Source organism: Lytechinus variegatus, chromosome 3, assembly GCF_018143015.1.
Source record: "Lytechinus variegatus isolate NC3 chromosome 3, Lvar_3.0, whole genome shotgun sequence".
Taxonomy (NCBI): Eukaryota; Metazoa; Echinodermata; class Echinoidea; order Temnopleuroida; family Toxopneustidae; genus Lytechinus; species Lytechinus variegatus.
This window is the reverse complement of record NC_054742.1, coordinates 71,906,779-71,978,867: the sequence shown is the minus strand read 5'-3', so window position 1 is coordinate 71,978,867 and position 72,089 is coordinate 71,906,779. Positions and strand designations below refer to the sequence as shown.

General features: G+C 35.9%; 1 protein-coding gene across 2 annotated transcripts; it reads right to left on the bottom strand.

Annotated features, from left to right (window-relative positions):
* Positions 1-11,568: 11,568 nt before the first annotated feature.
* LOC121411868 (serine/threonine-protein kinase B-raf-like) lies at positions 11,569-71,686 on the bottom strand. 2 transcript variants are annotated; one of them, XM_041604753.1, is made up of 18 exons: positions 71,531-71,686; positions 49,869-49,970; positions 45,894-46,151; positions 36,761-36,913; positions 33,361-33,420; positions 32,651-32,811; positions 31,575-31,755; positions 30,909-30,960; positions 25,658-25,789; positions 21,833-22,011; positions 20,116-20,227; positions 18,403-18,487; positions 17,612-17,788; positions 16,820-16,866; positions 16,490-16,608; positions 15,303-15,434; positions 13,899-14,033; positions 11,569-13,166 (listed from the first exon to the last, which is right to left on the bottom strand). In XM_041604753.1, the coding sequence occupies exons 1-18, from the start codon at positions 71,654-71,656 to the stop codon at positions 12,990-12,992; spliced, it is 2,388 nt and encodes a 795-aa protein (XP_041460687.1). In that variant the 5' UTR covers positions 71,657-71,686; the 3' UTR covers positions 11,569-12,989. The 2 variants fall into 2 exon arrangements, with proteins under 2 accessions (XP_041460687.1, XP_041460686.1); XM_041604752.1 differs by lacking the exons at positions 45,894-46,151; positions 49,869-49,970; positions 71,531-71,686 and adding an exon at positions 29,124-29,135 and having other exon boundaries at positions 36,761-36,994.
* Positions 71,687-72,089: the final 403 nt, after the last annotated feature.

Sequence of the window (72,089 nt, the reverse complement as noted above, 5' to 3'; positions counted from 1 at the left end):
ATTCATCCATTAAAATACATGCCCAGACAAGTTTGCACCTATTCCCTCTCCCTTCTCCTAACTTTCTCAAGGCTATTCACCCTCTCCCCTTTATCCAATCCCAGGGTTCACCAATACAACTGTGAAATGAGCTCTAAAACTATTTGCCCTCCTAATCCTCAAATTGGTACCCCCCTCTATTACATGGCATGCAAAGCCTGTGCACACCTGTAAATTATCCCATGGATGGAGACAGGGGCGCTTTTGATCACCACGTGGTCTTTTCACTGACCATACTCACACAGGAATTTATTCATGCTTGCTTGTGTGGATTTAGTTCATGAAAGAAAGTTAAACAATTTTTTTTGTACTTAGTTTTTCTACAATCTTCATTCAATATCACTAGTAAAAGATTTCATTTTCACTTTTAAAAAAACATGTATTAGCTTTATACTTAATAATATTTTCAAAGCTTTATATTTCTTTATCTCAATGAAAATTATTAGTTCTATTTGAAAGTTTGAGTGCTACAAACAATTTTTAATAAGGATGATTAATAATGTGGGGAAACTACCATTCACAATTATTTGACTACCTGTTTACCTGTTTCACCAGAGAACAATAGATTTGGTCCACTGAATGTATTGTTCTCTGGCGAAACAGGTAGTCAAAGAATTGTGACTGGATCTGTTCATGAAAATGTTTCATCATGTATTCATGCTCATAGAATTGTAAGGTGAATCAATTGATGAAAAGTGACCAAGTAATTCAAAACTACAATGAAATTCATTGATCTGACATTTACAGGAACTTAATTTCAAATTAATTTAAAAATCAGGGATAGAGATCATGATCATTCATGGAGTAGGAGGCATGGGCGGCAATGTGTCTGCCTCGGGCTTGGTCTCAATAATATGAGCAAAGTATGCAACTTTGTTGTAACATGGAATTGCAGGCATAAACTCTGTCCATGGTTGAAAACATATGCATATTCAGAGGGTCTTGTTACTACTTTTGTAGGTCCTCGCCCTAAATGGTTTGAGTAGCACAATGTTATTCTGAGAAATAACCAAACTTAACTCAACATAACAGACATGAAGACCAAGTTCATGTAAAAAAAAAATGTTTGAGTTTGACATTTGATATCATGGGCATGGTGGGGGGTACATGTAGATCCAAACAAAGCAACAACTTTAAATCTGACATACATCATGAAACCTCATTAAGGATACAATTATTTCAATGTTCTGTTGTCAGGAAAAATTAAGTATACAGTTCATGCATGATGTGATGATGATAATCAGTTAGTGATTACATTTATTAACTGTTTCAGTTAGTTTTGCTTAAGTCATTTGTAATCATCTGAAACTGATAAGCCCACTTGTTCTTCCAAAATAAAAAAAAACGTCATCGCTAGTTTGAGTAGGAAATAAAGTTTTTTAATAGTTTACCAAGACAAAAGTTACGAAAACTGACAAATTCTAAGAAATATTATTCATCAAGCCCGAGAAAAACGCGTGTGCGTGGGAGTCAAAAATAAGAGCATAGAGCTAGCTCTATAAGAGGGTGCATTCCGCCACTTAACAGCGGGGCAGTTCCCGCAACTCTGACCCGTTTATCCCCAAGACGATCAAGAAAGTTAAAGTGGTATATTTTGATAGATTATACAAGTATGATTGAAGTGGAAACTTACCCTGAAATCTCTGAGAGTATATCCAACTATTATCAAATATTCTCTGTATGGCTGGGCGGTGAATAGACAGATTTTAAACGTTCTTTCAATGACATTTGCAGAAGTTGCGACTCACAGTCGGTGTCTAATCATAGAATGAATGCCGGTACGGAGTGCTGTGCGATACAGGCGGTCGGACGATCGAGGCATTGGTATGGTGAATTGTGCAATAGTGAAGTGTCTAGATTATATTCTGAGTATCTAGACTCTATTAGTTGAAATAGCAAAGTAAGAAATACATTGTTTGCGAAAATCAGACTTTGAATAATCTAAATTCGAAACTACATCTTAAGATTTCAATTTAAATTGATATGCATCCCTCCAAAAATATCTTCAAAATAATTTTGACAAGGCATCAATATATTTAATTTTACAAGATTGGTTGGTATATGAGAGTAGACTATTCATCAACAAACTTTGAACGAATACCAACCCGGGCTTCTGTGTCAGTGGTGGACTCCCACTGAATCGTCTTTGGTGGTAAAAACATTTGTGTTACGGCGCCATCTATTGACATGTACAGTACATAATATCCTGCCATTTAAATATTTTGTCATGTCGGGACATTTTGTATCATTTTTATAGTTTAGTTAAGTTTACTCCAACAATGTTGTAGGACGAAGCCTGTTCATCGATCGAAGTAGAAATGTCTATTGCTGCTCTCCTTCAGACAAAATTAGATGCGCTACTTATGTTGGCATGGAGGGGTGGCAGGGGTATTGTAGACAGTGAAAAAATTCCATGGAAACACACAAGAAACGAAAATTACTCAAAGTCATAGGCAATCTTCACCCAATATATTGATCACCATGTTTTACAAAGATACCATGTATCATTCAGGATGGCAGGATCAACCAAGATGAAAAGCGCACCATTTCATGTTCAAAACTGTATTAATTCAAAAATAAGATTCCTTGAAATTTTCAAATAAATTTTATACTGTGTGTATAAACAATGAAATTCATATCTTTTCCTAAGAAAAATATGAAGAAAAGGTGATATCAAAAATTAATCTCATTAAGTTACACTTCAGTTGCATTTAGACTGCACCTTTGTAGTGTAATTTGGACCACCACCGCTGTACACCATTGTTTTGAAAACATTCTGCAAAATCTAATTCCTTTACTTGCTTCTCAATTAACACAATAAACAATTGAAAAATGAAATGAATGAAAACATTACACATGTCAACCATATTGTCATAATGGTATTTGATATAAAAAAAATTGAGCTTTGAATATATTGAATAAATTCAAAGAAATAACATTACAAAAAGTACAATTGACAGAGCGAATTAGCGTCATTCATTCCGGGGCATTCATTCTAAGGCACGTATTCTCAGTTTAGCTATTTGACATGCAGTATTTTTTTTTATTCTCTCCCCCAGAACAACGGTGGATTTGTGCATTTTTAGAATCCATATTGATGATTGATATATGATCTCATGATTACAAATTTGATGATTTTATTTTTGTTTCTCACAAACACCGCGCTGTAAAAAAAAGCTACGGGGCTAAAGCCGGGGTAATAATATCCAAGTCCTTTGGAAGCGCATATGGACGTTATGATATGCGCTATACAAGAACTGCGTCGTTATTATCATTATCATAAAAAAGTTTTGTTTCATTTTTGTTGACCACAAAGAAGGTCTTGATTGTATTATTTAATAATCAGGTTGATAATGCTACAGTAAATAATTTATATGTATGTCCATTATACCAGTGGCGTACCGTGGGTCATGGCATGGGGGGGGGCACCAGCAAAAAATTTGAGTCACTTAGTGAGCGCGCGAAGCGCGCCCAGTTGCCAGGTATACTGACCTAATAGAGACATTTTAATTTTTTGTAAATATTGACCCCGAAACAGGAAATATATTTTAGGAATCCATTAAGAGTATACACATCGCACCATAGTCATTTAATGCGAGTGCCAATTAACGCTTGCTGATTTTGTTAGAATTACATCTAAACATGCACATAACAATCATGATTAACATACCCATCTCACTAATCAAACCTTGCGAGCGCGAAGCGCGAGCTGAAAATTTAGGAAATTCAGACCTGAAGAGGGGCTTTGTTTGTATGAATTCACGAAGACCATACGTAGTTCACTAACCATTATGATGCGAGCGCGAAGCGCGAGCTGAAAATTTTTGATATTCAGATCAGAAAAAGGGACATTTTAAGGACTGATTCTAGGAATTCATGGAGAGCAGACATATTTCACCAGTCCACCACTGTGAAGGAAATGTTTTATATTAAGACCTTAAAATGGGGCAATCACTTATACATGTAGTAGTCATGAAAAAGAAGCATACTAACTCACAATTTCTAGGAAATATATTTGGTAGTATGCTGTATATTGACTTGAAAACGGGAGGATTTAGTATAACAGGGTTATATATCTCGTTAAACAGACAATGCGAGCACCAGGAACAATGAAGACATAGGCCATGAGCAAATTGTGTTTCGTAAAGGTCTTATGTAATATAACATAACATATTTATGATATAATATAACATTATAATGAACAATAATGTCTTCTTTCCCACTACGTTTATCTTCCTTTCTCCCTCTTTTTCTCCTTTTCCCCGTTTTTTTTTGTCAGCCGATGGGGGGGGGGGCACGTGCCCCCCATGCCCCCCGTAGTTACGCCACTGTCCATTACCTCCCGAAGAGTATTAACAAATCAAGTTAGTCCTCCTTCTTCTCCTCCTCCCTCTCATCACCCTCCTCCTCATCATCATCATCATCGTTATCATCATCATCATGTTCGTCATCATCATTATCATCATCATCAGGGGCGGATCGAGGATTTTCCAAAGGAGGGGGGGGGGGCACATTTTCCCCGAGGAAAAATCTGATAAGCAAAAAGAAAAAAAGGAAGAAAAAAGGTTTTTACCTAAAATTGAAGGTCATTTTGTCCATAAAAAAATTGACAAGCAAAAAAAAAGGCCTCATTTGTGTATGAAGGAAAAATTCCCATTAAAAAATATGTGCTGTGATTTTCGAAGGAGGGGGCATACATGTGTAAGAACAGCATACTTCCATTAAACATTTTGATTATGTCTCTCAAGGGGGGGGGGGCGGCACTGGTCGGATGTGCCCCCCCCTGGATCCGCCACTGATCATCATCATCATCATCATCCTCATCTGTGATATCAATAATTGGTGTTTGTAATTTTTCTGCAAGTAAATTTTATAGCCTATCAGAAGTTTCGTCCTGGGCCAAAATTTCTTTCACTTATAATATCTTACAATGGTGATCTTGAAATCCAACAAGGTTATTTCTGATGGAATAAGACAAGTTGACAGAACTTTCTGATAGTTTAAAATAAAATAATGATTATCTGGCTCCATTTCTTTGTTTGTCAAAAGTACCTATTTCACATAGAACAATTTTACCAAATTTATTATTTTAGAAATAAGTACATGTACATGAACTTATCATCAATGAGGAAAAAAGTACAAAATAGTCATATTCAAAACTATATTTTTAAAACCGACATTCCAATGGTAATATGACACTACAAATCTGAAGATCAGTTACATTGCATCTTGTTCATTGGCGTTAAACAATTAAAAAAATAAAACCAAAATACCTTTCCAATTCCCATGAATGGGTAGAACCCATGGGGTGATTTCCATCAAGTCAACAATGTTTACAGGATTGTTTTCTCAATCTCCTTAGTTAGACCAACGTGGGTTATTCATAGGTCATATGTTGGTCAAATGTCTACTTTCAGGTCAGATGATTTTTTTTTTTCAATATATACATCGGTACTGTATCTGATACATTTGATGTATGTGTCCTCACACCACAGGCAAGTGAGATAGTGAGTTTGATTTTCATTGAAATATATTAGGACTCTTCGAGGGAGACAGAAACGTATAGCCCTTTTTTGGCCTTTAAAGGGATACTCCGGACTGAAGATATTTATTTCTAGATAAATAGTGTAGAATTCACAAATCAAAATGCTGAAAATTTCATCAAAATCAGATAACAGATAACAAAGTTATTGAATTTTAAAATTTAGTGATATTTTGTGAAAAAAAGTTATATGCGCGTCATCATATTTATTACGTGGGCTGATTATGTCACATCCCCACTTTCCAACGTTATCACATGAAATCATAATTGTTTAATTTGTTCATATATGTGTTAATGATGTGTTGCCATTATAATGAAAAAGGTTGCAGTAATAAATAACTAATGCACTTAATCAGTTGTCAATCAAATTGTCTAGTTCTTGGTAGAATTTTTTTTTAATAAACCGAATTTCATGTAATAAAATACAAAAGAACAAGTGGGGATATGACATTATCAGTTTGCTCAATGAATATTCATGGAGACATGCCAAGAACTGTTTTACCGGAATAATGCAAACTTTTTAAAAATTAAATAACTTTGTTATCCGATTATCTGTGAATTTTAATCTATTTATTGAGATATGAATATCTTCAGCCTGGAGTATCCCTTTAAACCTACATAAACTGTGACGTGAAATGTGCTACTTGTATAGGGCTGTCATAGATTGACAAGTAAATCCACCCTTACTTGACTGAATGAAACATATATTCTAGAGTTGTTGTTGAAGCATTTTGGAGGTAAATATTTGGAAAGAATTTGTCAGGAATACATTCTCGATCCACCCTCCACCCCCCCCCCCCCGATAGAAAACAAGCGAACAGATGAAGGAGTAGTAGACTGGATAGAAGGAAGGGAGGGAGAGATAGAGAGTTAGAGCAGAGTGTGAGAAAAAGAGAGGGGAAGAGAGACAGAGCAAGAGAGAGACAAAGAGTTATTTGATAAATGATTTTCAGGAGTAATAGTAAAAATAATAAATTTGTGAATTTTAACACTTTCAAATTTGTACTGCTTGGTAAATGAAACATGTTTTAAATGAATCTTAGGTCATCATTCGGGAAAAAAAACTCCTGAAGTAGGTATGATGGCACCCCTAATATGCCCCCCCCCCAAAAAAAAACAGAGCGAGGGGTCTAGGCATCAGATTAAAAACCCAGTCTTTTTAGGGTCAATGTCATGCAAGAATACCTAATTCTTTAGCAGTTACAGAAATGTCATGTGGAAATGGAGAGAGGGAGAAACGCAAGGAAATGAGACAAGAGTCAACAGACTATCTGAGTGCATTTACAATTTGAGAATTTAATTTGCAAAATCAAAGTCAACCATGACAAAATACTTGCATTAAAAACTTTACAATGTTTGTTAATCACTCTTCAATAGAGAGCAATAAAACTAATTGCTGACATAGTAATCATACAAAAAGAAGGCCATTCCTTTTTTTTCTCGTAGTTTAATTTACATTGTATACACGGTGACACAAATAAAACAAACAAGTAAATGAATTTCATATGGAAAAAAAAATCTTGGTATCCTACTAAACAGATTCTGTACAGAGCAAATAAATTTTTTTTTTTATAATAATAATAATATAGCAATATTTTACACACACTGCTCATAAACCTATACATCTGTCAAATACCATCAATACATCTCTAATCTTTTGAGTTCATACAATACAAATTCCATGTTAATTTTCATTTGTAATATGCACATACATAAATTTGATGATAGTTTATTATCGTTATTACAGCATTTATTAAATAGAAATAGTCTCTTTATGTTTCCTATGACAGTAAGATTTACATTCGGTCTCAGTCAATAGTGCATGTATGCGATGCAAGTACGAATATATATAGATATATATTTACCTCTGTGTCAGGTCTCCCAAAACACAAACGTGGATTTGGGTTGTGCAACAACATAGACATTGAAATATTTCTCAAAAAACATACATGTTACAAGAAAATCAAGAATATTCTATGCAATGATTAAATAATACAGGTATTAACAATCAAGAAAAATAATATCTGTTCTTAAATATGCCTTTGTCTAAAGCATTTCTCTCACAATAATCTCCAATTACTGAATGATAATATCTCTTTTCAAATTCATTTGTCCAATTTTCTAACGCTTGTCCATTTATTAAAAATACATAAACCTAACTGATTCTTATGATCAAGGATAATTTCAATCCCACTGAACATTCAATACATTGACAGAAAAAAATGTTTTTCTTTAGTTATGAGTTGCACATACTTCATGCTTTACAACCACATTCCCGTATTCACTCCAATACTGGTATTTTGGTAGAGTGTTCTGCAAACCATTCTATGCGCAAAGTGACAAGGCGTTTCATTTCAATGGAGTTGTAAAGCGATCCTCGGTGTACTAGAAGGGACACAAAAAAGGGTAATTCCATATATGAATCAACCTTCCATCATTTGACACAATGAGTTTCTCAAGCACCTCATTGATTACTTGAGAAATAACAATTTGAAAGCATGTGCATCTCTTCATTTAGACGAGGAAGCAAAAATAAACCACGATGATTGACTTCACGAGTCCTGCATACGTTACAGGTGGTTGCATATAACTATTTATGGAAATGCCAACATGATTTGAAATATGCAATGATATCAAGGGATTTCAAGACCTCTGTTATCAAACAAACAGAATAAGTCTGTCATGCAGCGATCAAGTTAAGTTTGAAGTGCTATGAAATGCAATGTGTTGAAATTGTATTTGAATTCATTTACTTCTGAACAAACAGGGGCATAAAATTTCTCTCTCGATACTCGTTTATCTGAACTTAGTGCAGAATCATGTGAGAAAGAAGGTATTTTAATACCGGTTTTCTCCCACTATGTGTCTACTGAATAAGCCAGTGTCATAGTTTCATCCTGCGCAGGATCAGAAGTGGTATAGTATTTAACGAGACAAGTGTCAAAGAAGACACCCAACAAGAACCTGCATTGGTGTGCTATTCTAGTCAGCTGGTCTACGCAATTTTTGCATCCTGCTATGTGAGGCATGCTTACATAATATCTTTATTTGAAATTTGCTTATCATAATCAATGAAAGAAATAAAATTTCATTTGACCAAAATTTCCCATGAGGTAACTACGAATGGTAGTCTTTGGCGTCATACCAATGCATTGTCCCATTGTAAATAGAAGACAGATTGACAATAACTGAAGTAAATCATAAGCATTCCAAGTAGATATTTAGGGAATATTGGAGGGCCTTGAGTGGGATGTGAAGAAATATTGTACGAGCTGAAAGGTAAATGCTAGTTTTGGTAACGATATCAAAATGAGTTCGTACAGAATCCAATGAAATGACCACCAAAGTGTCTGTTTGTATAAATAAAACGCATGTGCCAAAGGATTCTGGAAGAAATTGCATAATTGCTGAGAAATCAGCAAATAAGCACAGGATTCGGGTAGAGCGTCGGGCCCGACGCCCTAAGCAATAATCATACATTGTCCCACGTGCACTTATCTGTGTTGGGGATCTTCGGTGTGAACATTTTTCAGCGTAGATTTCAAGATTTCACAAAGTTCAGTTAATTTAACTGTACCAGATCTAGATCTTCGATGATATACTGACAATTAAGCCTTGTTTTACAGACTTTCTCATGAAATCAGTGTTTACTGCAACTACTGGAATTTCTCTTGAAGAACAATATTTCTACGCATCCAACGAAAAATTGGTCATCCAATATTACTATCATTATTTAGATACCCCCATAAAGCTAAGAATAATATAATGAAGAAAAAAAAGTTTTTAGTAACCATCGTTTATGGCAATCCTGTAAATCATGAGCATGGCGCCTGAGTATTGTCGTATCAAAAAAAGGAAGAAATCTCTGTAATCAAGTAAAGATGCGCTTAGCGCATAGTGCAAGCGCATTTGAACTCAATAAATTGACGCTCCTAATTTACCACACCTCCTGGCAACTAATACGCAATGCAATTTCATTGTGACCTAACAATAGCTTCATGCGCACAATAATGTATTAACCAACGATTATCTTGTGGGCGGGGCAAAATATTCATTTCGTCCAACATTTTAAATATTGAATGGTTTTCCTAGGCATGCACGTTAAAAATCAGTTTTAATAGTTTGTCTTCTTGAAACAACCTTGCAAGACATAAACAAATATCTGCGCCTCCAAAACCCTACATCCGAATAATCACTTTATCGTCATCATCATCACCACCATCCTTATCATTAAAAATACTGGTTTTAAAAAATTACTACTTCTACCAACATCAACATCATTTTATTTAACATTTACTGAAGGACAAACATATAGGATATAGCCACATTGACTGAACTTTTCGACCCAGGATAAATATAATTTAAAATCATTAAACGCCACAATGTTACAAAAAATGGCATTAATGATGAGAAATGTTGGTGACCTTGTTTATATGAAAATAAAACATTTAATTAGAATTCATTATTTTTAAATATAGGAGTTATGCAACAAATCTACAGAATATCCAATTTGTGTGAATATTTCTGTGGCTTCGCACTTTCTAGTGAGCTGAACATTTTAATTAAATATAAACTCGTCATTTTTGCAATAAATATGAATTAAATAATAAATATATCAAAACCAACAATGGGTTGTACATAAGAATGGATTCAAGAGAATATTACTGGACATACCAAAATAAATTACTTTCTGTTAAAAAAATTACTGCTTGGCCATTGTGTTACATTGACTATCACAATTAAGATACATGTATGCATTGTTCATACAAAATACATTAATGCAATGTTGAATTTATCATACTTCTTTTTTACTTTACGTGACACAAACTTGGTTGCTTTTCAAATTTCTGGTCAGGAAAAGCTTAGCAATTCTAGCAACTCCTTTATCAGCCCTTTTAATTCCTATTTTGAATTAATTTGATTCATGTGGCACTTTCCACTAAAGTGAGATGCATGGGAACAATAATGTATATAAAGAGATAAATACAGCACAGACGGAAGATACCATTCATTTACATGTAAGTGGGTAAAAGGACCACAACATAGAATAAAAATAGATGCTTTCTTTCTTTCTCCTCCTTTTTTTCTCTCTCTCTCACCCCCTCTCTTTCCCTCTCCCGTTATACTCTCAAATATCTTCAAATTTATCAATCGTTGGGACCAGCCCAAATCTATAAAGATACCAGATGGCAGAGAAACTAAATATCAATTCCAGAATGCCAGTGAATTTCAATAAATGTACACACTTCTTTTCTACCTACATACAATATATATAAAATACATAAAATACATTATGCGCAGATGAGACCGTTTTAGGTATTTTACTACGTGAGCAAATCTGAATGCCTACTTTTTGTCTCATTATAAAAAAAAACATGACATTACTTCAAGGATTCATAGCTATTTTATTTGAATAAGGAACACCTTTAGATAAGTTGTGTCTAATTTTATGTACACTTTAAAATGCATGTAAACGTAATTTTAAAGTGTTTTCAAAACAGATATTGAAAAATCATCCTTTGTGAAAAAAACATTCTTTCAGATTACACTCATGATATAAAAATATGGTATTGTAATTTTGAAAAAAAGTTAGATTTCAAGGACATTATTTTACATTTCATTTCCACCTTTTCCTATGAATAAGAGTTGATTTTTCTCATTCACTCTGCGATGTGTTTTACATCATATATGTTAAATATCTATTGGAACAGATAAAAAAAAAAAAAAATCGATTTTAATTTTGTTCACAATTATGAAATTTTGAAAAATATTAGTAGCCCAAGATATTATATTCAGAGCGGATCGTGTTTAGACAGATTATGGAGAAACTCTCATAATTCGGTTGATTCACAATATGGTGCGCGATCTATCGGTTGCAGCGAACAGGCCAATTGTCTAACTTCGCGGTCGCGACATCGCTCACAGATGCAGACAGCGCACAGTGCAAGTGTACTGTAATGTGACTCTCGCTCCAAACACGAAAGCCGTATGGCAAGAATTCGCCCAAAACGGTCTAAATTTCACACAGAAATATGCAGGCAAATCTCTCTCCCACCTCCTGGACCCCAGTGAACAGCATTTCCGGTCGAACCTCGTCGGCCGGCGCTGGATAATCGCATGCACACATGCACTTTAATAACAGCGCGTGCAACAGATTTTTTTCCCATAAGGCATCGCGAATTTCAGTCTGTCCGCTGCAACCGATATATGGAGCACCGTATTGTGAGTCCACCCAATTGCCTAGCCTTCATCTTGCAACAGAATCATGCAAGTGTTTATCGGTTGTAATATGATTAATGCAATGGAATGAATGGGATCAAAAGTTCATCTGTGACAGAGGAGGATAAAATTTCAGACAGATTTGTTTAAAACAGTTTTCAATTAACATTTTAAAATTGTTCAATGTATACTCAAAAGTGCAATGACGTATGCAGTGATGATACCAAGGGTGATTGTTGAGTATAACTTAATTCCTTTACAACAAATAAATCATTCCCCCAGTAGTCACTAGCTTTTCAATTTAAATTTCTGCCTCAGCAGCACACAATAGATCTCAATCAACAGTCCGCACATATTATTAGTGAACCTTGACCTTTCTAATCTACATAAAAAACATACATATATGTCCAGAAATTTGTATATAATGATCTACATGAAATATGTTACTTCAATCATATGCGTAGTGTGTGTGTGTGTGAGTGAGTGTGCTTTACTTGACTATTGATAATTTTTATGAAAAATCTACAAATGAGCTCCATGATTCCGTCTCCATTTCGCCACATAGCACATCTCCAAACTTTCATCTTCGCCAAGTTTGATGATCGCTGCTGTTGCGTTAATAGAGAATAATTCCGCTTTCTCCTGAACAACCTGCCTCATTGTATGTTTCTCGACCCGGTCATGGAGCATTTTCCCATTCTATTCATCATTTTCCTTGTAAGATCCGTGCATCAATATCTATATATCGAACTTCGTACAGAACAGCTCCAAGGAAAGTGAAGCAGAAAGAAATTCATCTCTGGTGTGCATCGTCCTCATCTGATTTCGTTTGTTTCAATAGAATTATGTTACATAATATGAAGCACGTTCTCTCGTCATTGCACAACTTCTACCTCTAAAATTCACGTGCACAAGTCTATCTTGAATTTTTCCTAGCTAAGGCGCCAGATATACAGAGTAGCATACATCCGCTCCTGAAGAATGCTTGCTTTTTCTGCCATCAAACAAACAGACATCTTTATCCTTCTCCACTGCCTTTAGTGTTAACACTATCTGTCAATAAGTTCCAAGATAATTTTGTGTTCAAATGTCCCACAAGTCACGTCATCATATACTCCGTTTCCCCAAATTGGGTGTTTAGTCGGACGTCAGAAGCCAAGTCTATCGTTTGTCGCAGTATAGACGGTCATCATCCCCGCATGTCAAATGGGAAGACAGCGAATTGGCTTTGAATGGGGGTCTTGGGGGAAGGACAGTACATGAAATCGTCTGAATGTAACCTTGCCCGATTTAGCGACGAAGGCTCTGATGCACTGCGGTGGATCTTGGGTAGCTGCCTGGCCAAGCTCTCTAATGCTGCCAAAATCTACAAAGATGGAGCAAAATAGAAAAGGGAAACAGTCTTTATTCACCTGAAAAGTGCAAATTTAATGAAGATGATAACTGCATCTCTTAAAAATGTAGGTTTGTTGATCAATGATATAACACATGCAAGCTCTCACCTGGAGATGTGCTCATTGCAAAAGCAAGTTTTCACAAAAACATTGAGAATGCTAAAGATCAGTTTCCTGTGTTTTACATTCTCTGTTTGAGTGAAATATAAGGGTACTGAATGGTGCTGATTGATGGTGTCTTAATACATGCAATAATACAGTGTGTACCTGTAGTTCACAATTCCGATGAATATTCAGATTTTAAGTGTCATTGAAAAAAAGGATGCTGTACAACCAGTCACTAAAAATACAACCAAAGAAACAAAAATTATCTTCCTTTTAATTGCTTTCACTGACAATTTTCATTTTAAAGTTACAAAATCTTGCTTTTTTACATCTATCAAAATGTGTTAAAAATCCAAATTATATTTCAACAGCATCACACCTCACATTTAAGCCATCTAATTCTCCCATGTCATATGATATGCTTTAAATACTACAAATATTCTATTGCGGTAATCAGTAAATTCATTGGTCAATAAAACAAAGCAATTTAACAATCGTTTTTCATTATTTCCGGCTGAAATAATTTCTACTTTGGAACATTCTATTTTGAAAATTGGTAAATGACATGAAACAACACGATATTAAAATGGCATGCTTACCACAGGAAACAACGGTCTCTCATCTCTGTTGAGAGCATAGCAATCTGTAATGAGTCTCTTGAGTGCTTTAGGGGTGTCATTACGAACCTTGGTGAGATCGGGCTGTAAGTACCCACGCCCGACCATCCAGATGATCTGCATGGAGTGATTAATTATTGGATGAATATAATAATAATAAACACAACATTTATGATGCACCATCTAACTATTCCGAGGCGCAAAATCATAAATAATACCCACAGAAATGATATCAATGGGTATGGTGAAACTCAAAGTGTTGCCTAACTCTCCTCCCCACCCCAAATTCGAAATCAACAGCACCAAAACAGAGCAAAGCATCAACTGAGGCCATATACATGCAACTATTTTTCTTTGTATGACACAAATTGACCCGAAAATTACAAAGGTGGTTTTAAAACCATCGGTAAAACCCATGGTTTATGCAAATTTTCTGTATAAATTACACTTATTTACCGGGTACATTAAAACGTTCAATGCTAATGGGCGTTTGTGTCACAGTGCGCCAAACTGACGCCTGTTGTCGTGGTTTCAACGCTATTTTATTCATGAGTCCACTGTTATGAATTAATGAGTACACTCTTCAAACAGTGGACTCTTGAATAAAATAGCGTACTTAACCATGGTAAGAGGGGTCAATTTCGCGTACTGTGACAAAAGAGTGCATCAGCATTGGACATTTTTACTATACGCGATAAATAAGCTTAACTTATACAGGAAATCTGCATAAACCATGGGTTCAACCCATGGTTTTAAAAACCACCTTTGTGAATTCAGGCCATTATGACTTGGATAATGGAGAATCTGGCCAAGTTCAGCTCTTGACTTTACATCTGAAACTAGTGTGTAGCAGCAAATTACTAGAAACCAATCTAACTGACAGACACAAGAATTATTCAAATCTACCTGGTGGGTGTTTTGAGTGACTTTAAGAAAGACTGGTGATCCTTTTTTGGGTATCCACCAAAATGTTAACCGGCGATGGTTTAGTGCGTAAGAAAGGTTCACCAGTCGTTATTACAGTCGCTCTTAACTTAGGAACAGCTTTATGAGACACCACCTGACATAAATTTTGTTAAGTCAATGCTTCTCCTAAGGTAAGCCAATGGAAAAGGTAGGATTTTTGTCTACATTTTCTCACGTTATTACAACTTTTAAGCTGTGTCAAGTAAAAATAGTCTGAATAGGGTATTTTTTAGATAAAGTAGTCCATTTCACAATTAGTTAAATCTAACTAAAAATCATTCTCAAGTTTCGATGCCCAATAATATTTACCGCGTTCCCCTCTTTGACTGTTACGCAGTACAGTGCGTCCCACGAACGTAATCTGACAAATATACACGTAACAGTCATAGTTCAACTTTTGTGAAAACTGGTCTACTTTACCTGATCTTTGTGTTTGATGTTCTGATAGGGCAAGGATTGTGTGACTAACTCAAAGAGAACCACTCCAAATGCATAGACATCAGACTGGAATGAGTAGGGGTTGGGATCTCTCATCCTAATCACTTCTGGTGCCTAGAAAAAGACAATCAAATTAAAGTTACATATCAATACAAGGCAAAAGCGATTTTTTTTTTGTCTCACCCACTTATGAAAATAACCAGAAATATTGTGATTTGCAGGGGCATGCAACAGAATTGTATCGAAACTTAATTGTGAAATGACTGGGATGGAATAACACTTCTCATAAGAGCCTTGCACGTAAACTTTGATGTTGACCTGAAAATGACCTTTGACCTTACCATGTGACCTAACATGCAGGTCCCCCAAGTCCATCTACCATCCAAGTTTGGTTGAAAAGTGACTTGCAGTTGCAGTTAGGTGTCATAAGAGAGTCTTGCATGTAAACTTTAACGTTGACCTCAAAATGACCTTTGACCTTACCATGTGACCTCCGACTGCAGCCTAACATGCAGGTCCCCCAAGTCCATCACCATCCAAGTTTGGTTGAAAAGCGACTTACGGTTGTGGAGTTATGTGTCATAAGGTTTGTGACGGACGGACGACAGATGACATTTGGATCCCTAAGTCTCGCCTTCACTTCTGGTGGGCGAGACAAAAATACTATTGGTTTTTGAATACGTGACACCTTTTCCATAGAAAAAAGGCACTGTCTCCAAGTTAAAAAGGATATTGAAAAAATAGTCAATAGTCATAAAGGCAAGTTTTACTGTGTCCCCCACCCCCAAAGTTAAGTGAGGAAGCATTTGCAGAAATAAATGGAGTTAGTTCAAATGGCCATAATAGAACTATTACTATCATTGAATGTGATGACTATCCATGCCATTACCATGGCAAGTTTCCAACACATGGTAAAAAATATTTCTTGCCCATCTTTATCCCAAGACCTATGTGTGAGCAAAAAAAACCCCCGCAAGATTTGCAAAGGACTACCGGACTGACCATACGCTGACTCCTATACACCCCCTTCATACTTTGTTTGGTGGGGGTATAACAAGCTGGGTAAATGGCAAGTAGCCATAGCATTATACCTGCTCACCTATTTTGTATATAAAAATTTTACTTGGGCCAACATTGCAAGGACCCGACTAATTTTCCCCGCTACTTACCATCCAAAGTATCGACCCTGATGGCTGTTCAAATTGTTGTGAACCGCTCCATCTTGATTTGACTGTAGCTAGACCAAAGTCACCTATCTTCACTGTTAGGTCATCATGCAGGAAGATATCTTGATGGGAGGGTATCGGTTAAGGAATACATCATGAAACATACATTATAGTAATCAGTAATAGTAAAGTGGAGCGCTGTGGCCCAGTGGATGAGTCTTCTGACTATGTTTTAAACTCAAACTGAATTTTGTGTTAAATAGCAAGAGACAAGAAAACACAATTATAGGTTGAAGATTACATACATATATCAAGACTGTCGTTAAAGGATACTGTTTGATTTCAGATCTCGATGGATGATGTTCTTTGCATGGAGATAGCTGTAAAGAAAACAAGTAAAAAAAATATCACAACATGCAAAAATCTAAACAATGGTAAACAATGAAAATGACATGCTACTAAATGAAAGAACCAACTGAATATAATTTATTGATATGAAGATGTCTTAAGTATGATTTCCCATATACCCACACCAAGTGTAGAACTGCAGATAGCACTCACACTTAAGGCATTGGCTAACATTGATTTGACTTTTGAAAATCTGAGCTGCGAGGTCACACTTTTCACCCGTGTCTGTGATATGTTACAAAAATGAAGCCCAGAAAAACGAAACTTGATATCTAGTGCTTCAAAAAAGTGAAATATAAAGTGACCGCAGACACCATCTTAATTTCATCATAAACATTTATGTGTTCTATTATTATCGGCATGATAAAAATTACACAAAGTCTTCGATGATAACGTATCAAAAGCATTTCTTTAGATTTTTTTTGGGTTGGTTTTAGGGTTTTTAGGTTAATAGAAAGGCATCCATGTAAATATTTCATCTCTCCCTTTTTTTAAATTACATGTCTATAACATTAACATATGCCTTTAATGAAAAAAACAAAACAAAACAAAACATTAATTGCCAAATTTGAATGATGATGATTAGGTTCAATTAGCTCAATAACATATGATCGAATGGATATCTTCGAGCTTTTGCTGATCATCAAAACTAGGTCTTTCATTTTTCTCTAAGTGTAATACATCAATCACAAAAGAAATGCAATATGGGATACTTACTCCATACCCTGTGCCGTTTGTCTTGAGATGTCAATTAGCTGATGCATGACAAATTTGGAGTCTAGAACATGGAGATGTTTGTAGAGCGACGAGCCTTCACACCACTGGGTGACGATTGCTAGCTGGGGCTTGGAGGTGCATCCCATGAATAGCAGAATATTGGCATGCCTAGTTTTCCTGTTGAATGAATTTGAACCAAATTAAAATAAAAATACAATTCAGGCTTGAGAGAAAACTTTTAAAAATATTAGTAAAGTGAAATGAAAAAAAAAAGAAAAAAAAAGAGTCAGAGGAGGAATTTTTTCTTTACTGACCAGTCAGAAGTAAACAGAGCACAAGTACCTTGAATGAACATATGTTTCAAAAGATATTATAACCTATATGCATGCAGTAGAACTTTAAGTAGTTACATAATAGCTTATACAGTGGTTTTCCTGATGTTGAATAAGACTTTGGTTCGTAAAATGTTATACAACACATCTGTGAATCTAGTCCAGTAATTCCAGCAAGCTTACTTTAGAAAGCGCTGACAACATCAACACTCTTTGACTATGCGTGAATATACATCATAGTTTGAAATTATTTTCAACAAACACGTGATAGATGTTGACGTTGCTGGCCGTCCATAGTTGTGGTTGATCGGATAGATCGCAACTCCTTGTAAGACGGATCCCAGGTCTGCCCATGGTTCAACCGACCGATTAACCCACAGATGACTGAATTCTGTAAAGTCAGTGGCTGTTGTACAGGGACAAACTGGCTCCATCTGACAACAGGATGAAAGAACTTACCTAAGTACAGCAACCTCATTCTTGAATGCTTGTAGTTGTGATGGGGTTGGATCCTTGACATTCAATCTCTTCACTGCTACAGAACCTGTAACCAAATAAATGATATATAACTCAGTGTTTTCAATCTTATTCTGTATGTTCAAAGACCACTCCTCTACAAAGCCTTGCATCTCATTCAAAGACTCCAAACTATCCAAATTCCGCAGCACGACTCGTACTAAGACAAGGACAACATATCCCCTGTCTTGAACCATTTACATTGCTTACCAGCCCAGGTTCAAATCCAATTAAGATTTTGTTACGAGTATATCAATGTTTCTATGGACTTGCTCCTTCATACTTTAATAATTTAGTCACTGTCTATAAGCCAAAACATCATCTACACTCACAAAGTAAAAATATATTAATCATTCCTCCAATATCAACAAAACACATGGTGAACGTTCATTGGCTCATCGACCCGTTTTCTTGAACAAATTCCCTAATTCCCTGAAAACAATTGATTCAGTTAACAAATTCAAAACAGCCCTTAAAACCTACTTATTTAAATTGTACCTAACCTCAACAAAAAATGACCCCATCAACACTTCTCTTCCTCTCTATTATTTTCTGAAGCACATAGAGACATATTTGTATGTGTTATGCACTACAAAAAAAAATGACAATTATCATTTTATATTATCTAACAAGAGCAATGTGCAGGAAGGTGGTTAACCCATGATATGGTCAGATTATGAACAGTAGTCAGGAAGACAAAAAGCTAACTTTCCCCAATTTGAGGTCCGTTGTCTTATCCTCTCCAGTAACGGTATAATTTACAGTAGATATCTTGTAGCATCCACTATAATAAAGATCAAGTAAATATATCATAACGAAATTCTGCTACCGGTTACATAGTGGTCAATGAAGACTGTATCACATGTATCTCAGGTGAAGTACATACCAATATAAGACAATTTCCGTCTTAAGAAACTGAACAAAATGCCATCCACAACATCAATAACTAAGGGCTCTCACAAAAGGAATAGGTGATTCACTGACTGCTACCATGAGCGACATGTATAAGTGTATCTGAGATGAATCTCTATTGAGCATGTCAGAAGCCCCCCCCCCTAGTAAAAAATTACACAGGGAATGACTTCAATTAAGCCAAATCAAATGACTCTTAAATAAAATTCTGATCTTAATTATATCTTGCAAAATCCTTGTTAATTTTACTCTGTCAAGTGCATCCTTTCAGAGCCACTCAAATTTTTTTTTAATTGAAAGATTTGAAGGACCGTGGGAAACTCTAAGGCCCCAATTCATAAAGGAGGTTCTTAAAACCATCAGTTGAACCCATGGTTTATACAGATTTTCTGTATAAATGACACTTATTTACCGTATACTAGTATTTTGAAAAATGTCCAAACCTGATGCGCACTTTTGTCAGTGTGCAAAATTGACGCCTGTTGCCATGGTTAAATATGCTATTCTTTTCATGAGCCCTCTGTTTGAAGAGTGCACTCATGAATAAAATAGCGTACTTAACCATGGCAACAGGCGTCAATTCGGCGCAGTGTGACAAAAGCGGGAATAGGCATCGGACCGTTTTTAACATACGCAGTAAATAAGCGTAATTAATACAGGAAATCTGCATAAACCATGGGTTCAACCGATGGTTTTAAAAACCACCTTCGGGCCTAAGTTCTTCTGCATGAAAAGCTAACTTACCATGCCACTGTCCACTGAACACAGTTCCAAATGACCCTGCTCCTATTCTTGATCCTAACCTAATCTCATCGGCTGGTATCTCCCAGTCATCATTGGAATCTCTTCTTGTCCTCTGAAAGTACATACACACAAAAATAAATCAATAAAGTGAAATGTGATGATATTACTAGTCTAAACTCTTAACATAATTCCTATCTAATTTTCAATGTTACAATATTTCATTGGCTTAAACATCACTTAGGATTATTTACTATTCTCAAGCACTTCTCTCCAGGCGACATGTGCTTTTTTTGAGTCAAATCGTAATCTCTACGACTCTCGTCTTCCACTAAGAAGGAAATGGTTCAAATCCCGGAAATGGCATATTTTCCTTCAACAAGAAATTTTGCATTATAGTGCTGCACTCAACCCAGGTTAGGTGAATGATTACCCGGCAGGATTAATTCCTCGAATTGCACCGAGCGCTGGAAGGCAGCTTGAGCCAAAGACGGGGTAATAATAATAGTGCGCCTGGGAATAGATAGGTGGCGCTATACAGTGCGTCCAACAAAAAACGAAACCGAGATTTATCGATGATTATCATAACTTATTCACAAATACAATAGACAAATGACCTTCCAATGTGAAGCTTAGAATCTCTTCTTTCATCTGATATTACTTAGATTATTCCTCATCCATGCATGAGTGAGCAAAAATGCTTTGAAGAGGGGATACCAAAAAGTAATTTGGCGATCTGTATCTGGGTTTCAGAAAGAAAACCAGTTTTAAGAAGTTCAATATCTGCTCTTTAATTTGATACCTCAATAACAGAAAATGGTCAAGAAATAACAAAGTTCTGGTTATTTGAAATAAGGCTTGAATTTCAATAATTTCACAAAAGGAAGAGGTTTTACAGGCTAGCGTTCAAACTCACTCGACAATCTGTTTCGTTGACAATCAGCCCTGCATTAAGTCTTTTGTTAACCATGCTTCTCTGGGAAACCGGTGAAAACACTTTAATTTAATGAAATTTTGGAAATATAAGCATTGCTTCGAGGGAACATGTTTTTTTTTACTTCTTGACCATTTTTTTGTGATTAAGGTATCAAATAAAAGAGCAGATATTGGAATTTTAGGCATGTGATTTTCTTTTGGAAATTCAGATACCCCCCGCCAAATGAGTTTTGGTATCCTTTCTTCAAATTGTTTTTGCTCACTCATGCATGAATGAGGAATAATCAAAATAATATCAGATTCTAAGCTTTACATTGGTAGGTCATTTGTCTATTGTATTTGTGATGAAGTTATGATAAATCATCGCTTAATCTCGTTTTTTTTTTCTAGGACGCACTGTATAAATGCCTATTGCTATTACTATACCCAACCATTGTGGCCTGGCAATGTTGCAGTGTTAATATTTATTTTCTCCAAGAGAGGAAGATATGATTAAAATACCTTACCACAGACAGGGTTTTAATATCAATCACTAGTGAAATGAATATTTTTTGTTCTTAGAAATAAAATTACTTTATAGTTTTCATTATATAAATGAAATACAGAATGGTTATGAAGCCATATGCATAGATGAAAACTTGCAAAGGTTCATTGTCTTTAAGCACTTCAATACCTGAAGATATAAATAACACTTATGGTGAAGCATTACAATGTTACAGATTGTGAATCAAGCAACAAGATTACGGGAAAAGAAGAGTTCAAAACGTCGTCTGTGGGAACTCACCTTATGTGGTAACGTGGCAGGTTTGATCTTGTTATCCTTAGAAGAAGAGTCGGACCCGGAAAGGACGTGTTTCCACTTAGGCTGATGGGTGGGGGAGGGCTGGGAACTGTGCGATCCAGATTCTCTTTTGGGACTGTGCACTATCATGTTCGTAGTGTTTGGTAAACTAGATGCTAAACCTGTGTTTATCATGAGAAGAGAGGAATTAGCAGCGTTTGTTTAACCCGATTGCCAAGGAAAAATTTGTTTATAAAGCAGGCAGTATTTTATGATGTCTCCTTTTGGTGATCTTCACTGACGATTGTTCTCATCTGCTGAAATCTTTGGCCCGTATTCTGAAGTTGGGTTTAACTTAAACTGAGGTAAAGTTGTTGTTTTAGTATGGATAGTCAATTGTTCCATAAATCCATAACGGTAGAGATATTTCAGCTCATTCGGCTCTCAAATCATTCATTATTGTCTAGGAAGTATAAATAGATCATTTTCTTCACCATCGATGAATCAGGAAAGAGCACAGTAAACATAAAGAAACATAACAACTTAATACAAATTTTGACACTTTTGGCTTCCCATAATTCTAGCACAGAGTGAGATCATGGTCCAAGTTAAACCTGACTTCAGAATACGGGCCTTTTGTCTGGTAACAAAGGACGATGCCTCTCTAAATGAAGTAGAACATCAACCTTGTCTTATGTCAGGACAATGAGACACTTTATGATAATACTCTCCAATTCATACAGTCATTAGTAAAACAAAATACTGACAAATGGACAAGTAACACTCCCTTCAAAGCAATAGATCAACATCCAAAATATTTGGTTTGTATCAAAATGATGTCTTGACATGGCCTTCGCACATTTAGGAGGGGGAATAACAAATATAGCTTTTATAAAATTATGCAATACTATATTTCAAACTTGAATTTGGCAAGATCATTTCTAATCATGCTCTATTTCAAATTCTCTTTATGCAATCAATGTAACTCAGACAATTTTTTTAGTGCAAAATATACTATTTGCCACAATGTAATTATAATATTTCAATATCGTCATTGTCTATAAAAATGTGGGGGGGGGGGATGTACGTTAGGAATTATTAAATCAAACATGACTTTGTAAAGATTAATTTTAAGAGACAAGTACTATTTGTACTTAGATAAAAGTAGAAAGTGGTTGCTGTATATCCTATATGATACAATAAAAAATACTTGGCATCCAATGCAGACATGCCGCTTTGCTCTAAGTTCATCTGAATTTTAATTCATCATGCCATACCATGCTCCAGAAGCATATGGCTTCCAACTTTCATTGGTTTAACTCAATCAAATAAATGACATGCACCAAAGCTCTTGTAAACTGGACCTTAAAGGTCAAGTCCACCCCAGGAAAATGCTGACTTAAACAACTAGAGAAACATCAAACTAGAATAGTGCTGAAGATTTCATCAAAATCGGATGTAAAATATGAAAGTTAAGACATTTTAAAGTTTCGCTTATTTTTCACAAAACAGTGATATGCACAACTAGGTGAGTCAGTCGATGATGTCCATCACTCACTATTTCTTTTGTTTTTTATTGTTCGAATTATACAATATTTCATTTTTTATAGAATTTGACAATAAGGACCAACTTGACTGAACCATATAGTATTAAATAATGCTAATTCCACATGTTCTGAGAGGAATTAATCACTGTACATGTATCATTTGACAATGAGGAGAAAATTATAATATTTCATATTTCATGTAATAAAATACAAAAGAAATAGTGAGTGAGTGAATGACGTCAGTCTCCTCATTTGCATACCAGCCAGGATGTGCATATAACTGTTTTGTGAAATTAAGCGAAACTTAAAATTGTCATAACTTTCTTATTTGACATCCGATTTTGATGAAACTTTCAGTGTTATGCTTGCTGGATTTTTCTCTTTTCATTCAAATAATCTTTTTGTTGGGTGGACTTGTCCTTTAATATGCTGACAACAAAATGCTTCAATCTCGGAAACAAATAAGATGGGATGTGTCGAGTTCTACTGAATGATTTGAAATTAAAGTCAATCAAATCACACTCCAAACCCCCACCTTTGCATTTATTCTACAGCCATGGAAATGAAATTTGTCTGATTTGTTGAAGTACTGTCATATATCCAGCCATTTTGACTTACTGTTACTGCACTATATCATTCCGAAGTTTCTAATAAAAGTAAAGTAATAATGTTCCCTGATAAATGACTCTGCCATTATCTATACACTTCCTGTGTATGTATACACAAACCCTGGTTCATGAATGTTTACAAGAGCACAAAATTGATAAAATTGCTGAAGCTTGATTGAATAAATTATGTTTGTGATATATAATGATGCAATGATGGATACATCAAAGAACAAGGAATATTGAGCTATTATTAATGTTATATTCCAAATATTTATGTACGAAAAGTGCTTGCTCACTACAGGATACTGCTTTACCCTTTGTATAACATTACACTCTATGAAAGTAAAACATACGTCTGGCAATTCCAGTCATTGACTTATTTCTAAAGGTCCCATGAAATTCAGCAGAGATGCTGATTTATTAGTTAGCTTAGTGGTTACTAATTACAATTCAATCAAAGTTTTACCCGAAAAACATCCCACATCAGGTTCACAGGCAGTTTTATATTGAAAATTGAGCCAAATTCGCCCCGCCCACAAAAATTCAGCCCGATTTGGTTTCGTATATCACGTGACAATTATGACGTCAGGGAAGGAAGCTGCTGAGTGTTGTTGACATTTGGAGCGTGAAGTGCCTATTGTGGTTGCACGTGTGGATTCAAAGTAAATAAATTGAATTGCTGGAATAATATTCAGAACCTGAATCTTCAAAGTCTGAAGAATCAGACGCAGCTGATGACGATGCTGCAGCCATGATCAAAACCTCATAAAAATCTTTTAAAAATATGTTAAGGGTGAGCTCGGTCGAAACAGCAACTACACGAGGAACGTGTACAACTAGGAGTCCGGCTGCACAGCTGAGAAAACCTTCCTTTGATGACGTCACAATGATTGCCAAAATATCTGGAACTGACGAACTTTAGGACGGTCTGAAACCACCGATTGAAGAAATGGTTGAAATTGGACACTGGGTGATGTTTGGTTTAATTTGTTAAGCAAAGAATGAGAAGGATGGTTAATTTGTTATCATGTTAAGAAGCCAAGACCAATAAAGAAAACAAAAAGCATTTGAAATCCCATTACAGACTTCTCAATATACATGTAGTAGGTCAAGATGCCATCTGTAGAATACGTTATGATTTTAGAACACAGATGCCAAAGCATAGTGCTCTGGGGGTGTTTCTTTAAGATTTTAAGTATGAATTAAGTCGCACTTAAATGCCGACGCGTACATGATATGCAACACGCAGTCTTATTGATAGATACGCAGCAGTGTGCGTTCTCATGACACCATCTGACAAATGCGGTTGAGTCTTTCATTACGTATGCAACTTGATATTTAAGTGCGACTCTCAGTCATACCTAAATCTTTATGAAACACTCCCCCTGGAATGATGGCATACGCTCGAGCATTGGTCACGGACTTGACCAATCAGCAAGTCCATTTCTATTTATGAAGAGAGTGTTTCTTCTATATGAAATTTAATTTGATTGGAGGCTTTACAGAGTAAGTGAACTTGTTGGCAGCTCTGAATAAAACCAGAAGCATGTATGATCAGCACACATGCCATTTTAGTAGAGATGGTCCTGCTATCAATGTTATGAGCTGAAGTAGCATTAGTAAGAGAGAGATAGAATGAGAGTGATGTGTTAGGTTTCCCTGAGGCAACTCACCGTTGGCGATGTTAGTGGGGTCATAATCAAAGACGCCATCCTGAACGGCACTGTTCGGGGTGAGCACTTTGCCATGTCCACCGTAAGCCCCGCCGTGGATGTTAACAGCAGCACTAGGAGCAGGGTGTCCATCTGAGCAGACAGACAGATGGACATACAGACAGACAGCATGACAATGGGAATGTAAAGAGGGAGAGATGATGGAGGGAAAGGACAAAGTTGATTTAGAGAATGAGGATAGGGGTGACAGTAACAGTGTTTATCAGGATAAATGACGGAGCAAGTGAGGAGGAAAATAGAAAAGGAAGGTCGGACAGAAGGGAAATCGAGAAACAATAGAAGACAGAGTACGGCAGACAGAAAGAGACAGAGAAACAGAGAGGGAGAGACAGACAAACAGAGAGAGAGAAAGAGAGAGAGAGTGAGACAGATATGTTAAATTTGATGAGATTATTGCAGAGGAAAAAGATGGAAATGGATTACGTAATCAAATATGAAGCAAGTATTGGAAAAGTTAAAAAACAAAAACAAAATAAAATGAAATAAAAACATGTTTTAAGAATGATATACATGTATTTGAAATAAAAGTACACTTGATTTGAAGCAAAAAAAAGTTACATTCACAAACATTAAAAAAAAAAAGCAGGCATAGTTTAAGAAACAGAACTAGATGGATTTTTGACTGCGCAGTTGAAATCAATGCCTTTGCCAGGCCAGTTTGAAATAATTCAAATACCAAACTTTGAATTCTTTAAAAAATCTCAATCTCATGAGATCATTATTGACTACGTTTTGAATGATCTATCAAAATACTACTTTAGTCAAAGTGTGAACGCGTCATTTTCACGTTATGTAATGATTTTTGTGACCTTTGATTTTATCCATTAAAAAAAAATCAGATCAGATGAGTGACAATCCAATATCCATAGAAGAACCATGTTTGAAGTTTACCTGTCAAATAGTTTGTTTTTCATTTATCACAAGAACAAACCATTTACATACAATGACCCATGTGACCTTGATCTTTGACCTTGTAACCTGTCAATCTTCAGATAATCTCCACTCCGATATGAATGCATATATCCCAATTTTGAAAACTGCACTCAAAAGTAAGTTAAAATAAGGTAGTGCTTATAAAAGCAACATATTAATAGGACAAGTGTTTTCTTTTTAATGACAAATATGGGTACTTTTCCCCCAGGACATTGAATGATTATAGAGAGAAGGGGAAAAAATGTTAAGAAGCAAATAGGACATTAAAAACAATGAAATACAACAAAAATGTTAATATAAATCACTGGCAGCAGGAATAATGAAAGCTTGAAAGATATTAATTACTGAATGTGTGAAAGTGATGCGTGTTAGATTTTAACTTTGTTAATATGAAACCCAGCAATCCAAAGTAATTGTTTATCCTGTCAGTAAAATGTGCACATATATTTCATTCGTAAAGTGGAAGGCCTAGCTGGCATTCTCTCCTCTATTACACAATGTTCCATGTATGAATACCCCACTTCAAGGAATAAGGAAATTCATTGGCTTGACAATTTATTTATGAAACTATGACAAAATTAAGTGAATTTTTACTGACATAACACAAATCTCAAAGATCGTGCCCATCAACCATGTGTGTACGATTAAAAAAAAAACAATAATGGCAACCACCATGAATTATTTATGCTAACTCATACATGAATTATTGATATGCACCGATTTTTAGCAGAGTTTCAGTATTGATTGACGAATGAAATGAACCATTTGAAAGGAAATAATAATGGAATGCCATGATAGCTGCTCTACTTGTTGCAGAAGTATTGTGCCCCCAAAAAAATTCAAGGAAGAGGAAAAATCCCTTTAAGGGTCCAAGAGAAGAGATAGAATCTCAGCAGTGATTGATACACAAGACTCATGCTTGTCAACGATAACAACAGAACACACACTCCCAAAGGGAATATGAATTCTTGCACAAAGAATACAATAAGGTGCTGTCAATGTGGAAAGGGTAATCTATTCCATAAAGGCTTGGTCCCACTGCTTTTACGGATGCAGAGGATGTAAAACGGAAAAGAATCTTGCGATCTGCTGAAAAATGTTATGTATCCGTTGTGCACTCTATGCATACCTGTTTTATACACTCTATATCCATCTAGCATCCGTCCACTGTGATTTCATTGTTCGCCCATTTTGTCCATTGTCTGGAGCGGATGAAAACGGATGGAGCCACCCCGAAATTGAGCTTGTGCGCTTTATCCGTTATGAATACGTTTTGTGTCCGTTGGCCAGTGGGACCAGGCCTTAACCAGTCAAAAATCATATTGGCTTTGTATATGCTGGGTTGGTACTGCTATCACGTAAATACATTTGATATTTGAATGTATGTATCATGTGAATGTTATAATCTCACAAATTCTTATAATCCAGATTCTAATAATTCTTGGAATCTGGAAAGAGTATTCCATAACCAGCCCAAAACCAAATCGGCTTGTATGTGTTAGGTTTGTACTGCTACAGTAATACATGGATATAATGGATGTAAATGTATAGTGTATGTGGTTGTTAAATAATATAACAACATTACGGGCCCCTGGTTTGCACTATGTCATTGAAGATCTGGGCCCTGTCTTACAAAGAGTTACGATTGATCTGATCAATCTCAACTGTATGGAAATCCATCACTGTCGTAATTTCTTCTGCAAGAAATTTACACAATATCCAATGTAAACAAATAGATGCTTAGTGAATTTTCAACAAAAAGATAAATAATGTACATGAATACTCATATCTCAAAAATATTTTGAACAGATGCATTTCAGATGTTGACGTTGCTGGCTTTCCATAGTTACGGTTGAATGCATCAATCTTAACTCTTTGTAAGATGGGCCCTGATATGACTATCACTACTACTACTACATGGATAAAATGATTGCATATTTCTTAAAGTGATGACATGACAAAAATACGTAAAATCAATGAATCAATAATAATCAATTAATAAATCATTAGCTCTGTACAGTTCCATATTCAATAAAAATGTATTCCCTGTATAAAATATTTCATATGTTCATAGCTGGTATGTGGATTACATGAAAAATAGGACATTCCCAACCAACATGTCAATTATTTTCAAATGTAGAGACATCATAAAAGATTATGAAAAAATTTGAAGATCTATCATCATAAAAAAATGCATGCCCAGGTGATAGCGATAGACAACCCATCACCAACTAATTAACTATTTATATTTTACATTTCCCCAAATTTCTATTTCTTTCATTATATTGATTGATGCTACCATCAAATGATAACTTGTTTACTTTATGATGAATGAATTGGACAACATAAGAATCTTATTCAGTCCAGAAAGTACCTGTAAACCACCATGTTGGAATAAATTAACGAACAAATGTTGATGAAAACAAAACCAATATGTAACTACAATGTAGATGTGCCTAGTACTTTTACTTACTTATCTGAATTTCTGTAAAATAAATAAACAGGAAGGACATTTTGATTACTTGTATGTCATTACACTTTATCATCAGAAACTTTCTGTAGCAGTTGAAAATGTTGTGTTGTGGGCCAGTTTTCTATAAAAATGATTTTACAACAACAATGCAAAAACATGCAACTCTGTGCAAAGGGTAACTAACGTTTCAACATGCACACAAATAACAAAAACAGTGATATGTTCCAATAAAAAATAAATGACTCTACATGGGTTTGAGCCAATCAAGACCAATGCAGACATTTTCATAATTTAAAGCTAACAGACAAACAACAAAAACTGGTTACTTTTAAGCTCAATAAAAGTCATGCACATTCTCGGCATGCAAACAAACCAAATTTAACAACTAATTTTCAACCATATCGGTACATGTTGCCGACATCACCGATTCAATAATCATGTAAATCTGGTTATTGATTTCATTCATATTATTACACTGTATCACATTTAATCTGATGCCAATTGGCCTTATTATTAGTTTCACTTATCTAAAAAAAATAGTTGGTATGGTTTGAACACTTTTTTCTCAATTAATCACAAATGGAACCTATTCCCGTACGTGGACGTGATAGAAATGAAGTATCAAACAATTGCATGAAAGTAAACATCTATATGTTGTAACATGTCCATAAACCTGGGGTTCTGGACGATTCGTTCTTTAGCCCTAAAAAAACTGGGGGGGGGCTGAATCAGCCCCCCCTCGACATTTTTCGTGATAAATCCGCCGCGCGAAATTTTTTGACAGCGTCGCTATATATTTTGTTATATGTTGTAACATGTCCATTAACCTGGGGTTCTGGATGATTCTTTCTTTAGCCCTAAAAAGACTGGGGGGGCTGAATCAGCCCCCCCTCGACATTTTTCGTGATAAATCTGCCGCGCGAATTTTTTTGACCGCGTCGCTCACTGACTTTTTACATTCAAGTCTCGCGCAACTTATGAAACCAATTTTGCGACCCCCGGGTACGCGGTTCTGAAATTACGCAACATTTCGTAAGTGCATTCAGACCCAAAATTGCACAAAACGTAACGTAGAAAAGTAGAGTTTTTAGCCAAAATTCATAAATGTATCATTATTTTTCCTTTTACTGATTGAAATCAATTAATTCCATCATATTTATGGTCCAAATAAAGTCCGTGACAATTTCCATTGGAATAAAAATAAAAAACAGAAAGTCAAAAAACAAAGAAATACATAAGAAATTTAGAAAACAATAAAATACAAAAGAAAAGAAATGATTTTGAATTTTTTTTGAAGTAAATTTGATCAGATTCATATAAAGTGGCTGTGTACCAAAATTTAGCATGTTAGGGGCATTATTTAGTTAAAGCAAAATTTTGATTTTATGCATAAATTGGCATAATTCGCAGAATTTGATCTTGTAGTTTTGTAGATTATGCCATGGGTAACGCGCGTGCCAAGTTTCATCACGATCGCGCGATCGACGGCCGAGATCATAGGGGGGGGGCTGATTCAGCCCCCCAGTCTTTTTAGGTGTCAAAACACCCCAGTCTATTTAGGGTTAAGAGAGGAAAATCAAACGAAATAAACTGGGAAATAGGAGAAGCTTGCGGGGGAATTGCATGAAGAATAACTGAGGGAAGCTAGCCAGAGATGCAGCTGCTAATAGTGCCTGATGCATATAATGGCCAGAAGAGTAATAATTGATCAATATTTTAGTATTGTTCTTCATATTGAGCGATTTTTTCTCTAATATCACTGCATCAAATGAATACGAATCTCACCTGGATTTAGAGAAGGTTTCACTGGAAAAGCAAATCTTGAAAAGGCTTCACTCTGTTTAAAATAACGGGAGGAAAACAGATATCGTATAGGAGATGAAGGTGACAAATGGTGTTTAAGATTGAATGGAAAAGAAAGAGAAAAGAGAGAGATGGAGAGAAGGGGGGGTGTTAATAAAGAAAACAAAAGAAAAGTGAAAGATTGCGTATAAACAGACTAGATTGTTTCTTGACTGCACATCTTCAAAACCCATTCCTCATTAATTTGCAAAGATCTAAAATGTATCACCTATTTGACTTCGTAAGTTCAATATCTCTCACATTATCATGATTGCTTCCAAAAAAATGACCCATGACCCAAGTTGAAAATTGATTTCTTTTATTACATTTTACTTTAAGATATGATGACAAACATCATTTTATAGGAATAACCCCCGATGCTGTTTGACCTTGTGACCCTTAAAACCTCCTACCTGCATAAATGATCCAAGTATGAAGTCCATCCTTCAAACAGTTCTTTATTCATATCACAAACACCGTGACCTCATATGCATATCGATCTAAAAATGAATGGAATCACTGTGAAATCTGTATACAATACAAAGCGACATGTAACGCTCAACATGAGAGAATATCCACATTAATCGCTCATTCCCCAAGGACACTTACATCAAACTGTTTACCAGGAACATTAACTGCATTTTGGCAGATATTAGGTGCGGACGTGGAACGTTCCCGTGGTAACGTATTCCTTGGGAAATCTTGATCATCTGACGATGGTGATTCGGGTTCATCAGGGAAGGGATCTTGATAATCATTGTAGTCCTCTTCTTTTCTCAATGCCAATAATCTAAGAAATCACAAAAATGATGTTAATATTAGTTGTCAGTAACATACAATGTGGTACCTTCCAATGCTATGAGCACTACCTCCCACACTTCCCACACCTCTAATGCAACCTGACAAGCCTGAATTCGGAAGGAGTCAGGGTCAGAGATCAAGCAAAAGGCATCTCTGCATTAACACAGTTCTTATCCAGAGTTAGGCATTCTCACATTCACCAATAAATTTTGCACTATCAAAGAGTTAGGCATTTTACATACTGCTTCCTGGACATGTAGTTAGGGGACAACGATCTTGTTGACATTGTGTATATCAAAATAAGGGAGAGTTTGGTCCTGATACTATTAGTTACATACGCATGTTCATGTAATATGGAACCAAAACATATATATTTCCGTATTTCGTAAGAATAAGCAGGGGGTAATGATTTTATCTCTATAAGTATATCTTTATATTATTGCAGAATAGGGAAAATCAATATAATAGAACTAAAAAAATGCAAAACCCTGCATTTTGAGAGTGATTTTTTAAAGGAAGTCATTCATGGCATGACAATGATCACAGTAGAAAGAATGAGTATTTTGCCACTTAAATCGATGCGCAAAAATTTGCCCCCCCCCTTTCGGGAAGTCCTGGTTCCGCCCCTGAATGTAGTCAGTCAATACCACTTACAGTGAAATCCTTCATACTGATTGGTTGAGAAGTAATTATATGCATTTATATAGTGCCATCTATCTAGAAACGATCCCGCAAACCCTCTGTTTGAAAGGCGAGAGTCAAAACCACTAGAACACAATGCACCCACGAGTAATGCTACTGTGGTAATTGTGTGCATTGAGACATCTCATTGCTAAAAACTTTCATGACAAAAAAATTGACCCAAATTGGCAGGAGTAACTTACAGCTTGTAAAGGTTGTCTCCCGTCGTGGATGTGCATATTGTGGGCACTTTGTTAGCACACCGCTGGTGGAATTTGTAGCTGCATGTCTGACATCGGAAGCCGTGGAACAGCAGCTTCTGACAGCTGTCACAAAAGGCTATTGCAAAGAAGGTTTTTCTGACCTGAAAGATTAAATAAAAAAATAAATATGAGAAGATTCTGAAGGCCCCTTGTAGGAAGATAACAAAGGTACATATTAGATGTGAATTGGGAGAACTTTATCACATTCCTACTTTAAAAGAATAATGGGCGATACAAAATAAAAGGGATTACCTTGTTGACTCTGTATGATATTCATCTTAACCATTGATGAATAAATCAAGCTGTCCATCACCTAACTGTTATTTCTCTCTTCATCCATAATGAAAACTTACATATTTTTCCTAGAAAAACCTTGGACATATTTTGTCAATAGTAATCAGACATATTGCAAGGGGAAATTTAAGAAAATATCAAAATGTTGTCATATTTTGTTATCAAAATAACTTGCATGATATGATGGCAGACTCAAATAAAATGTTCTTGAAATAATAAAGAAAAAGATGGCATAAAAAACATCAGTTGTATAAAGTTTCTGGAACAATGTTCGAAAGTTCAAACATAAAAAAAACTTGGTAAGGTTAAACAAATAAAACTTCAAAACTAATTGAATAATAGCAAGTGATACTTACAAAATTATGTGATATGCTACTTGGCGCTGGGAAATTCTGTGCTTTCAACTCTACAGATATCTGTGGAAAAAAGGAACAAAATCAATATATCAAATTACAAATCAATCTTTAATCTTAAGTGAATAGGTACTGGCAGGGTTATTACCTTGATCCACAGTGCTAGAAACGGCAGCTCAAGCCTAATCCGGGGTAATGATATTACATGTAGTTCGCTTCAAATAGATAACATTTCATGTCGGAGACACTTTATAAATGTCTGTTATTATTGTGATTACAATATGCATCATATGCCAATCAGGGGAGTGTTTCATCAATATTTTTGTCCGTCAAGTTGTCAGGTCTGACAACTTTCCTTGATTCTGATTGGCTGAGAGGCACTGTTACCATAGTAACTGTATGATAAAACAGTACTTGTCAGATAAAACGTCTGACGAGTCCTTTCGTAAAACACTCCCCAGGGGCCCCTTGTTTCATCAAGTTATTACCATGGAAACTTTGTCATTATGGTAACAACCATGGTAACAGGGCTCAGCAGCCAATCACTTTCAAGGTTGCCATGGTAATTGTCATAATGGCAAAGTATGTAGTTGTAAGTCTTCATGAGACGGGGAACCAGGTGGGGGTTTCATAAAGCTGATCGTAAGTTAACAGCGACTTTAAGAACAACTGGTGATCTTTTTTGTGGTACATGGTATTATTGGCGAGGGTTAAGCGCATGAGAAAGGATCACCAGTCGTTCTTAAAGTCGCTCTTAACTTTATACAAACAGCTTTATGAAAAAAGCCCCCTGGAATGCAAACAATATTCTCTTCGGCTATTCTGTCTACACTTAAAGGGAGTTCAATGCAGATACTTAACCCCTCCTACTAATCATATGAAATTCGTTATGAAAGGACACTGGTCATCAGGAGAAAAAGTGCCGTTAGAAGAAAAAAAACAATATTTTTTGTTTAAAATAGACATGAAATACTCCGAAAATTTGCTTTGCCCAATTGATCGTAGGCCCGGCAGCCGCTGTACAGCGCCAAATTGACGAGGCTCTATCCCTTTAATCGTTGAACGCCAAACAGCAACTCCCATCTTTTAACGTCTCTTGGTTTGACGTGGCAGGGTTTGAACCCCAGACCTCCCAGTCGGAGACAGACGCTCTACCAACTGAGCCAACACACCGGTTAGGAGCCCTCTTGCCGAAACGGCATGTTTATACATAGAATCGGTACAGTATTACCTGCAAAAGTATCCAGAATTCTGGAAATCTTCCCTGTAAAAACAGACGTGAAAAACGCATCGTGCAAAATACAATTTCTCATGACCACCTCTGGGAGGAGGTTATTGCCATGTTAATCCGTTTATTTGCGATGCGGAATGTGAGTTAATGAGATTATTTGCTATGTAGAAACCAGTTGGTTTAAGGGAAATACGGTTTTTCAATTACGGAAAAGTTAAAAAAATTTTAACGATTTTCTGTAGAAACATGCCAAATGAGTTGCAATCAATCTCCAAAAATTTAATTTTAGACCACTGGAACTTACTTATTATGGTCTTGCACTTGATTTTATGCAACGTGCCCCCGAAAAACTAAACAAAAAGAGCTCCTGAAATTTGGGTCCAATGTAAACCATAATGCAATGTAGTAAATTTTGGCAGGTAAGCACAAAAAGTAAAAGTAGCCATGGAAAAAAAAACTAGAACTATCACTGGAGGTGATTAATACCCCACCCTCTGCCATTACCATGGCAACAGTTTCCAACACATCAAAAAAAATATGTCTTGCCCATCTTTACCCCAAGACCTATTTGTGAGCAAAATATGAGATTGGTTAAAAACTGATGAAGTATTTCGAACCGTAGGGTTCTGGCCTGGTATTGTCGGCAGAGCACTGGGTAAGGACCGTGGGGGGATTACGGCTCTTCAAAGTGCATGGGATCAATCAACAAACCTGGGCGATCGACAAGATGTCTTCTTAGGATCTAAACACTCACCAATCACACAACAAAACAAGTGGAATGCCTCTGGCCATCTCACCTGCATCACGCGGTTCAATATAGCAGCAGTGCTGACTTTGAATACTACTCTAACTCGCACAAGATGTTCAGCGATACATGGTTACTCTTATGTCCACTTTTTATGAACTAGACCAATAAACTTACAGAGATATGATGGTTATTCAACAAAAAACCCCAACATGGCCAAAGTTCATTGACCTTACATGACCTGTGACCTTGATCATGTGACCTGAAACTCGCACAGGATGTTCAGTGATACTTGATTACTCTTATGTACAAGTTTCATGAATCAGATCCATAAACTTTCAAAGTTATGATGGTAATTCAACAGATACACCCAGTTCGGCCAAAGTTCATTGACCTTTGACCGTGGTCATGTGACCTGAAACGCGCACAGGATGTTCAGAGATACTTGATTACTATAATGTCCAAGTTTAATGAACTAGACCAATAAACTTTCAAAGTTATGATGGTAATTCAACAGATACCCCGATTCGGCCAAAGTTCATTGACCCTAAATGACCTTTGACCTTAATCATGAGACCTGAAACTTGCACAAAATGTTCAGTGATGCTTGATTACTATTATGTCCAAGTTTCATGAATCAGATCCATAAACTTTCAAAGTTATGATGGGAATTCAACAGATACCCCGATTCGGCCAAAGTTCATTGACCCTAAATGACCTTTGACCTTGGTCATGTGACGTGAAACTCGGGCAGGATGTTCAGTGATACTTGATTAACCTTATGTCCAAGTTTCATGAACTAGGTCCATATATTTTCTAAGTTATGATGACATTTCAAAAACTTAACCTCAGGTTAAGATTTCGATGTTGATCCCTCCAACATGGTCTAAGTTTATTGACCCTAAATGACCTTTGACCTTGGTCATGTGACATGAAACTCTAATAGGATGTTCAGTAATACTTAATTATGGCCAAGTTTTATTAACTAGGTCCATATACTTTCTAAGTTATGATGTCATTTCAAAAACTTAACCTCAGGTTAAGATTTTATGTTGACGCCGCCGCCGCCGGTGTCGCCGTCGGAAAAGCGGCGCCTATAGTCTCACTCTGCTTCGCAGGTGAGACAAAAACCAACTTATATTTCAAGCAATCACAATTTAGATACAAATCTGTGACTGTAAAAAAAAAATGATCGCATTGGAAAAAATTCTCGCAATGCACATTATTTTTTAGTTTCAGCTTGCTTGCTTAAATGTCGCCCTCTATAGGTCAAATTATGCAGTATCTTTGCCAAAACGATATACTTAATTGAAACTCGGTTCAAAACTTGTATTAAGATAGATGCTCATAAATTTGTGCTCGCTGATCTTACCAAGAAATCCGCGAAAATTTCAAATTTTACAGTTAATAAAAAGCCTGCTACTCACTTCTTCTCCAGCGAGGTACATCATATCTGTATCCCAGCTCAGAGCCATCCTGGGATTGACTCGATAAACTATGCACATCTCTGGCTTCAACTCCCTCATCTTCATAGCTCTGGACAAAGAATATTTGAGGGTGGTTCCGGACTTGGCCAATACCTGAAGTAGCAAACAAAAAAAGTTGGAGTACTCAATACATGGGTGAAAAGGCATAGAAGGGTCCATAAAATCTATACAAAGAATTACTTCACAACAGTATCCCAGCTCAGAGCCATCCTGGGATTAACTCGATAAACTATGCACATCTCTGGCTTTAAATCCCTCATCTTCATAGCTCTGGACAAAGAATATTTGAGGGTGGTTCCGGACTTGGCCAATACCTGAAGTAGCAAACAAAAAAAGTTGGAGTACTCAATACATGGGTGAAAAGGCATAGAAGGGTCCATAAAATCTATACAAAGAATTACTTCACAACAGTATCCCAGCTCAGAGCCATCCTGGGATTAACTCGATAAACTATGCACATCTCTGGCTTTAAATCCCTCATCTTCATAGCTCTGGACAAAGAATATTTAAGGGTGGTTCCAGACTTGGCCAATACCTGAAGAAGCAAACAAAAAAAGTTGGAGTACTCAATACATGGGTGAAAAGGCATAGAAGGGTCCATAAAATCTATACAAAGAATTACTTCACAACAGTAAAGAGATGGTTAATATCTGTGGATGCTGAAGATGGATCCATGTTCTACAGTATTACGTCATCAAACATAAAAAAATAAACACACCACCACTGAAATGTAAGAAGAAATAAAAGATGTAGACTGTGGGATGGGTAAGGAAAATGTCTCCCCTTTTTTTTATTTCCATGGGCAGCAAATGAAACCACGGTTCTTGGACATGATGATATGTAGAATATTATGTGTGAATACATGCAACATGTTGCCATCGCTGAATTCTGCTCCTGAACTAAAAATTAAAATAATAATATGCGAAATCATACTATTGATTCGACTGGAAATTCCACCATTCACCCCGTGTGTCAAGGACGTGCGCAAGCGTGTACAAGGCATGTAACCTCGTTTGCGTTTATTTTTTTATTCACTGTACATGCTATATGTTGTATACAGAATCTACAATGGCAGATAGGATGTTGTCGTCTTCGTCTTGTTTTGACAGCGAAAATGATGATTACCACCAGCAAATATATGCTACATGCACGTCTTACCCAAGGAGAGAGGGCCAATAAATTCACGGGGTGAATGGCGGAATTTCCAGTAGAATCAATGGTATGACTTCGCATATTATTATTTTAATTTTGAGTTCCGGAGCAGATTTCAGCAATGGCAACATGTTCACACATAATATTTTACATAATATCATGTCTAAGAACCGTGGTTGCATTTGCTGCCCCACGGAAAGTGACAATTTTAGTGACCTTCCCACAGTCTAATGTAAAAAGATTCAAGGGACAAATTCACTTTAATATATTATTTTTCACCATTTCAAATACATCTTGCCATTATTACTTCAAAAATATAGAGAAGCATACCTAAGTGATGAAGGGTGCGTAATTCCTTCAGCACATGTATTTAAGTTTGTGTGACAGACTGAGTATCATGAATTGACATCACAGCTGAAATGAGCCCTAGATTTGAATGTCACTAGGTGTTAGCTTGATGGCTCCCCGATATAGATTCTCACTATTATAGGTCACACACATTGGCCCAGTTCACACATGAAAGTTAAAGGACAAGTCCACCCCAACAAAAACTTGATTTGAATAAAAAGAGAAAAATTCAACAAGCATAACACTGAAAATTTCATCCAAATAAGATGTAAAATAAGAAAGTTATATTTTAAAGTTTCGCTTCATTTCACAAAATAGTTACATGCACATCTCGGTCGGTATGCAAATGAGGAACTGATGACATCACTCACTATTTCTTTTGTATTTTATTATATGAAATATTTTGTTTTCTCGTCATTGTCATGTGAATGAAGTTTAATTCCTCCCTGAACACGTGGAATTCCATTATTTTAACATTTTGTGCTCCAGGCAAGGAGGTCCTAATCGTCAAAATCGTAAAAATTGAAATATTGCATAATTCAAGCAATAAAAAACAAAATAGTGAGTGAGTGACATCATCGACTCTCTCATTTGAATGTAACTGGCTCGTTCATATAACTATTTCGTTTGTTAAAAATAAGCGAAACTTTGAAATGTCAGAACTTTCTTATTTTACGTCCGATTTTGATGAAATTTTCAGCATTGTGCTCATCTGATTTTTCTCTATTGATTCAAATCAAAATTTTTCTGAGATGGACTTGACCTTTAATCTAAAAATAATTTCATTTGGGTAACAAAACCCATCCCAGAGTGTACTATGAAAATGAATTGACCGATATAGTCACAAAGTCATATTACCTAGAACAGTTTATTAAAAGACAGCGTTTTTATGATCAAATTCAATCCACATATGAAATTCAATCATATATTGGTGAAACCAGGTCCCCATAATATAAATCTTTAATAGTGATTGATCATGGTACTGGTTTCTACGATTGATTGCATTTAGTATTGTGAATGATCAGTTTCTTGATCATATGTAAAAAAAATCACTACACGATCAATTGCTATCAAAAAGCTTTACATGTACATGATACAGGGACTATAAAGATGATGAAAGATTCTACAACATTTTATACTCAGGCAGCAGTTTCGCAGATATCTCCACATTTTAAAGCTTAACATAAATCCTAATCAGGGATCTTACCCTAATCCTAATCCTCCCAGGTCATTTTCCTACACATCCTGAAAATTGTCAATATAAATTCAACCCAAACTTAATATATGGCCCACAATGGCCAACAGCCAAGGTGAGTTTCAAAAATTGCTTTTTAAACTTGTGATTTTTCAAATTGAAATCAACTCTCAGCAAATCTGATCAAGGGATTTTCAGGTTATTTATAACCATTGGCAGTGATTATCCTTAACACATTGGTTCACACACCTCATGTTCTAGACAATGAACAGGTTAACTCTAAAAATGAATAAAGTATGAAATGAAAACTGTTATCTTGTCTAGGATGAAATTCACGTGATTCCCAGACTGAAATGATATTTTGCAGGACATCATTTCAGAAATGAGAACATACCCTCTGGTACCAAGTAAGGTTCACCACATACATTGCATTGTCAGGCAGCTACAGCTGAAGTAGGTCGCATAGTAATAGATTATTATCTGGGAGTTGTTCCATCTTATATATCAGTTTGATACCAGAATTAGAAATAATATGAGATATCAAAAATCTGGGATAGTTGAAAAAACAAAACAACCCCCCCCCTCTTTTTCACCTTAAATGAAAATAAGGCAATTAAGATATCACATTTTATACCTCAGCATTTAATAAATAAAAAAAACAAAGATTTATAAGCTATGAGTACGACAGTAAATCGACAAGAAACTAAGTAAGAAACAAGCCAAAATATATGCTGACATGTTATCGTAATTTGTGACACAACAAATGGACAGCTTGTACAGTATGTCCAATACCATGACTGAATATATCAGAGGTGCAAAAATTTGAAGGGGGGGGGGGAAGCTCATAAATAAAAATTCTGAACAGCAATCAGTCCATATTTATGACCGATTGTCTTGATATAAGCTTAAAATCTTGTTGGTTAAAATACCAGGTTTTTCTAGGAATCTGTATCACCAAGAAACTCGACCCAAATAATCAAAAGACCGATGAAGACAATTTGATCGTCACGACTAATACCAATAAAGTCACATCTTGGATGATAAATTGCAGACGGGGCATTATGCAGAGTATTGGGTTACTAGCTATCCAGGGGTATAGAGTCTGGCATATATTCAGGATCAATTTGCTTTATCTCTGATGCTGTTTCGGTTTCAGATTCAGACACAGTTGATAGAGGTGGAAGATAGGTTGATTCCCTGATAAAATACGATCAGGGGCCCATAACACAAAGCTTACCAATGATCATGGTCCTTTTTTTTTACGACTAATTGCATTGACAACAATGTAAAATCAATCGTGAAAATCAAACGTACGATTAATGGCTAGCTTTTGTGTTGCAGGGCCCAGTTCTGTGAACTTTTTCCGGCAGAATACAAATATCGATGACAATTAGGTGCTGGTAACCATTCTCTCATTTTTCATACACTCTTTTAGAAACCTTACACTAGTGAATAGAAATGCAAATATGTATAGCAAACATCTCATCTGAAACCAGTCGCATATGAAAAAAAAAAATGCTTGATAAAAAACGCACATACATAAATAGGACATGCTATACCAACAACTTGGATTTTAGGCCAAGTAAAATAAGAAAGTAGTTGATCGTCCTCGCGCGCATCACTTTTGGCCGCCGCATGAAAATTTTTGCTATTTACCATTTTCTAAAAAAAAAAAAAAAAAAAAAAAAAAAAATTGTGTTGAAAACATTTCTCGTCCGCGCCATCTTCCCTTTTTAATTGCAGCATCAATTTTCTTGTTATTAACTATTTTTATGGCTGCTGAATAACGAAAAAAAAATCACAGGATTACTCTGGGATCTCTCTCGCAACTTCAAAAACAATTGCAAAGTCCGATATCGCCATAATTGCAAGAAGAAAAAAATTCTGATTTGGTTTTTTGTTGGAATTTTGAAGATACCATCATAAATTAACGAGGAAATAAAGTTTGCAAACTCGGATAAGATCGTGTATTTCTTCATTTTAGTGCATTTTCGGGGACCCCGCTTACTGAATCTGAACTAATCCGTCGCCTGCTCTGGAAATATGGCGCAGATAAATCAATTCTAATGACGTAATTTGTATTTCAGCGGGGTTTTTTGGTGAGTGATAGCGCCTGTACTTAGATGTGTGTTACGGTGATTGTGTGCTTGTGACTCTGTTGGGTGAACTGCATGTGTGCCAGGATGATGTGATTGACTGTGCTGGCGTGACATGTGAATTTGTGAAATGCATTGAATTTTCTGGCGAGTTTTCTAATGTCAGGAGGCAATGCATCGAATATTCAATGAGGGATTTAATATTCAATATCAATTTTAAAAATGAATAAAAATTGAGCAGTAGTATTCAACATTATGTAAACGAACAAGCACCCGAAAACTGCGATGTGAAACCATGCCCAGAGCTAAAAATGAGATTGGCTCTGGAAAATTGAACAAGACTCCATGACAATAAAAAAGACCCCCATGCATTTTTTTACCCTTACATAAATTAAAATGTTTCAATTATTCACTTGACATGAACATTCTGTTTGACAACAATACAGTACCAGTATACATCAGTAATAATACATCAATAGATTTTTATCGCACAATACATTTTCCAAAGATTTCCAATCAATCGTAGATATTTATACATATATATAAATAATAATATATATTTCTAATCATTTATTATTATTATTGAGCATACATCGATCACATAATTCGAGCTTGACATGGCCTGACAATCATTTGAATAAAAAATAGCAAAAAAATAGTAAATAGTAAGGGCCTCCCTCATCACTGATGTAAAAAATCGGACCGAGAAAATGCCTCCGTGTTCTTAAAAATTAGTAAGATAGCAAATAGCAAGGACCTCCCTCATCACCGCTCTCAAAAAACCCGGACGATCAACTACTATCTTTTTTTACTTGGCCTTAGTGTACTTGATATTTATTTGAGGTGAGTTGTTACTAGGGGAAAAAAACGTATCCATATAATTTCCAAGAAAACTGCATTCTAATGATGGATTTATACGATATAGTGAAAACAAAGCCAATAGCAACAGAAAGTACGCAACATGTACTTTTATTTGTCCGAGCCGTCTTTCCAGATTCACAATTCTAACAATAAAGACTTTATAAACATACATTTTCCAAACTTAAAAAATAAATAATATAAAAATACACCATTTTCTCCTAAATGTATATGATTGAAAACCATCCTATATCAAGGCATTTGGAAGAGTGGCGGAACCAAACGCTCATCAAAAACTCAATAAAGAGTTGATATAGATACATGTTCTTTGAATTTGAGCTCTTTATTGCACCCACTGCGACAAGAATTTGATAAGTTCCTGGTAATCCCAGGTCAGTACCATAACACAATGTGATGGTAAGTGCTATGTAATAAATCTACAGTTTACAGAGGCTCCAATTTTTCATGTAGTACAGTGTATGTAACAGCTTCAAGCCGAACAAAAGACCTTTCCTGTTCAAGAAATAACTTGAATGGCCCCCTTACTACGAATTCATAACTTTGATTTTCTTTAAAAGATAAAATATTAATTTACAACTTACATTTAATATTATATCACCATACTGCAAGTAAGTTGAGCACATAAGTATAGCACAATTTCATTTACAATCTCTATTTTGTATTTCTATAATCAAAGCTCATGTTGTGAATACTAGCCACACAGAACTTCATTGACTGGTACTGGATGATAATGATACATCAAGTAATTTTAACTGACCAATGTTCCACTCTAAAGTGCCAATCAAGACATTCTCTTGAAGGAGGGATGAATCAAGCAACTACATGCATGTATGATACATGTATGAGCTGTCCAAGCAGTAGTGGGTTAACATACTTCATGAATAATTCATAAGACTGTGGGACCCTGGGCAGGAACACAACCCTCACACAAGCAACCCTGGGATATCAAATGTTGAGTAGTCTGGTCAATGAGACACATTGCTATTCAGATGACTCAGCATTATATCACTACATCAAGTACGAATGTGGTTGGTTTCCTTATTGAGTGGAGGCATGAATGTCATTCAGCAGAGAGAAGAAAAAAAAATTGTGCAATTGTCGTAGATAAATTCCATGGAACATGTTGAAAATGAGATCTTAAATTGTGGAAAAAACTAATGAGAGAAAGTGAAAATATCAATAATTCACATAGTCACTGATGTCACCATGGCAATAGATGGTATTCCAAGTAACATTCGAAAATGATCTACCAGTACCCATGGATTTTACAATGGAAAAGGTCTCTCCTATCAGATATTTCAGTTGGAAGTAATTTGTACTATTAGGGTGTGTTCAATGTTGGTTTCACAATTTAAACGGCAACATGAATCATGATTGAAAACGTGATTACAAAGTGTGATATATAAGAAACAAAGGATGTTCAATGTCCTCCATTCCCGGTCATAAAAGTAAACGTCTTTCAAATCATGATTTACGTCGAAAAAGAAGAATCAAACTCGATCACCTCAGATTTCACGACCTCCAGCATCGCCAATGCGTCAATGAACACGATTGAGATTTGAAATGTCTTTAAATATGTCATTGCAGTAGAAGCCTACTCTGGCAGGTGCCAAATCGACCTTTCTTGTGATAGGTCAAACTGCGCAATAAAGCTGCGCTAATGAAAGCGGGAAATAAAAGACGATAAACAGCTTTATATTTTTCGACACTGAACGGTGCACCGCTGATCGTGTTTGTAATCGATCGGTGTTTTATAATTCAGTTTTCAATCAGTGTTGATGTTGCTGTTTAAATTTTAAACTTGACTTTGAACACACCCTTGGGCCTACATACATGATTTGAATTAATCTGAATTAATTAATCCATAGGCCTTCCTAAATAATTAAAGTTTGTGCTTACTTGTAGTTTGTAAAAGCTCAGGCATTGCCTGTTTGATGTAAGAGTGTGCTGATTACAACAGTAGCTTGAATGGTGACCATAATTTGGAATCATGAACAAATTAAACTGTTGTGTTACTACTAAACCAATAACTCAGTTTAAAACTAAAATGATTTTGAAGGCTATTGATGGAGGAATCATCGCTGATAGTGAGTGGGACTACATGTACCCATGTCTGAGAGTGTAGAGGTGGAAAATTGCAACCTGGGGAGCGTTTTATCAACATTTTTGTCCGACAAGTTGTCAGATCTGACATCTTTCCTTGATTCTGATTGGCTGAGAGGTACTGTTACTATGGTAATTGTCAGATAAAACAGAACTTGTTGGACAAGGTCCCTTCATGAAACGCTCCCCTGATCTCCTCATGGCAGTACTACCAAGCTATCACACTCCAAGACGAATTCAAAATTAATCATGTATCCAATACCTACTTCCAACAAAGAAAAAAATATGAGAACATTAAACAGTGTTGGAAAAACTCTCATGAGAAATCTCCAAATCATAATGAAGAACATCTTTTTTTTCTGTACAGGTAGGCCTACACATCTAGCATGACCTGAATATAATGAGCCATTTTGATGGAATAAGAATTAAGACAGTACAAAGGAGACCGAAATAGTGTGATCCCTCGTAAAAGAATCAACCATTCGCTAATGTCTAGTTAGATATTGACTAATCTATCTTGTGCAACAGCACATGAGTTACCATAGCCACAGAAACCTAGAATGCATACCACTGGGATCGCTATGTGTGCATGGTGCCTTAATTTAGAGTGCAATTTGAGCACTTTGGTAGCCGGGTTTTGACGGCTAACAGCTATCTCATAGGTTGTGCACCACAGGCGATGTTTGAGAAACCCTGAGGAGACTTAAATGGGAAGGTCTGGTGCTCCATCACATGCACTCTCCCCCCCTTCTCTCTCTCCCACAGTCCTATATTATGACAACTTAACAAATTGCTTCAGCAATACACAAAGGAATAATCAAATCTCAGACATGCCTGGGACAGACCTGGTAGAAAGGAAGATAAAATGAGGAAAGGAGAGAGAAAGAAAGGGAGAGTAAGAGAGACGCTACAAGGGTAGAGACAATCACAAGATTGCACCATTGCCATCTCATCTCAGCCAGCACATTAGCACATATAAGGAGTTTCAGCGATGTGACAAGTTTTCTCATCCTACCTACATGTACTATGTAGGTGTCATTTCAATATTCCTGGTTTCTGATATCTACATGTACATGTAAAGTAGCCTATCCCGATCATACTGCACTTTGATAATAAATCCAGGGTTGGTTTGATGTGGGGGCTTCACTACACAGCTCTTTATAAGAAGAGATTACAGAAATAAATATCAGGTTCTTGCAAAGGTTCTATAAATCAAAATTTCAAAAATTCCTCATGCCATAGTTTAATGTGCTTCATAATACTTGCATCCCCAATCAAAGTACTACTCTGGGAAACTTACCGATGTCCTCTGCTGATTTGGCAAGAAAGCCCTCACTGATTGGCTAAGCGGTGACTTTGGGTGCTGCTGGTTGGCGAATTCCTTTTTGAGGGGAGGAGCAAGATTGTGTTTGCTGGAGAAGGGCGCATGTAGATCTAATGGTTCTGGAGGGGGTGTGGTCTGGAGATTGGGTGAGGTGTGGCCATTGCTCATCTCATTGTTTATCCTCTGTTCTTCGACTTGTAACTCGCTCAGTTGATCTGTCAAGTCTTGGTATTCCTACATACAGGATCAATAGAAAGATAGCAATCAAGATTGTCACCTCACCACAGACCTTTGGATTCTATTTCTAATCACATTCTTCAAGTAGGCCTACCGTACAACTACAATCTATATAATGTAGGCTTATGGCAAGAGTATCTTAACATTGGACAAATTTTGCCCATCTTGCTGCTTAAAAAACTACAGGTATTCTGGTGAGAACAGGGCATATATGTTATTGTTTAACAGTGATATATTTACACAGCTAATGAACTATATCAAGAAAAAAACAAATGAGAAAAAAACAAAACAAAACACTGTACAACAGATGCAACATGAGCATACGAACATACATATAATAATAGTAGCTGTTGCCAATAAAGTTTCATTTCTCTTGACAGAAATCTTGTTCATTTCTTCCTTTTGATTCCATGAAGAATATTATATTCCAATAATTTCAACATGAAACTGATGGAACATTCTTCATGATGATGGCCAGTACATACATAATCCCCTACATCATAGCAAAGTGGACACAGAGTTGCAAGAAAATGTCTGTTGGTCCTTCTTCTCCCTTCCTGCGTCATCGGATGCTAACCATGACGCAATGGGATCAGCCCCCTTGCCCTCGTGACACCGCCTGGCATGCCAGACAAGCGCCAAGGAGACCGCATGACTTAATAATGCAAGGTACCACATATAGGATATCGTGGGTCCACATATCTATACAGTTTAGACTCTCTTTTTCTCAGGGGATGGCCTCAGTCATGGCCAGTCTCTCTAAAAAAAATCTGAAGTAATTAAATCAATCTATATTTGTAAAAGCATTCAAATGTAAAAGCTACTTGAATGAATTATTAAAGAATATTCGCTGATGAGATATCCTTTTTATACACTAATCACTTTATGAGTATATGTATTTCATGTTTAATGAAGATCAACAGTGAAATGAAAAGTTGCAGCACTTTTTTATTCTGTACATAATGAACTTGTTAATGTCTTGTTTTTCGTTATCAATATTGATTTCACTGTGATAACGCTCCCACTTCCAGGTACAACCTCGTGATACCAGGAAAGTAAATCATTTGGAGGCTTAAAACAAGCAAGTTAATTCAGAGGAATCACTGATATGGCTGGCAATTATGGGTAAATTGAGCCCCAGGAAGGACTGCCCATAAATCTCAACGTTGAACTCTTTCTTTGTTCAAGGGTGGTTGACAAGTTCATATTTGCCGGCTTTCATTTCTCTGAAATTCAGCACGAGCATAAATCTACGATCGAGCCATTTAAAGACTAAATGTATTATTATTATATCTGAAAGGGGATTCCCTCAAAACCACTACAATTTTAATGTCAAATTCATACTACTTTGCAGCTGTAAAGATGCATTTTCCACTGAATTCATCTGAAGAACATCATAGGAGAAAAGAACATTGTACACTGGATGTACCAAATATATTTACAAATAATAGAAAATGTGAAAAAAATGAAGAAAAAATCCAATTTAGATTAACAATGGGCTCATTATAAAGTAAACCTCAGCATTCTTTAACTAAACTATTACACTCAAAAGCAGAGAATAATAGGCCTATATTCTGTTCACTGATCCTATTAGCTCTGCTTCTATTGTAATGTAATAGGAACTTAAGAAGCATTGAATAAAGACAACTTTTCTGGTCATCGACTTAGGCTGAATTTATAAGTACTGTACACGTCCATGTTGAAGCCTTATAGACAACTAAATTCCAGCCATGAACAGAATCAGGTGATGAGAAAAAAAGATTCTAAACCTAATCTGAAGAGGTTCTTAAAATCCACTATATATTTTTCTTCTACAATACACCATTATGTTTGTAGAACCATATAAACTTATTTGTAAAGATGAACAGCTTTCGAAAGTAACACAAAAACAAGATTTGGTTGTCAGGTGATATATTGGTTTTTTGAAATGACTGGTTCTTTCTTTATCCATTGCACTAAAAGACCATGAGGCTGTTCTCACTACGTTCCTAAAACTAGTTTACTGGAAACTAGTTTAACGCGTAGTGAGAACGGTCAAAGCGGTCTTGGAAGCGATCTTCCAAACCAGTTTGGAAAACCACCTCGCGATGTAGTTTTCAAGATCTCTTTGCCTCGTTAAACTGGTTTTAGCGTAAGTGAGGACACAACCGTTCTTCGGGAAGCGATCTTCGCACAATTTGAGCGCGCTACTCCACACAACAGGTGTAGAATGCCTATGCTGCGGTTTCGAATTTCGCGCGAAACGTCTCACCCCACTGAGAGTGTTTCCATAGCAACAAGAGCGCTTTACGTGAAGTGATTTTGAAAACCACTTTCGTGTGATCAAGTGAGAACGCTAGCAAAGCGATCTTCCAAAGTGGTTTCCTGAATCTGTTTCCAGTAAACTAGTTTTAGAAAGCGTAATGAGAACGGCCTCCATGTGTTCTTACAAGAATCTATCAAAAAATTACATATAAAAATCTTCATTTTCACTTGTGTTTCTCATAACAGCTGCTGAAATATTTGTTTTTCTTCATAAAGATAGAAACATTTCCCATACATATAAAATAAGCTGTATACGTATATAAAAAAAATCCAACCAACCCGACAAAACCACAGAAACTTCTATTAGAAGGCAACGATTTTGGGGCACAGATTTGTTTATTTACAGTTCTAATTGGTCTTGGGTTATCAAAAAGCAGCTTAAAGAGATGAAAAGGCACATTTGAACAATTGTTTATACCTGCGGGCTGTTAAAACCACTCTCAAAATGAAATTCTGAGGAAATCTCAGAAAAGGCTCTATCTAGAATCAGGACATTATTTTGTCAAGACAAATGAAATCTGGAATTAGGAGACGGTTTACAAGACTTGAAGGCTGCCACAATTGCCTAAATGTATACAACTTTTTCTGAGCTATCCAGAACTTTTGAGATACCAGATTTAAGCAGCCACCCATAGATATCAAAATAATGCATTTGAATTATACCATTGCTACATAGAAATAGGGCAAATATCTATGGCAACACTGTTATAGAGTTTAAAAAAGAATCTTTTAAACAAACTTGTTTAATAAAAACATGGTGCAAACTCTCCACTCATGGGCTCTTTTCTCTCCAACTCCACTTTCTGTCTTTCTGTATTTCAGTCTATATTTAAAGTGCATGAGAAAAGGATTTATGCTTTGCACCTTATTAATACTACAAGGTTTGATTAGGTCAAATTTAATTTAAAAATTCATCTTCCAGTATTGATGTCAATAAAAAACAAGGTGAATGCCTCTGGCAGTCTCGCTTGCATTGTACAATTCAATATAGAAGCAGTGCAGACTTTGAAAATGACTATAGAATAAAAAAAAAAAAACACCATTCATATGATAAAAAATAATATGTTGACCCTAAATGACATTTGACCTTGGTCATGGGACCTGAAAATAGCACAGGATGTTCAGTAATACATGTACTTGTACTCTTACAGTGTATCACCAAGTTTCATGAACTACATTTAGATCCATAAACTTTCACAGTTATGATGAAAATCAGTCCTTCACGTTTATAATTTCATGGAGCTCAAAAAATCGCTCTCCTTAGAAAAATGTTCATCAAAAAAAGTATGAAGCTACATCACAAATCCATATATTAGACACAGAATAATTGAAAGGATGTTTGAATTGACCATTACAAGATCGAACATTATCATAAAGAATTTCTTTTATATGGACAACTGGAAATCTTACCTCAAGAAATATTGCAGGTGGCGGCTGTTCATTTCCAAACCTTTCCATCAATTCCTCAATATTCTTCTTTTTCAGCTCCATATGCATATGGATGACATTCAACTGTGATGAAGAGAATGAAAAGTGGTATAAAGGAAGATAGAGGAAAGGAAACATGATGGAGAAGGAAGATAATATAGGAAAGGTCACAGGGTAGAAGGAGAGAACGAAATGGGAGATAAAAAAGGAAAAAACAGTAATTTAAAACTTCATAAGACAATCATAAAGAAAAATAATATTTTAGAATAAAAATAAATAATTTTTTATTTGACATGAACAAAAAGAAACAACGGGTATCGTATAATAATCCGCTTTTTTATAAAGCGCTTAATACATCGTAACGACATGTCTAAGCGCTTTACAGATATATCATAGTATAGAATCAAGTCTTGGGGAAATCAGTTTTGTAAATGTTAAAGGAGAAGTCCACCCCAACAAAAACTTGATTTGAATAAAAAGAGAAAAATTCAACAAGCATAACACTGAAAATTTCATCAAAATCGGATGTAAAATAAGAAAGTTATGACATTTCAAAATTTCGCTTCATTTCACAAAAACAGTTACCGGTATATGAACGAGCCAGCTACATCCAAATGAGAGAGTCGATGATGTCATTCACTCACTATTTCTTTTGTTTTTTATTGTTTGAAATATGAAATATTTTGATTTTCTCGTCATTGTCATGTGAAATGAAGTTTCATTTCTCCCTGAACACGTGGAATTCCATTATTTTAACATTTTGTGCTTCAGGCAAGGAGGTCCTAATCGTCAAATTCGTAAAAATTGAAATATTGTATAATTCAAACAATAAAAAACAAAAAAAATAGTGAGTGAGCGACATCATCAACTCTCTCATTTGGATGTAACTGGCTCGTTCATATAACTATTTTGTTAAAAATAAGCGAAACTTTGAAATGTCATAACTTTCTTATTTTACATCCGATTTTGATGAAATCTTCAGTATTGTGCATGTCTGATTTTTCTCTATTGATTCAAATCAACATTTTTCTGAGGTGGACTTGACCTTTAACTTTCAAAAATCTAATGAAATAATGAGAAATACTTGTATAGTTGATGATAAAAAAAATCATGACAATGATGATTTCACACATCAGAAATCCAACCAAGTTGTTCAATATTGGATATAAACTTTATCATAACCCAAATAATAGAACTAAATATGATACAGAGAATGCATGGCATCATTGCCTCCTGTTGTCTTTACATACATGTAGACCATGAGGTGTATATACAGTACATCCCACTAAAAAAGAACCTGTTTTCAGAGATAGATTTCACAATTATTACATACATGTTTTTACTATAAATATGATACTCATGGCAAGAGTGGGATCTCATCTCTTATTTGAAACCAACAGCTTACCAAATTGTTCACGCATGGCAGATTACAAACAATAAATACTGAGGCATGTCAGAAACGATTTGCATAGAGCAGAAACGTACGTGTGAATCTGAATCCACTCTCATTTCAGGGATCAGTGAGAAAATGTTAACAAAGAATACAAAAGAAATGCTTATGAGCCAATCGTCGAATATACACGGTCGTTGTATCACAAACCAATCTTGTCTAATTTTCTGCGCAACCCGGTTTCGACATTAAAATTTCAAACTTGTCTTGCTCATCAATGCGTGAAGTGTTTGTCTCAAATTAGGTATCAAAATAAAGAGGAATAATTGAATTATATGATTATGGAAATGAAATATCACAATTCAATTGTCTTTGAATTAAGAAGTCATGGGAATCCCTGTTTCCTTTTTTCTGGGACGCACTGTATATTGTGTTTTTTTTGTATTAAAAAAACATTTTCACAGCTAAGCTGGTTTGATATTTCTCAATATATTTAGCTCAACTACATGTATATGTTAGGGTGGTCTTGACCTGTAATGTTTAATCAATGGATATGTGGCTGAACCGATGCTGAATTTTTATAGGCAATTGTAAATATTGAATGGCAGGATTCTGACATGAGTATTTTTCATGTATTTTGGAAATCATTTCAATAACATTTTAATACTTTTTTTTCACTCAGACACTGAACTTGCTGTGTACAAATACATTCTATAACACAAAGCACACTGATGCACATGTTTATCACCATTTTATTATTTGATACAGGCCTATGTTTAAATGTACCAACATGTGTACACGGGTTCTAAAATAAGACATTTAGTTTGAAGGGATTACTAATGGTTTCTTCTGTTCAGAATGGATAAACTACGATCCGTGAATAATCTGTGGAGGGAGAACTTGAGAAGTAATATATTCAATTATGGGGATGGGGCATACTTACATGTAAATAATGTACTGTAAAAAAGATAACATTTGACACATATTGTGAAAATAAAGGCATTTTTGAAAATTCCAAAAATTCAACAAATGAAGGAAATGGAAGTTTTCCTTGTAAAGCTGAAAAAAAATCCAGATGTTGATGTCACGTGTATGTTTGGGAGTATCCTGGTAGTACCACTCAAGCATTTTGATGTCTTACCAGGGTATGACTATCCTGCATAAAGCATTGTTTCGGCTTCGATCTCCTATTGCAAGGAAGTGACATCTCTTCCTGGTTGTACAACACGGGTTACGACCTCTCAAATCAATACCATGAAATCCCAGATAGCTTTCCTCTGAACCCTCCAGCGCGAGGCTAAATCCACACAAAAAGTTTCCAATGGGTGATAAGTCCACTCCACGTTCAAGGGTAGGGGAGACTTGAGAGAGGATAGAGGTCGTAGAACTTTGAAGCTGGCTTGGCTGGTAAGCCTGGTATATGGTTCACTTGCTGGCCGCGATAGAATTATTAAGTCAAATGGCATAGCTGGTCTCTGGGAAGGAGTGCGTATGACCAGTGAGCTAATGATCCTGATTTGTGCTGTGCTCTCATACGACTGATGGTATCCATTAATAGCACACATATCAAGGTGTAATGTTTCACAACTCATTTTGCCCCTGCTTTGGTTCATGCAGTTGGCTGTATGTTGAATTTTTTTCGGGGGGGGGGCAAGACACATAAATAATTTTGGAAACACAGAAGGGAGGGAGCGAAGTGACCAAGCTTGTCCTAGAGGCACTTCTGTATTTTCTCATCTGAAATCTAAGGATTTTGTGTAAATTTTTGGTGATTTTGTGATTTCTTTTTTCGGGGGGGGGGGGGGGGGGGGCGACTGCCTCCTAGCCCTACATGTATATGCTGCGTACAGTCATGCTCTCCATCATTCCCCTTCCCCTCTCCATCATCCTTCATCTTCATCTTTCATCATCAATCATTTTCGCCTCTTCTCATCTTCTCTGATCTGCGTCTGTACTGTACATGTAGCTCTTATTAAAATGCTGTTTTGAGATGGCTATTTTGTTTCATTTTAACAATTTTCGGCTTGCATTGTTCCCATTCCTTTCTACCCTTTTGTATCTGCTCTATTCTTATCTATCTACCATTCAGCTCCCTATTTCTCTCCCTACCTCATTCACTGCCAGAATTTCTTCTTATTCGTTCGGTCTCTCTCTCTCTCACGCCTGCCCCTACCTCGCTTGCCCCCTTCTGCATTCCTCTACATGGCTTTGTGCTCACTACCATTTGGCATTCATCCAACTCTGCTAACGCGGCTACAAATGTTTGGCATGGCACGCAGGCTTCGGCAAGTCATTGTCGCCAAAATATTCAACCTCTCTCCCGTTACATGGCAGTTATGCAATAGTAATGTTTGTTAATCGTTCAGACAGCCGGTCGCCCTCTGTAGGGGAAGCCGGCCATTAATTTTTGTCTGTAAAATCAACTTCCAATCTCTGCAAATGCCTCCACACAACAAATATTTCATATAAAGTTAATACCTGTAGGTGAAAGTACAATGCACAGCCAGATATACAAGTGCCTATTGACCAGTCAGAGCCCCCCCCCTTTCCCTTTAAATACTCAATTATATAAATTAAAAAAAAACATGGTGGCAAAGGGCAATTCAATCAAAACTCACCCCAAAACAGACACTTTTAACTTAATAGTCAATGTCAATTGTTATTTGACATGATACAAATAGAAATAGCCCCACTCAGATTAACCCTCGCACTCAAAACTCAATCTGATATCAAGCTCGCTGTCCACATGACTTACCTTTATTTATCACTTCATAAAAAACATTGAGAGAAACAAATATGAAATTTAATTAGTCATTTCATACAACATCCAATACAGGTAAATATCAGGGGGGGGGGGGGCATTTTATGAAAGTACTTGTTGGACGTTTCGTCCTGTTTTATCCAACAGTTACCATAGTAACAGTGCCTCTCATCCAATCAGAATCAAGAAAAGTGGGACAAAATGTTGATGAAATGCTCCCCTGATGAAAACTAACTATTGCTTATCTATTGAAGGGAGAATGCAAAATGACAAGGCAAATAGAATGTTAACAAAAGTTTAGAGTCTAAAAGATTCCACCATTCTACATGTATGCTTATGTCTGCTCATATATTATGTACATGTACATGGAGTAAAAGAGACTTTCCAGTTTCAAAAGATAATTGGCCTATGAAGTTGAGATAAGAAATGTCATGTGTCGCGAACAATCCACCATTTGTTATATCATACAGTATGACACCAGAGGCAATGTGTAGTAACACTCTGTAAGTACTACCGTCCTTGCCATTAACTTGCTACTCACACTATAAGATGAAGAGATTTCATTTCAAATTGCCATCAGCAGTCTCCCCCATTAAAGACAACAACAATAATATTAATGGCAACACAACAATGACAAAGGATTTTTAGTATTCTCATGGCATTTGGTTCAGTTAACCAAGAACACATATAATGGAGTGCCACGAACCTCTTGAGAAGTGTTATGAATAAAAAAACATAAAAAAAACAAGTGGGGCGCCTCTGGCTGTCTAGCCTGCATTACGCGATTCAATATAGCAGCAAAGCTGACTTTGAAACAGACTATACAATAATCATTCACAAAAAACACCATTCACATGATTAGAAAATACTAAGTTCACTGACCCTAAATGACTTTTGACCTTGATCGTGTGACCAAAGACTTGTGCAAGACCATTAGTGATATTTGATTAACCTTATGTCCACATTTTATGAACTAGATCCATAATCTTTCAAAGTTATGATGGCAATTCAACAAATACCCCAAACACGAAAAAGTTCATTGACCTTGGTCATATGACCTGAAACTCATCATCTCATGCAGGATGTTCACTGTTGCTTTATGTCCCAGTTTCGTGAACTACATGTAGGTCCATATACTTTCATAGTTATGATATTCAAAAAACTTAACCTTCGTTAAGAATTCAGTTTGATTTCCCCCAACATAATTAAATTCATTAACCCTACATGTAAATGACCTTTGACCTTGGTCATGTCACCTGAAACTCAAAAAAGGATGTTCAGTGATACTTGATTACTCTTATGTCCCAGTTTCATGAACCAGATCCATAAACTTTCAAAGTTATGATTGAAATCACAAATACCCCCAACATAGCCAAAGTTCACTGACTCTAAATGACCTTTGACCAATGTCATGTCACCTGAAACTCAGGCAGATTTTTCAGTAATATTTGATTAACCTTATGACCAAGTTTCATAAACTAGGTCCATATACTTTCTAAGTTATGCTGTCATTTATAAAACTTAACCTTCGGTTAAGATTTGGTGTTGATGCCGCCGCCGGAAAAGCAGCACCTATAGTCTTGCTCTGCTATGCAGGCGAGACAAAAAATTTATAAAAGATAATAAGAGCATACAATGACTTTCTTTAATATATATTTATATAATCTTTTTCATGAATGTTAAAAAGTAAGATGATATCTGGCATTCTGCAGAAGTTTGGAATAAAATTCTTGATTATTTTAAACCAGGTTTCATGATATTATCCAATGTTTTCTTGTTTCATTTTGCTTCTGCAAAAACATTGTGTGATTGGGATAGAATAGACTTCCTTTACGTAAGTTTTACTAGTTAAAATCTTCATGTATTCATGTTTTGTTTTATGTCAACTTGAATTTCATAAACATGTCAAAGTCATTGTGTATTTTTAGTTGAGAGATGTATCTAGCAATGTGACTGTAACTATGCAATGTTAGAGCAGTGATTAGATAGATAGATCTACCTTTATCATTCAATACTGGATTACTACTACATGTACATGTATGTGAGTGTTTTTATTCTGTTCTGTACATGCATTTGAATCCTGAATAGCTTTTTTTTAAAGTTGCAATTGTACTTTGTTCTATGTTCATCATTAGAAGCAAGGGGAGGTATCTTATCTTATCATGCAACATTTTAAAGGAACATTATAACTCACAACACTGATGCATAATAACATTAATGTCAGAATGTGGATAACACTGTAAATGTTTTGAATGGGGGAGTTCGTCGTCTATCAAACTTCATGCCGCGTTATTAGGAGCCGATGTCATCACATTTTTTAATGTCGTACAGGTAGGTACTATCTGAATTCTGAGGGAAAAATTGATATGAAATTTATGCATGGATTCTAAATAATATGATCTTTAATACTCTACTTTTTTATGAATATACAATTTGTTAAATAAATGGTGTCTGTATCTTTGTTTTCATTGCTTCAAGTTTAAACCAAATAAAATATTTTTCACTTTAAAAGAAGAGGAATTTTTCAATAAAGCCATTTATGAAAGGCAATCATTTATACACAGAGACAATTGGAGATGAGTTCACATACATGTATTTGAATTTGATTTATTTCATTTCTATATCAATTTTTTCCATATCACTAACATTTATTTCATAATTTTATTTGTTTCATGGTTAACTGATATCTTCAAATTCAATTGTGTTCATATTCTGCATGAAATTTGTAAAAATTGTAATCATTTCAGGTTTGTTTTGATGTTATCTTCTACTCATTTGCCATTTATACCCATTGCATGCATACTTTCAAACAAAAACAATTCATTAATCATGACGAATGGATATCATTTGCATGTACTGTATTAAATGAGCAATGAAATAAAATATCTGAAAAATAATCCTTCACTATTGTATTTTTACTGGTCATTCAATGAAAACACCTGGATTTATCTCAAGGAACTTATCCTCATTTAATGCTTGTTTTCAGAGTTTGATATTTACATTGCATAGACCTATCAATATCTCAATATGAAAAGTAACAAATAGCAATCAAAACAAAAGAAAGATTCTTTTTAAAATAAGAAATAAATGAAGTTTTTTAATAAAATGTCATGATGATTCATGTGCAGTTTTTATATTTTCAAATTGAATTACGCCTACTACTAGGCATACAATACATGTACATCCCTACAGGAAACTTACAAATCAATCTTTACTTGAGGTATATTGGTATATCTTGCAATGCGTCCTAACACCAAAAATCCCCTACAACACAGTGAACCCCCTTTTAAGTTTAATCCAAAACCAAGACCTGCCCATATCAATTTGCATTCATTTTTTAATAATTGGGCTTCTGTTCTTCATTTCAGAGTACCAGCCAGCCTGCTATCTGACATGTAGTTTTCTAAAGTGTCGAGTTGTGATATCTGATTTCTGAGCCTATCTAATATTCTAATTAGGAATAATTGCAAGCATGAGTTTAAATACCCAGGGTAGCTGCTAGTACCATGGCAATATGCAGATTCACGGCTCCCCTGGATGCAAATACTACTGGCAGAAACTAGGCTATGTCATTAGTCTCTTGTCTTCAGACCATGTTTTGATCTTCAATGGACTGTTTACATGTTTTACACTGGTCCCTCCTCCATAATTACTATTGAGAAAGCGATTAAATCTGCTTATGGCCCCACAGTCACATTTCCCAGATGGTGGTTGTATGGTTCATAAAATGGCTGTTTTCAACTTACCGTGCAGGCAGGCAGGTGAAATGTGACTGCGGCTGATCCACAAGATTGAATAGCAACCGTATAACCCGACTGTACCCTATTTATAAAGCTGAAGGGTTTGAGCTTGGTTTAAGCCATCGTTCAAATAATGGAGGGACGTACATGTACGTGTATGACTTGTAGAAATTATTATTATTATGAACATTTTAATTTTCACTGATATCTCAGTTATAGACCAGTTACAAGTACATGTACAAGTACAGCTAAAAATCTCTATACATTATTACATTTCAGTTTTCATCACATGAATTTCAATGTATTATCGCCATCCACATGACATAATTCCTACATGTTCAGAACAAAGAGATACACATATCATGTTTACATTAACCAAATATGCCATCCGGCATGTACATGCACACATGAACTGCACATAAAAGTAGAACAGTTTTTTAAAATTATTGTTAATTAAATATTTCAGTTGTCATTTTACCAGAAAGTGCTTCTTCTTTAAAACCATTTTGAGTTGGAGCCATTGTTCTAGGCAACTGGCTTCATTTAATTTTTTTATATAAAATTAATTGCACTGTAATTGAATGTGAATTCAAGCAACAAAAATATAAAAAACACCTCCCACACTGAAAATGTATTTTGACACAAAGAATAAGCCAGGATGCATGTATGATTGACGCACATCATGAATCAGAAACAAATGCCTCTTGTTTTCCCCTAAATGAGAGCATAAAACCTTAAAAGCAGCTGTGGAGTAGAGCGTTTAGCCCACACAGAGCACTCTTAACTTGTGTTTACTGTGAGACAATTTTGTATAGTATGGACCCTGGACATAGGCAGACTAAAAACAGCACAAACCAATGACGTCAGTAGCTCACAAGCACATCAGTTAATATTGTCAACAACAAAGAATAAGGGGGGAGAAAAGAAAAACCTGCGGTTGTGAAAACAAGTTGGATTGTTTAACTTCTGTCTTTCAGGAATTCAATTTTCTGAGTTGCACTCGAGCACACACTATCGTGTTTTTGAACCACATTTAATAGGATTCTGTAACTTCTGTTCAACTTTTTAATTTCCATACTGAACAATGATTGTGATTAAGAATTCAAAATGCAAATCGTTAGAGTTAGTTTTGAAACATGATCCTACCAGAATTAATCAAAATCACGTAACAACACTAAAAATCTACTAAATTTGACCAATCCAACTTGAGGCCACACCGTACAGTATACCCTGTATGTCATGAAAATTATGTGAAGCATAGATCTGGGAATAGCTGTTAAAAAAAATACTTGTAGTGTGAATGTTCTTTCTTCTGCATTTCATTCAAAATGCAAACATGAATCATGTGTTCCTGGATATAAATGATGCTGGAATGTACATGTACAGAATGGCTCTGCTAATTGGCCCTGGACTGGGAGTTTACAACCCCCGAAGGTTGGAATTCCATCTTATCATAACCTCATTGGGGTGCTACCAAGGGTATATAGGGAGTATCTATGACCCAAATCAAAGCAAAGGGTTCATGGTCACGTACTTGTACATTGCATTTCAACTATTTCACATATCACTTGCAGAATCAGTCCTTCTATCGTTTACATCCACTACTTTGTACTTTGTGTCCACGTGCACATTAAGCTGTCAAGTCTTGCTACATCAAAATACATTAAAAAAATAAATAAAAAGGTATGGCACACATATAAGTAAATTGTGCAGGCTTATGACTAAAACTGTCACTCAAAATTTGACAGGGTATACATGTACATGTAATTATAACACCTGTTTACTGGATAATAAAAAACAATGTAAAATACAAAATACTAAAAAAATATGAAATAGAAAATACAATAGATTTCTTACCACATATTCAACACTTAGGGCTAAATCAACATTTGAAAAAAAAATCCCATTTCCATTCATCATTTAATTTCAGTGTCGACATACAGTTTCATGCATCAACCTGCTGCAGTCAGAGACATGTACATACATAATGAGGCAGACATTTTGAGGGAGTTGGAGAACTACACTTACTTCTAAAAATTTGCAAGAAAAAGATGTGAACCACCCCCCTCCCATATAAAAGAAGAGGATTTTCTATTCTATTACATTTCAATACTGTCAAATTTAGCATCAAAGAAACCAGAATTAATCAAATATTCATTGAAATTTACTTTAAAAAAAATAATGATTTTCAAAGTTTAAACTATTTACACACACACACACAAAAAAAAAGAAGCAGTTTGTTCCCCTGTAGTTAATAATTAATGTTGCGGTCCTTCATCATCCTTGAAACAAGAATTAATGTGCCTGGAATTGCTATAATCTTGACTGCAATGTGATGCAACAGATCTACAGTGTCCATGTAGATTTATGTGATGAAAAAAGCAGAATCTTGGTACAGTTGTAGGTATGGTTAACCTCCACATAAACCAGAATGCATTATGACTTTAGAAAGTCCCTTTTCTATCAAAATGTTCTTGAAGACAAGTACATGGACACACATCACCACAGAGGATATCAAGGTGACGGAGGGCTGTTCATCATAGAGCAATGACACTATGACAGTCTAGGATAGCATGCTAAATTGGATATCAGAGCCTGGTAATTTTGGGACTGTCTAGGCACTATTAATAGTATATCTGTTATTTTTTCAGGTCACTGCATTAGTGCAGAGCTCTACAAAGCTTTGTCTCTTAAAAAAGGCGACCTAAAAAGGATATAGTCTCCATGGAAATATAAAAAAGTTTGGTTCTTGATAGATCACGCAAGGTCCCTGTTTCATACTTAAAGGTCAAGTCCACCTCAGAAAAATGTTCATTTGAATCAATAGAGAAAAATCAAAGTTAATGTTAAAAAGTTCATCACAATTGGATGTAAAATATGACACATGAAAGTTTCGCTTATTTTGCACAAAATAGTTATGCGCACAATTTAGTCACATGCAATGAGTGAATCAATGATGTCCCCCATTTTCTATTGTTTTTTATTGTTTAAATTTATACAATATTTCAATTTTTTACAGATTTGGCAATAAGGACCAACTTGACTGAACCATAAAATGTTAAACAATGGCAATTCTTCATGTTTAGGGAGAAATAAAACTCTGTTTCACAGAAAATGAGAAAATAATAATTTTCAATATTTCATATAATAAAATAAAAAAGTAGTAAGTGATGTCATCAGTTCCCTCATTTGCATACCAACTGGGATGTGTGTATTACCATTTTGTGAAATTAAGCAAAACTTAAAAAATGTCATAACTTTCATACATGTATTTCAAACACAATTTTAATGAAGTTTACAGTGTTATGCTTGTTAGAATTTTCTTTTTATTCAAATCAACTTTTTGATGGGGTAGACGAGGGACTCTATTTCAATTATATCATTATTACTACTGCTGTTTTTTTATTCTATTATTCATAATATCATTTAATTTCCTTTTATAATCATAAAATTTCATTAAACAAACAAAAGATAAATGGAAAAGGTAGCAAAAGGGGATTCTGGTCATAGAATTAGGCATATGTACATGTAGGCCTACATAGTCAAATTGGAATTTGTCAGAGGAACTCTAGACGATGTGGAGCACATAAAACAAATTATGAAATTTATGAAACCTATTTTCCTGATTTTTCTACTCCATGTACTAGTACACCTGTATATAAAGAAATCTGACTCGTATGTACAAGGCACCTTAAAAAGGTCTGTGTCATATATCTTTTGGCAGAAATTATTATTCTGGATCAAGGCACTAAGGTTTTTTTTTCCACAGCAGCTTTCATCATATTCTCCATTGTTTTGTCTGTAATGAAATGTGAGGACTAGCAAAAAAAGAGAGATATACTTATAGGATTTCTACAAGGTTTCAAAGAAAAGCTTGACTTTGGCATTTGAGTGCCTAGCTAACAACCAGAAAATTATAAAAGAACAATGGGTTTCAGAGGATTTCAGAAACAATAAGCTTTACTGCATATAATATCATTTATTCCACAAGTTGCATCCTCAGTCAGGTCAAATGAAGAGATGACCTCGTGATTTCATCCAGGTCAGTAGAATGGAAACATTAACCTCCATTTACTACGAATAGGGTGAAGGTCAAACCTCAAAGGATAGCCTACTGAGCCCTACTATCATGTTATGTAGCTTACCAACACATATGTGGTATGTGAGTTATGCTATAGACTGCTGCAACCCCTCTATGACACTACATATAAAGCCCCGCCCCCCTTTCCCATTAGAATTTAATCTCGAGGCAATTCCATAAAATATGTACATCCGACCCCCTATATGTGAGACCTTCATGAAATTTTCTGTCTCTGATTTCTTGTTCTTTTAAAAGTCTGTAATGTTCTCAAAGGACCATGACTTGGTCAGTTTATGAAGTGAAGTACTAGAAATATGGGGGTTGGACGTAAAAAAAGGTTGATCATTTTATGGAATTGCCCCTCAAGGGGCGTTTATGCGCCAGTTTTTTTACCCTAGAATCATGATTCTGCAGAATCACGATTGCGATTAGTCAGAAGTGAAAATAAACATCTTTCAAATCACAAACATGAAAAAAGGAAAAAGGGGCGTTTGGAAAGATGTTTCTGTAGAATCACAAACAAAAAAGGTCGTATCAACTCAATCGTGATTTGAATCATGATTTTACGACATCACTGTGTCTGGCTTCTTCTGGTTTGATTCTTGCCAAGCTCAAGGCATGCGCTATTGTATATGTGCTATGCATGCATTTCTTATCACATGCATTTAACTTCAAGTTCTTTGATGGTCATCGCATCATCCACTACTTTTTTGGGGGGTCATGGCTTCAACTGCAAGTAACTGGACAGACAATGATCTCAGTTGTTGTTGAGTTGACAATGTCAATATTAAATTAAATTACGCTAAAATTCACTTCCAAACACCATTTTCAATGAACAGAAAAGATAAATGTAACAAAATGAGTATAATAGACTGAATTCTGGAAGCAAAACATTTTTCGAGAGCCGAAACACGCGCGAAAATGTCAAACTACGCAATGTGATGCGCACTGGATCAGCCCGAATCCAAGAAGAAACGGTGCTAGAATGAAGGTTGTTAAGCTGATTCGGTGGTATTGTGATTCATGTTTGTATTTTAAATCATGAATCAAATCATGATTCTCGCTTGAGGTCGCATAAACACAGCGTATTACTCAGATTAGCCTCTTAAAAGGGGTGATAATCAGAAGTATAGAGGAGATTTAAGTTTTCCAATCATATTTTTTTTTCTACCTCAGTAGCAGAAGTACAATGGCTGCTACTGAAGTGGATGGGGGGGGGGGAGTACAATGTGATTGTTGTGATTCTCCCTCTGTGTTAGAGACCCCCCCCCCGGATCTAAACTGGAATACTGGAGGTGTGGCGTGTGACCTACAGAGAGCTTTGCCTACAGAAAAATTGTTAATATTTTTGTGGTAACAGTACACTATTAAGATGTGAATTCTATATAATTGTGAATTATGAACATTAAGAATATGAGCTAGTCTTTAAACCTTGGTTAATTCCTGTCTGCCCTAAAGGTCATTTCAATTTTTCGTACTGGCAAAAAAAAAGAACTTCCATTGAAAACAATTAAAAAGAAAACCACAAGCATTTCAAGATGATCAAGTAGGGACTACCTGAAGACTCCATGTAGTTCATGATGCAGACATGCGAGTGTGCATGTAAAAGGTCATGAAAGGACACTTGGATGTGATGTATTGTACTGTGAAAGGGCTTGGTATTTCAGCTCCAAAGATCTCATAAAAACCTACTGGACATTGTTCCCCAGGGGTGTGTTGCAATGACCTTAAGAAATAGGGTAAAGGTGCTCATCTGGAGTACAGCAGAGGTGACACATAAAATTGGGTGTTACACATAACCATACCGAAGAATGTGTGGTATGCCTCAGCTACAGAACGCATACTGGTAACACTAAAGAGGGCATAGGCTTTATTCTGAGTACAATAGTGCACACGTCATGTGCACTACTGGGCATAACATCATAGAGTTAGGCAAGTGTACATGATAGAATCTTCATACATGTAATCATAAAGTTATCTGTAACATTCATTCGTAGTTCCAGACTACATGTAGATACTGTAGATGAAAAAAAATTCTGGAAAGCAGAGTGATTAAAATACTTTATCCCTAAAGCCCAAACTAAGTGGCCAGGTTTTTTATGTAAAGTTACATCTACATGTAAGTTTCCATTTTTATGTAAGCTTTCCACTATTTCAATATTTCCATAATTCAATATTTATTCTGTTCAAAGTGAATAAGCCTACATTGTAGATAGGATTGACACTTCAATTGATATTATTACTTATCGTCCATGTATCTGTTTTTCATGTTTTCTGTACATGTAGTATGTGTGTGTGAACATGGTGAGCATCTGGCAGAGCAGACGGTTTATGACTGTGCCTACAGCTGGGAAGGGGCAAGTGGACCTTGACAGACTAAAGGAGATTTGCTGCTGGCTTAACATGTCGCCAGCCTGCCCCATCAAGGGTGTTATAAGGGGGTCACTGATCAGGGATGATCTGCCTTTAATGAGAGCACACAGGATCTTGGGAGGGGGGAGAACTGTAAGTAGACAAATCCAGCATGTTTTTCATTGCTTAGTTTTTGTATAACTTTATATATCCAGCTACTTTTGCAAGTCATACAGTGATACACGAAGTTCTCCACACACACTTGCACATTTGATGGCCTGCTGGGTGTAACTACATTGGCAATTCTCATTTACTTTCAATTATTTAACACACACACTTGATGCAATTGCTACACATAACTTTAGAAATAAACATATAGTGTCACGACTGTTACCTGTTCATTTTATAGGGCTTTTGACATTGGATTGTTTTTTGCTAGTTCTGTACTAAATTGCTTTTTGCAATAGTTGGCTAGATCTGACAGTTCCATACATGCTGGGACAGATAAAAGCAGGATTAACCCTGCAATTGCAATGCTATCACCATTACTGGAATTCTGACTGTGGTGCTAAGCAAGAAAATGTAATAAAATACTAAATAGAAGACGAAATATTCCAGGGATTATTTTAAAATGGCATTAAATTCCAAATCATATTTTTTTTTCATACCGTCTTCAAAGTAATTTCCTACATTATGAAACTAGGACCAAATCTAGAGTAGATCCGTCGAATGATTCTTCAGTTTTCGCAAGAACGAAAACGGGACAGATGAAAGACTAGAAAACACAATGGCTCCGGTAATCACCAAACTAAGGTTGGGTGGAGGCATTTACATTTTTTTACTTTACGAATAACGTTTACATTGCACAGTATGTTGTGTTTATGGAAACATTTAGTTGCTGAGCGACTTACAAACAGTAGGGGCCTACTCTTGAATATTAAAACCAGTGGGATTGGTGCAGCAACCTACAGCTTATAGTTGCATAGAGACAATCTTTATACATATGTAGCAATGGCAGGATAGATTTTATGTATCATGGGGATTTCCACCCACTTCCCTTATTCTAATCATTATCTTTAGTACAAACAAAACAAAGGCACATCACAGGTGTTGCATGATTACACATGTAATGCACATTCACAAGAAGTATACATACATGGATATGATTGCGATTAATAGTAAGAAAATTTTATGGACGAAAATAATGTAAATGCATGACCTACAGTCACCTACTATATTTCTTGCAATTTTTTTTTCTTTCTGAATCAGTTTTTAAATATAAAATAAAGTTAATTCAAACAAGTGAACCAAAAAAATGAAATGCCTAAAATTATAGACTTACATGTAATACAAAAGCTTTATGTATCCAAATAACCCCTACAAATCTTTTTGTAATATTTTTTCAGTGAAAAAAAAAATACCAAAGCTATAAAATAAACTTAATATTCATGAACAGGGTGCTACATAAAATTTTACATAAATTTTTAGATGCACTTGCCCTGTTGGGACAGGGAGAAAATTAAAACATACACCCTTAAGACAACAAATAACAATGGTGCATTATGTTTGTGTCAATCTGGCCTTGTTGGGCTGCATGAATAACGCATATTATTTCGAGTGACAGAAAGTGTATGAAAAGCTGTTTGCAAAATATAGCAATCTGTCCATGGTTAGTATGCTTAAAGGGGAAGTTCACACTGAAGACAAGATTGTTGTAAAAAAAAGAAGACGAAAATAAATAGAAATATTGGTGAAGGTTTGAAGAAAATCTGTTTAAAGATTAAGAGTCATTAGAATTTTAAGTTTTGGATTTGTGACATCATGAACGAGCAGCTTCTCCATATGTTATGCAATATAAAATGCATTAATGAATTTCAATTTTTTAATCATGACTTATTTTTGTTTTCATTTAGGTACGGATGTGCAATGATTTTTCTATTGATATACCGAAGGTACAGTAAAAAAACATTTTCAATATTCTGAGAAAATGACATTTCATTGATTTTTTACCATACGATATGCAGGGAAGCTGCTCGCATATGACGACATAAATCAAATAGTTCAAATTCTTATAACTTTTTAATTCTCTGATGGATTTTCCTCGAACCTTCCGCAATATTTATTATATTTTCTGCTAATTTTGCAATAAACTTTATGTCAGAGTGTACTCCCCCTTTAAAGTATAGATTTGATAGCAAGCAGACATTTCAGTGCAAGAGGACCTTTTGCTGCGTTCAAGCTTTGGTTGCTACAGATTTACCCCCAGTACTTGCATGAGCCCTCTATAGCCAAGGAGCATAAAACATCATGTATACATAAGTATGACCTCCATTCAATAATTGGCAATCACACAGACATTGTGGCCCGAATTCACATAGGTGGTTTTGAAAATCCACAGTTGAGTCCATGCTTTATGCAGATTTCCTTTATTAATTACGCTTAATTTAGCGCGCATGTATAAAAAATGTCCAATGCTGATGCGCGCTTTTGTCTCATTGATGCCTGTTACCACGGTTAGATATGCTATTTTATTCATGAGTCCACTGTTTGAAGAGTGGACTCATGAATAAAAACAATTGACTCATGAATAAAATAGCGTGGATAACCACGGCAACAGGCGTCAATTTGGCGCAATGTGACAAAAGCGCGCATCAGAATTGGACATTTCTTATACACGCGCCCGATGCGCACTAAATTAAGCGTAATTTATACAGGAAATCTGCATAAACCATGGACTCAACCGTGGGTTTTATAAACTACCTTTGTGAATTCGGGCCTGTATGTATATAGCCTTTATGTAAAACATGTAGGCCTACAACTGACTACATGTATATATATGTGCAATGTACGATGCAAGTACATGTAACTGTGTGAGTGACATACTGTACATGTACTCTATATTGATGCACATGTACCCCCCCCTTCTTGACCCTGTACTTGACACCTCCTCTTCAAAAAAAAAAAAAAAAAAATTGAGGCGACATGTATGCCACCCCCCCATGTACAATAAACATGTACTGTATGGTCAGATCACCTAAAACATTTAAGTACACTATGAAGAATTTACTAAATTTTTCTAGATTTTTCTATTTATCTCTAAAGTAAATACCATAAAAAGTAACTTCAAATCACTCAGGCAATTCAAGACTGGGTTATGTTCAGAAATGGCATTCCTTTGTCAATTTTTTTTTGCTCCATATCTCATAGGTAATATCTTGGTCAAAGATGTAGTATTTGGTCAATAAACAATCAAATACAGGCATACAAAAGAAAGTAATGTGAAAGAAGAGAATGTCAAACCACATTCCAGCTGCAGCTAAAAGATCTGATCTGTCACCAATTTTCAAACAAAAATTTTCATTTGCTAGCCTATGACTAACCAAAGAGCATGTGAGGAGACAAAGGCAACAAAATGAAAGTAGAAGTTGACCACTCAGAGCCAAAGCTTGGTGAAGAAAAAGGGGGTAAAACCTACCACAAATAAATAGCATACAGGCTGTATGTATCTCTTTGTCTGTATTTTACTTGTGAATAGATTTCAGTATCCAGTGCAAAAGGAGCCTACATGTACAAATAGTTTAGTATTAAGTACATGTGCATGCATGATGTGCAAAAACCACAATTTCTCATTTTCATTTTCTTAAAATTCTATTTTTTTAAATTGAGTATTGAACTTGACAAAATACTGTGTAATACATGAAGAGTACTAAAGTGTGACATCATCAGTTTTCCAATTTTGCATATTATCTTCATTTTTGATACCATATTTCAATAAAGCATGATGAAATACCTCCACTACCAAAATTAAATAAGAATTGGTCCATGAATATGATGATAATATTGGTGTGGATTTATACAGCACACACTGTCAAAAAAAGATGAAAAACAGTAATGGCACTAGCCCAGTATTAATAGTTCTCCAGCTTCTCCTATAAGGAATAAAATTCTTATAATAAATATTGTATGATCAATCAAAAACCGTACTCGGTACGATATTGGACAATCCGTGTCACTTGATAAAGAGTTGCAGCGGCACTCGAAAGCTCGTGAACTTGTAAGCTAGTGAACACTTTTTGCGAGAGTGATCACGAATTTCCTAGAAAGCCAGTGAACACTTTTTGCGAGAGTGATCACGAATTTCCTTGTTGACCATAGTAGATTGCGAGACAAATGAATACCCTCTAGCGATTATTTCAATCCGCAATAATGAACCTATTTAGTATCAATCAAAGACCACCTCCAATGTGTAAACTACTATAATACACATATCTCTATGGATTCATGCTTTCTTCAGACACTAAATTCGGATTGCCGTTGCAATATCCTGGGCTCCGTAACACAAATATGAAAAAGCCGCACTAATCAGCACCCGGTCACTATTTTAAACAGAGTGCACATGCAACAATGATCTTGATTGGTCATTGGTATTTAGCGACTGATTGCAGACCTTTGTATTACGGAGCACAGTCCACTCTCAATGATGTTCCTTTGGCACAGACATCGTCATACGAATATCTCAAAATAACCATCTGGGTCTGTCTTACAACGAGTTGCGATTAATCCAATCAACCACAACTATGGAAGGCATAAAATGCATGTTTGTTCAAAATAGTTTTTAGATATGATGTATATTCCCTGACATTCATAAAATCATTGTTATCTTGACAATTCAGTATTCTCATCTTCGTACACAAAAGGGTACATGTATGTACTGTCAAAATTTTCTGTAGGAAAAATTGTGACACTGACGGATTTCCATGTAGCCGAGGTTGATCCGATCAATCACAACGGGACCCTACATTGTTAATCTCTGATGGAATCTACACGTCGATTCATGTGTTTCTTGGGCCAACTGGCTTCTTAGTTTGATTCACTATTGCAGCCTCAACCCAGGCAATACTGCTGCCAAAGAACACAAACCAGATACAAACTGCAGCAAGAGTTGCATGTCATCAAAGGAGATGTGATATGTTGCATCGTCAAAGCAATTTATGCTCTATGAAGTATTTTTCTGGAATAGTCAGATGTGATATCAATGTCAGATACTCTGAAAGTCAAAAGTACATGTGGACACCCTGATCACTTAAAGATTAGTTTTCTCCCAGGTCTTGTTTATGTCCCCAAAGCTGTAGATTACCTAGAATTTGAATAACTTTTACCACCTTGCACAGCTATGCTTGTGCTTAAAAGTTCGTGAACCCCTCTACCAAATGTTCTCCTTCCTATGATGATGAATGTTGAATGTATACAACAACACTACAATCACCTGACTTCACAATGAAATATCTAGAACATGACAGAACCTCAACACTTTAAATATGTTCATTTTCTGGTGGGGTTAACTATTTTGGGCAATATGATCATTACCTAGTGATACAAATACAGTACTGTATCTGTAACACATCAGCAGGCCTTATAATGTTGACTATAAACTTGACTCCATGAGCTAACTGAATCATGGAAATAAATTAGAGAATACAATAAAGAGTCTGACATTTTATTGTTTTAATTTAATGCCTAGTTGGATTCAATGGCAAAAAAAAGAACAAATAATAACGACGGTGTATCGAATTTTAAAGGTTGATGACTGAATATGATTTTGCACTTTTAAAAACATATGAAATTCATAAAAAATACGTGAAAGTGAAATTCTAGGTCGATTTTGGTACGAGGTGATATAGAGAATTGCACACTTGTCACAGTGAACAATTGTGTACAACGGATAGCGGAGCGTGAACGTAGCGGTCGTGTACATTTTTGCTTATTACATGACGTCATCCAGCCACTGCCGAGAACCAATTTATGAATGAAAATATAGTAAGCATGCGCAGTGCAAGCCTTTTATTTCCCAACACAGAATTCCATCAAAACAAGTGTGCAATCCTCTATCACCTCGTACCAAAATCGACCTAGATTTTCACTTTCCCGTATTTTATATGAATTATGAAAGGTATTCTCGGAGGATCTATTTTCTCATCGATACTGCACAGGTAAGCGAATTTCGATTACTTCTTGCTTTTCCGTCAAAATCTTACGAATTAGCATCTATATGTCATTGTGTTCGTTGGAATTTGTAGAGTCTATCGCAACGTGCACAAAGTCAATTGGCTTCCGGGTTTCGGAGCGTTGTGTGAATATGCATGAAATTGCAGAGTTTCTATAATTTTCGATCGATACCGGAGCGATCCGATCACGAACCAAGACCATTTACCGCGTACACAACGTGACCTGATATCGTTATCGCTATAGATACTTCCGCACGCAGTCTGAAGGAATTATATTTGGGACCAAGTGGTCATGACGTGATCAACGGTTTTCGAATCGCTGTGCAGAGACGAATATCCGTTGTACACACACAGTCTATGGACAATTGTTCGTTGTGCTTGTTTTGGTGGAATTCTGTGTGGGGAAATAAAAGGCTTGCACTGCGCATGCTTACTATATTTTCATTCATAAATTGGTTCTCGGCAGTGGCTGGATGACGTCATAGACACACAACCGCTACGTTCACGCTCTGTTATCGGTTGTACACAATTGTTCACTGTGGACAGAGAAGTCGGGACGAGTCCAGACTCCATGATGTTGAAAATACAATGACAAAATGGCATGCCAACAACAGAGATGCCAAGTTCAAAAAAATGTTATGCGTGAGATTTTCATGACTCGACGTCTCTGTGCGCGCGCGGCCAGTACTTACACTCGTACGTTGCGAAAAGGCGCGCGCGCATGAGAAATGGGCTTCAAAACTATGCGATGCACGCACGCGATTCATCGTATCACGTACTAGCTGTGCGCTGACTGCACTCTCGATTCGTCTCGCGTGCCGGGTTAGACGCAAAGGCGGTCGGCCAGTCGTATAATCTGGCGAATAATGCTACTTTTTCTCTTTTTTTTCTGTCGGGTCCCGATGCGTGAGAAAAATGGGTGCTATGCGTGAGATCGTGAGACGGACCCTGAATGCGTGAGTCTCACGCACAATGCGTGAGACTTGGTAGCTCTGCAACAAAAATATGAAAAAAATATCATCACAGAGCGGAGTCCTCTAACTTGTTAGTCTAGCTAGGTACGGTAACGTTAGGTCACTCTCGCTATCTCACTCTCTACCATCATGTCTCGACATTTCGGCCGGGGCCCCTCGCCTCCGCAGCTCCTCCGGTAGCGCTTGCGCTCGGATCGCGGGGTCACAGCGATTACCAGCCACACTCACAGCAAGAAGAATCCACCAAGATGGAAAGGAAAAACGGAACCGACACCTGCTTCAACGACAATCAAACAAGTCATAAATTCTGGTAGAACCCCCCAAAAATATGAAAAACTTACCTGCTCTGTTTTTGTCCTGTCACACATCTTGAAGTAATCCGAGTGCCCGTTGTCACAGCTGGGACTTTCACTCGCAAATGGTCTAGCAGAATATGAAGCAGAAAATCCACTGCTGCTGGTCGCCATTTTCTACGTTGTCACGTGACGACATGTCGCAGAGTTCGGCAAATCTCGGTACCATTATAAGGTCCGAGATATTTTGTTTTTACTAAATGCATTTTTAGCTGTGTATGTGCTATTACTCTCCTGTTTCCAAGATAACATATTTTCAATATTTAGAAGACAAAAAAATTCTAGAATGTGAATTATAAAAGGGCAAGTCTATCGTCTCTACTCATACAAAAGTTGATGAGAAAAATCAAAGAAGTGGACGGTGAAAATTTCATCAAAATGGGATGTAAAGCAAAGATATGACATTTTTAAATTTTTGTTTGAAGGACAAGTCCATCCCAACAAAAACTTGATTTGAATAAAAAGAGAAAAATTCAACAAGCGTTACACTGAAAATTTTATCAAAATCGGATGTAAAATAAGAAAGTTATGGCATTTTAAAGTTTCG

Bases quoted from the DNA above. Each gene is read 5' to 3' on its own strand.
- LOC121411868 (XM_041604753.1), bottom strand. From the start codon at position 71,656: ATGGCGACCAGCAGCAGTGGATTTTCTGCTTCATATTCTGCTAGACCA. The intron at 16,609-16,819 runs GTATCCTTTAAC...CCTCCCATCAAG, and splicing joins TCGAGATCTGAAATCAAACA to ATATCTTCCTGCATGATGAC. The intron at 15,435-16,489 runs GTAAGTAGCGGG...GTCTTTTTCTAG, and splicing joins CAGGGTCGATACTTTGGATG to GCACCAGAAGTGATTAGGAT.